General features: G+C 35.1%; 6 protein-coding genes and 5 long non-coding RNA genes across 16 annotated transcripts; 4 read left to right on the top strand and 7 right to left on the bottom strand.

Moving 5' to 3' along the window:
- The first annotated feature begins 4,371 nt into the window (after window positions 1-4,371).
- On the top strand, window positions 4,372-6,682 carry LOC109192568. 2 transcript variants are annotated; one of them, XR_002056127.1, is made up of 8 exons: window positions 4,372-4,591; window positions 4,771-4,955; window positions 5,141-5,227; window positions 5,321-5,452; window positions 5,849-5,983; window positions 6,079-6,152; window positions 6,267-6,388; window positions 6,479-6,682. It is a non-coding gene; the product is annotated as an uncharacterized LOC109192568 (long non-coding RNA). The 2 variants fall into 2 exon arrangements; XR_002056126.1 differs by having other exon boundaries at window positions 4,771-4,964.
- A 1,921-nt stretch (window positions 6,683-8,603) lies between these two features.
- Window positions 8,604-26,445, bottom strand: LOC109192570. The gene is made up of 3 exons (XR_002056129.1): window positions 26,368-26,445; window positions 22,274-22,279; window positions 8,604-8,613 (listed from the first exon to the last, which is right to left on the bottom strand). It is a non-coding gene; the product is annotated as an uncharacterized LOC109192570 (long non-coding RNA).
- On the top strand, window positions 14,942-15,722 carry LOC109192569. Its single transcript, XR_002056128.1, has 3 exons — window positions 14,942-15,083; window positions 15,428-15,571; window positions 15,676-15,722. It is a non-coding gene; the product is annotated as an uncharacterized LOC109192569 (long non-coding RNA).
- On the bottom strand, window positions 18,459-21,399 carry LOC109192571. Of its 2 annotated transcripts, none has more exons than XR_002056130.1 (3): window positions 21,235-21,399; window positions 19,730-19,805; window positions 18,459-18,872 (listed from the first exon to the last, which is right to left on the bottom strand). It is a non-coding gene; the product is annotated as an uncharacterized LOC109192571 (long non-coding RNA). The 2 variants fall into 2 exon arrangements; XR_002056131.1 differs by having other exon boundaries at window positions 18,459-18,857.
- LOC109192566 lies at window positions 23,648-27,122 on the top strand. 3 transcript variants are annotated; one of them, XR_002056124.1, is made up of 9 exons: window positions 23,648-23,732; window positions 24,275-24,413; window positions 24,582-24,666; window positions 24,802-24,893; window positions 25,443-25,695; window positions 25,781-25,867; window positions 26,016-26,203; window positions 26,302-26,371; window positions 26,917-27,122. It is a non-coding gene; the product is annotated as an uncharacterized LOC109192566 (long non-coding RNA). The 3 variants fall into 3 exon arrangements; XR_002056123.1 differs by having other exon boundaries at window positions 26,886-26,922; XR_002056125.1 differs by lacking the exon at window positions 24,802-24,893 and having other exon boundaries at window positions 26,886-26,922.
- A 696-nt stretch (window positions 27,123-27,818) lies between these two features.
- On the bottom strand, window positions 27,819-28,772 carry LOC109192283 (mitogen-activated protein kinase kinase 5-like). Its single transcript, XM_019342856.1, has one exon. It carries the CDS (start codon window positions 28,770-28,772, stop codon window positions 27,819-27,821), a length of 954 nt encoding a protein of 317 aa, XP_019198401.1.
- A 2,492-nt stretch (window positions 28,773-31,264) lies between these two features.
- Window positions 31,265-31,978, bottom strand: LOC109192282 (mitogen-activated protein kinase kinase 4-like). Its single transcript, XM_019342855.1, has one exon. The coding sequence runs from the start codon at window positions 31,976-31,978 to the stop codon at window positions 31,265-31,267; it is 714 nt and encodes a 237-aa protein (XP_019198400.1).
- Window positions 31,979-32,321: 343 nt separating this feature from the next.
- On the bottom strand, window positions 32,322-32,810 carry LOC109192280 (auxin-responsive protein SAUR50-like). The gene has a single exon (XM_019342854.1). The coding sequence runs from the start codon at window positions 32,808-32,810 to the stop codon at window positions 32,322-32,324; it is 489 nt and encodes a 162-aa protein (XP_019198399.1).
- Window positions 32,811-36,432: 3,622 nt separating this feature from the next.
- LOC109192279 (mitogen-activated protein kinase kinase 4-like) lies at window positions 36,433-37,386 on the bottom strand. Its single transcript, XM_019342853.1, has one exon. It carries the CDS (start codon window positions 37,384-37,386, stop codon window positions 36,433-36,435), a length of 954 nt encoding a protein of 317 aa, XP_019198398.1.
- Window positions 37,387-49,134: 11,748 nt separating this feature from the next.
- On the top strand, window positions 49,135-53,548 carry LOC109192565 (U-box domain-containing protein 52-like). Its single transcript, XM_019343261.1, has 8 exons — window positions 49,135-49,409; window positions 49,482-49,579; window positions 49,655-49,773; window positions 50,033-50,337; window positions 50,685-50,760; window positions 50,909-51,161; window positions 51,238-51,684; window positions 52,623-53,548. The coding sequence occupies exons 1-8, from the start codon at window positions 49,223-49,225 to the stop codon at window positions 53,349-53,351; spliced, it is 2,214 nt and encodes a 737-aa protein (XP_019198806.1). The 5' UTR covers window positions 49,135-49,222; the 3' UTR covers window positions 53,352-53,548.
- Window positions 53,549-53,897: 349 nt separating this feature from the next.
- LOC109192564 (aquaporin PIP2-1-like) lies at window positions 53,898-56,135 on the bottom strand. Of its 2 annotated transcripts, XM_019343260.1 has the most exons (5): window positions 55,774-56,135; window positions 55,385-55,680; window positions 54,447-54,587; window positions 54,224-54,349; window positions 53,898-54,174 (listed from the first exon to the last, which is right to left on the bottom strand). In XM_019343260.1, the coding sequence occupies exons 1-4, from the start codon at window positions 56,060-56,062 to the stop codon at window positions 54,230-54,232; spliced, it is 846 nt and encodes a 281-aa protein (XP_019198805.1). In that variant the 5' UTR covers window positions 56,063-56,135; the 3' UTR covers window positions 53,898-54,174; window positions 54,224-54,229. The 2 variants fall into 2 exon arrangements, with proteins under 2 accessions (XP_019198805.1, XP_019198804.1); XM_019343259.1 differs by having other exon boundaries at window positions 53,898-54,349.
- Between the last annotated feature and the right edge of the window lie 6,783 nt (window positions 56,136-62,918).

Raw genomic sequence — 62,918 nt, 5'->3', positions numbered from 1 at the left:
ATATATATATATATATATATATATATATATATATATATATTCTTAGTAATTTGCAAATTAAAGTATTAGGTGAAGAATTGAAGCTAGGTGATTGTTAAAATATTGTAATTGCAATAATATCATTCTCTCAGTAGAGTAATATAATACATAGCTAATACCTTGTATATGTTCCTGAGGAAATATTATTGTGACTGACAATGGGCTCGAAGGGTGCCATTAATGGAGGCGACAAGCCGTTGATTCCAACTATATTTGCAGGTGTTTATCTCTCTTTCTCTCTCTCTTCCTGCCTCCATGTTTCTTCAATTCATTCCATCTTATTTTTACACTTCATTTCTATTTGTGGGTGCAGGAAAGAGTAAATTTAGGTTTCTGATGATGATAAGTAGTAGGATAAAAGGGCTTCTGTGGGTAATAGTTAATAGGAGGAGGAGGAAGAAGATGATGCCTTGGATAGGGTGTTCTATCCAAATGTTGAAACCCATCTAAGCCTATATCCACAAGCTTCTGCTTTGGGTAGGCGGCTGCCATTTCAGAAAGCTGCTGGATGGGTTTTAGAGTCTAGTGTGTAGTATGAACTAGAAGAAGAAGAAGAACACCCTAAACATTAACAACATAGAAGGAAAGGTATATGATCATGTGGAATAACTTGAGAAAACAAAATATACTGGAGTATTTTTTTAAAAATATTTCTACTAAAGTTATTATTGTTTGAAAATGATAAGTGTATTCATGAGAAATAAGTGTATTAAAGGGGAGACACGCGTTTTTAATAAAACGACGTCGTTTTTGCATCCGTATGCACCATGTATGGTGCATACGGATGCACAACATAATTTGCCGAGTTTATGTATATTATGTTAAGAGTTTATGTGTATTACATTAAGAGTTTATGTATATTATGTATTATGTTAAAATTATGTGTATTATGTTAGGAGTTTATATACTTTCTACTATATAATTATGTACATGCGAAACAGGAGATTTTTAGGATGCACAATATAACAATTGCTAAACAAACCCTGGTTGTCATACTACGGACTTTCGTCTTCTTCCGACTGCGCTGCGAGCGTCCTTTTCTCTAAACTCACCCGATATCAATGAAAACCAACAAATGTTTTCGGTGATATGGCATTTCAATCAAATCGCCAGGAGACATCCACTTCGGATTTTAAGTTACATAGTTCATTTGTCCGTCGCTTTTCCTTTGTGTGGAATATTTTTCTTTAATTTCAAGATACCAAAGTGGAAATTTTTTGCTACCAACAGCAAATATGTTATTTCTTTTAACAGATTGTGTACATCAGTGCTCTCCAACAAAGATAAGTACTTCTTTAATTTACCAGCTTAACCTATTTTGTGATGTTTATACTTTTTTTTTTTTTTGTCGATTTAGGATTTATTATTAAAGATATTTCAATCAGTAGTATAACTTGAGTTCATATTGAAAAATAGGCAAAATTATACTGGGCTAGGATTTTCATATAAACTGTATACTTTAATTATATATATATATATATATATATATATATATATTCACTAGGGTGTTGCTATTTGCACCACTCTTTGGTCAAAAGTAGGTATAAAGTATCTTGAAATTGTAAAAAGGTACAAATTTTCAATAATTACATAGGTGGTGTAAATAGCCACATGGGGGGTTCATTTTGCTATTTGCACCACCTTAGTTAAACCTCATTTATGAGGTGTAATTAATAATTTTTTAATTCATAATTTAATTAAGAGAAAATTGTACTTTTCCCCCTAAGTTATATAGACGCATCTACCAACTAAATTTGTTCGATTGACTTTTTTTGCAGGTTGCTAACAGGTTGCCTATAAGATGATGGTTTTTAGAATGTGTTGTTTAGAGGCAATTCAACGCCCTTGCAATTAGGAGGCTGAAGGAGATTCGGTACTACAGGGGCATAAGGCACTTTCAAGGATTGCCATGCAGAGGACAGCGGACTAAGAACAATTGCCGTACTCTAAAGGGCAAGAAGGTGGCCATTGCAGGGAAGAAGAAAGCACACTACAAGAAAAATGCACATAGACAACACTAGAAAGACAACAGTTTTTAAGAAAAATGTTGTCTTTTGTATAAAAGACAGCAGTTTGGTCCAAAACCGTTGTCTTTGATGCAACACTTTTGTCAAAGACAACGGTTTTTACTTAACCGTTGTTATAAGTGTGTTGTCTTTGTGCATTTTGTGAAAAGACAACACCACAACGACAACGGTTTTTTAAAATCGTTGTCTGTGTTTTTTTTTTTTTAAAGACAACAGTTTTTTTAACCGTTGTCGTTGGTGTGTTGTCTTTAAGCGCACTAGAATACACAACACTAGAAAGACAACGGTTGTTTAAAATCGTTGTCTTTGTGCGCTTTTTTTTTTTTTTTAAAGACAACGGTTTTATTTAACTGTTGTCGTTGGTGTGTTGTCTTTAAGCGCACTAGAATACACAACACTACAAAGACAACGGTTTTTTAAAACCGTTGTCTTTGCGCATTATTATTTTATAAAAGACAACGGTTTTATTTAACCATTGTCATTTATGTGTTGTCTTTAATAGCACTTGAATATACAACACTACAACAACAACGGTTTTATATAACCGTTGTCATTGCGCGTTCTTTATTTGTTTAAAACAACAGTTTTATTTAACCGTTGTCTTTGGTATGTTGTCTTTAAGCGTATTTGAATACACAACACTACAAAGACAACGGTTATAAAATATAAAAAAATCGTTGTCTTTGCGCATCATTATTTTATAAAAGACAACCGTTGTATAAAATATAAACAAAAATGTTAACAACAACAAGAGTCAAACCTATGACCTCAAATATAGCAATTAAGGTTTAACCAACTAAGCAACACAAACTCTTATGTACCAAAGTGCAACATCTCGTATATAATTGGGTTACTTTTGTGTTGTCTGTGAAAACCAAGACAACGATTTTATAAAATAGGTTAAGGATGCCTCTAGGAAGAATAGAACTTGAGACTTCTAACATAATCTAACATTTAACATAACAAACTAAGCTAAACCCACTAAGCCACACCAACACTTATATACTTAAGTGCAATATCTAAGATATAACGAGTTTGATTTTGTGTTGTCTCTGAGAACCAATACAATGATTGTATAAAATACAAGTTAAGGATGCCACCAAGAAAGATAGAACCCATGACCTCTAACATAACAAACAAAGCTAAACCCACCAAACCATAACAACTCTTGTGTAATAAAGTGTTACACCTTATCTTTTACCTATAATTTGGACCTTCATTATTTTTGTTACGAGATAAAAATAGATGTTTAGAAGATCTAGAACAAAAATAAAAATGTAATTAAATTTTTTTGTCTAAATATAATGCATAAAAATTTAACAAAGAAATAATACAATTCAAAAGTTAATTTAAAATTGTTCACCAAAATTTCAATGTCAATTCATTAAAGTTTTATTTTCAATTCATTAAATTACATGCCATATAATGGCCCTGTGCGGTGCGGTGTGGTGTTCAGAATGGTGTGAAGGGGTTAAGGGCGATATGTTTGAACTCTATATTCACAATTACAGAACTCTATGTTCAATTTACTGTATTTAAATTATGAATCTACGACTTAGAAATTATGAATCTAGAGTAAAGATTTTATAAATCTACAGTATAGAATTTATGAATCTACAATATAAAAATCTATGAATCTCGCGTTCTATGAATCTACTGTTGCCTAGCGTCCCAGATAATAAAGTTACTATTTTCCAATCCCCGTTCTGTACCTATATACCCGTTACTATTTTGGGCCTAGTGCCCCAAGTAATAAAGCTATTATTTTCTTACCCCAGTTTTGTATCTATATACCCGGATTATGATAGACCCGCTCCCAATATAGGTGACAGTTCACTTTTAATTTTTTTTTTTTTAACATTCATTTTTAGTCCTATATATTATTCTGACATGACCAATTTTGGTTCTATAGACTGTTACCTATAAATCTAAGATAAAAAATGAAATTCACTCTTCTTTAAAATTTGACTTTCAAGGGTCAATAGTGTATGTTCTTTTTTACATTTATTCTAATTCTCACATATTAGTATATATGACTGTGATTTGGTTTTTATTTTGAATTGTTGGTTCACGGTTCCGGATCCAATTTGAACTGTAGGTTCAAATTTTATTTTAAAATTTTATTTTTTATTTTTAAAGTAGTCTAAATGCAACAATAAATATTAGTAGATAAGTTTGATGGTTCATATTTTAATTCAAGATCTTAAATGAACAATCGATAAAGTAACATAAATCTATTTGACCGTTCAATACAAATTAAGTTTTTCTTCTCATACACTTCACAAAAAATCTCTTCCCTCTCAAACAAAAATTTTCCCTCTCAACTTTCCGCCTTTACGCCTTTCTCAACCCACCTCAACCTCCATCTCCTCTACCGTTCCTCCATCTCCAAAACCTAAATCCGTCGCCTACCGCTTACTACAAGAAAAATGCCCAAGACTCCAACGTCGCGACAATCATTCCCAACGCCTGGGTGTTTGCCGTCAAAATCGCTCGTCGACATCGCCGTCTCTGCTGCGCTACAGGTTCTATTACTCAAATCTTAAACCCTAATCCCTAAAATCTTAATTCTATTTATCCCTAAATCATAATTTCATTAATCCCTAAATTCTTTATGTGATAGTTATTTTTACGCACCTGTGTGGATGTATAGGTTCGTAAGTGTTAGTGTGGAGTTCTTGACTTTTTTCTGTGTTGATTTCAGATGAGCAATCAGTGGAGTAATTCTAAAAAGGCACCGGTTGGGAAAAGCCGATACATATGGTGGTAGTAGATCGGAGTTATCCAGTGAAGTGTTATTTGATGATTATGGACGACCTATTAATATTCCAGGTGGGAAGGAATAGAAGGGTTCTGAGAGTTTTCCATGGCCAGACTGACATGGATGTGGTATGTCAGGTTCGTGAATGTTATCGTAATGCATTATTGATATTTGCATTTGCTTGAATTGCTAGAATTTTGAATGTCAAATCTGCTGCTCTGTGATGAATTATAAATGTTCTCTATGCTTGTCTGATAATCTTGAAATTCACTATTCACAAGCACTTAGTGATGGGTTTGTGATCTTGTTTCAGATTGGACTTGATGGGATTAGAATACTTGAGCCTGCTACAAGCAGAACTCTAAAGATATATCAACTTGATAATGTGGCAAGATGGGAGGTAAATTAATGTGTAGGTTCTATATATGAAATTATGATTTTATTTCCCTTCATGTTACCCAGAAGATAAAATTTGCTTTTATATTTTTAATAGGTATTGGATTCATATATATTTGCATTTTGGACCAAAAGCTCTGTTGACACTGAACCTAAATAGACCGGGCTTAAATCAAACAGCTATACCACAAACAATATCCTGGATGTCGTGACAATAGCAATTATTCAGGTTAAATGATCTCCTCTTTATTTATTTTGGGATAATTAAAAGTTAAACTGCCCAATATTTAGTCTCCATTCCTTCTTTTTCTCCCCTATTACTGTGCTTGTGTATGTGCCTTCCTAAATTAGTTATAGTCTAAATCTATTTTATTAGTGAATGCTGATATGTTGATGTTATGGTCCAGTTTTTTCTCCATTTATATGCCTCTGTCTATCATCAATTTGCCTTTCTACTTAGTCATGTGTGTTCTGTTTTGTTTACTTTGGAGTTTAACCTGTTACCAACTAATTACAGGTTCCTTGGTTTGGCTAAATGTCCATCCTGTTTACTTCTTTACATGAGTGATTGATCTATTTCTTATTTTTCTGATACATAACTTGAAGGCTGTGTATGATATAACAGGTCAATGAAATGGGTGAAACTAATAGACCTTCAAATCTTACCAGAGGTGGATCTGAGCAACTTGCATACATGAAGAAATGTTTTACTGATTGGATGAAAATAATGAGGCCACAAAATGAAGAGAAACATCACTGGGTAGAATTTTGAACATTATATTGATTTCAATGATTGTTCTTTTCTTTTAAACTACTAATATTAATATTAATTAGTACAAGATTTTTGTGTTTTAGTTTATGTTGGGCAAACTATTGAAAGCTTTTCCTTTAATAGCTTCTTGATGAAGCAGTCACCAAGTTCAGTAATTGTAAGTATTCTTTATCTATTTTACTTATATTCATGTAAGATGAGTCAAAATAAAACTACAAATCATCATTACTTTGCTCTATTTTGGTTGTGGTTCCACATGTACATGCTACAGATTGAAGTGTTGGCACCATCTTCCTAATGAGGCTATTCAATCTGGGTGTATGAGTCATTTCATATACTTCAAATGGGAGCTTGGCCAAAGACATCTCTTACAAAGGACGCTAATTAGACTACGTATGTCAAATAGTGAATTTTTCTTCTTTGACAGTTCTCTTGCCACATTTTTATATACTTCCTATCCAATATGTTCTTCTACATTGACAGGAAAAATGCTTGTGTCTATGTAATGAGAACCATGAAGCGCATAAGGTCTTTCTTGAAAATGTATCTTTGGTCACTACAATATTTAGATTTAGTGATTGGAATTGTTCATTGTATTTTAAAGTAGATGATGAATTTTTGTGTATTTTGAAATACTTTACATACTTGTAAAAGATGATTGTACTAATGAATTGATGCTTTGATATTTATGGCGTTTGAATAAATTATTTTTATTATATTATGCTTAAAATCAAAATAGGTTAAAAACAACGGTTTAAAACCGTTGTCTATGAATGTGCGAACAATGGTTTTTAACCGTTGTCTTTGATATATAAGACAACGGTTAAAAACCGTTGTCTATGCCAATGACTTTCAACAACACCGGTTTCAACAACCTTCAATAGACAACAGTTTTTAACCGTTGTCTTTACTAGAAAAGACAACGGTTAAAAACCGTTGTCTATGTGCGTGACTTTTAACAACACCGGTTTCAGCAACACTCAATAGACAACGGTTCAAAAACTGTTGTCGTTTCTAGAAAAGACAACGGTTAAAAACTGTTGTCTATGTGCGTGACTTTTAACAACATCGGTTTCAACAACACTTAATAGACAACGGTTAAAAAACCGTTGTCGTTTCTAGAAAAGACAACGGTTATTAACCGTTGTCTATGTGCGTGACTTTTAACAACACTGGTTTCAACAACGCTTAATAGACAATAGTTAAAAAACCGTTGTCGTTTCTAGAAAAGACAACGGTTATTAACCGTTGTCTATGTGCGTGACTTACAACAACACCAGCTTCAACAACACTTAATAGACAACGGTTAAAAAACCGTTGTTGTTTCTAGAAAAGACAACGGTTAAAAAACCGTTGTCTATGCGCGGGACTTACAACAACACCGACTTCAACAACAGAAATTATACCCGTACGACAACGGTTATTGACCGTTGTCTATGTGCATTTTTCTTGTAGTGGCACCTCGTTAATCCGAACTAGATTCTGTAACTGACTTGTATCTATGCCTGATGCAAAAATGTTCATTGATAATGTATGACCACCTTTATTTCATTGAATCCAAATTTGGATATTTTCTTGGCCCTTTCTTTTTGTTTGAATGATGTAAAAACTCAATTTTATACATTATATTTGGGTGCACCACTATCGGCAAGAAGGCCTCAAACAGGAATTTCAGCAAATAAAAAAATAAATAAAAATAAAAATAAAAAAGAATTTCAGCTACGGTTGTCTGTGAAATACGTTGCCATCGGCTGTACCGGTGACTGAAATTATCTTTTATTTTATTTTATTTTATTTTTAAAAATGGAATAGGTAACCTGTTAGCAACCTGTAAAAAAAGTCAATCGAACAAATTTAATTGGTAGATAGGCCTATTTGACACTTAATTTAGTTCGTGGTGGAAATTGAGCATTTCGCAGTAGTAGATGGGCCTATTCGACACTTCTGCCTTTATTTTTCTTCTCTAACAAATTATTGTGTATACGTAGGAATGACCACGGTTCGGTTCTAACTGAACCGGACACTATAGCAATCGAATTAAAAATTTCCGGTTAAGGAAAAATTGTACACTTTTTCCCTCTGAATTATATGATTATAGCACTTTTTTTCCTCTCAGTTATTTGTTTATCCACATTTGCTCCCTCAATTATATTAATCACTTTAATCATGTATTGATGTTGTGTACTTGAAAGGTTGTATATGACCACTATATAAAGTGAGTGAAGATGAATAAAAGGGACACACTTACATGATTGTTATGCTATAGCTTGGTGTTCTTCTTCTCCTTCCTTTCCCCCCTCTATGCACCTACAAACACACATACATATACATACGCAATTCCGGGTGTATAACCGTGCAAGCATCACACGAGAACCAACGAGCGAATAGGCCAAAACTTAACAATAAAAACCAATTGCTGTTAAATCAAAGTAATTGTAGATTACTAGTATATATGTCCTCTAATGAAGGTGTGCATTCCTCAAAAAGAGAGAAATCAAACATAATCTTAGATATAAAATTACACTCCAAAATGCCATTGGAACGTAATGGATTGTCAACTTCAATATGATTGCGAAAGCCTAAGAAATCAATATTCCCCCCCCCCCCCTCCCTTTTAACTGGAATGAAGTTCGGAAGAGTAATATATAACATGTGTGATTGCAAATTAGAACAACTCCATTTGACTTTGCTTACGATTCAAAACCGAAAAAATAAAATACAATAAAATAATTATTAAATTTATTTTTTTAAAAAATAAGAAATAAAATTTATAATAAATAAATAAATTTTGAACTGGCAATAAAAAAAAATTGTTTGAACTGAACCGTGACCATCCATACATATAAACAATAATTTGTTGGAGAAGAAAAAATAAATGAAATATTAAGTTTTAAGGGTAAAAATGTCTATCAAACATAAAAGGAAGAAAACATGCCACTTTTAATATAACTAGGAGGCAAATGTGGATACATGAATAACTAAGAGAGAAAAAGTGTTAAAAGTATATACCTAAAGAGAAAAAGTGTCATTTATAATAAATATTTGTTAAAAATATAATGTTGGACTAAAATTAATGAAGGTGGTGCAAATAGCAATTTTTTATTTACACCACCTAAAAGTTATCACACCTATTAAATAAGTGGTGTAAATAGCAATTAGGGTGGTGCAAATAGAATCTCCCTTTCACTATTATAATGTATAGATGTACCTTATTTGAAACCCTAAAAGGCTAAAAGTGTTCTAGTATTTACCCGTGCAAATATTTCCAGCAAATGTTATAGTATTTACATGCAAATATTTACGCACATGTGTCATGTATATATATTCGTATATTTCTATACATATGAAAATAAAATAATTTTTGACATGTTTACCTATGGTTTAAATAAGAGGTATGAAGTTTTATTACAACCTCAAATTGTTCTTTATACCATCACAAGCTGCCATAAGTGTTCACTTCCTAAATCCACTATAAGAACAAAGTTTGCACTCATGATACAGTTAACTTTAGCACAAGTGTTTTCAAAAAAAAAAAAAAAAAAAAAAAAAAAAAAAAAAAAAAAAAAAACTTTAGCATAAGTGTTTATTCTGCCCTTATAAACATTGACATAAGTGCTTATTTAAGTTCAAAACTGATGAACTTAAATATACAATTGACAGACTTAACATGTTAATTATGCCCTTATAAGCATATATAAGTTTTCATTTCCCAAACTGTTCTTCCCATTCTCGTTTGGTAGAAAAGATATTTTAATACTGCAGTGTAGAAAAATATTACACCGAAAAAAACATTCAAATTAAAGTAGACATATAAAATTTTACAAAAAACAAAAAATAATATTTATTGGTGTCTACATACTTTCATACAATAAAATCCGACTTTATAATTCCAGAGGCTTGAAGGTCTGAGGGCTTCAATAATCTCTCATATCCAAGTGTATGTCTGGAACATGAAGTGTTGCACTTTAAAGGTTTGAAAGGACTGAAATTATGATAAAAGTAATAGGCAATAGAAATATAACAGTTATGGTAAACAAATAAAACAAATACCCAAACTTTTTTTTTTTTTTTGTCCAGAACCAAGTAAACCAAATAATATAAAACATATAATGTTTTCCCTTTCCAGAATCATCAGTCTCTCTATGCAAGTTTCTCATTCTTGACAGTCCCAACCATAGCCTTTCCAATCAAGCTTTCCCGTTCAGAAGGAACATAAACATATTCCCAAGGAACATCATCACTCGAAATAGTTGCATGTATGTATGTACCCTATATATTAGAAAATAACATTGATTTATTAATAAACAATTCATATGATCAGAATAGATATAATTGTATTATATGTATTAACCTTACCTCTTCGTATTGCTCTCCTCGTATGTTCTGACCAACCGGACTCGTATTACTCTCCTCATATGTAGACAAGGCTAACTTGAGAAGCAAGGATGTATTGGGAGGGCATTTTCTAACAGAAATCGCATAGTTTATGTTTGAAGAAGAGTTAATTCCAGCAATATAATAGTCCTCCGACTATATTGATTTTCCAAAATTAGTCCCTGACTTTTAATTTGGACACTTTACATCCCTTGACTTTCAATTTCTTTCCAATTGAGGTCCTTTCGTCAGATTACGGTAAAATGGACTTTAAATGAAAGGGTAATGTAGCCATTTCGTCTGTCTAATGTATAATTCTTCGTATTTCTCCCTTGTATGCGCGACTTCGGACATCATATTCACTTAATTGCTTAATCACTAAATCCACTCGAAGAACAAAATTCCGTTAGGGATTAAGCAATTAAGTGAATCTGATGCTCGAAGTTGCGTATACAAGGAAGAAATACGAAGAATTATACATTAGGCAGATGAAATAACTACATTACTCTTTCATTTAAAGTTCAATTTACCGTAATCTAACGAAAGGACCTCAATTGGAAAGAAATTGAAAGTCAAGGGACGTAAAGTGTCTAAATTTAAAGTCGAGGACTAATTTTGAAAAATCAATATAGTTGGAGGACCATTACTGGAATTAACTCTTTGAAGAAGCTTTCGTATGTGCAGTAGACTATATGAACTTTGTACTATTTATAGGAGTGTTTTGATTCTGCAAATACATGCACCATTATTTATTAGTTATTTACTCCATCTGTCTCATTTTATCTGTCTTACTTTCCTTTTTAGTTTATCCCAAAATGTTATTTTCTTTCAAAAATTGAACATCACCATCATTCTACTTTTTTCGAATTACCCTCTATGACTTTTACTTTATTTATTGTTTTTATTTCCAAAAGTGAGGGACATAATTAGAAAACACATAACATTTACTTTAATTACTTAAAAATCATATAAAAAATAAATAAACCGTCTATGAGGTGTAATTTAATGCCTCCAAGACTCTAGGTATTAGGGTATTATTATAATTTGAAATTTGATATAATATAGTGTACCAACATGTCGTTTTAATGATTTATAATTGCGAGTTTTATTTTGAAAATGAACAGACACAGTATTCAAGGTTGTGTCATCAATAACCATGAGGGATTAAATATTTTGCAATGAAAATCTCAATAGTTTTAATAAAGGGAAAATGACACTTGTTCCCTTAAATTATATATTTATAGTATTTTTTTCTGAATTATTTATGTAAGCATATTAATCTCCTCAATTATTTTAAAAGTGACTATTTTTTCTTTTGATATATTAAATTAACATTTCTATCTTAAAATAAATATTTTATTTATTTTTCTTCTCCAACAAATTATTGCGTATACGTAGGGATGACCACGGTTTGATTCGAATTGAATCCGACACTATAGCAATCGAATTAAAAATTTCCGGTTATGATTCAAATTTAGAACCCAATATTTGAATTTCAATTTATTAAAATTATGAATCGAAAAAACTACATCCTGAACCGTGAACCGGTGGTTCCGGATCCGGTTCGCGATATTAAAATATGGCAATGATTTAAAGTCGTGGGACCAAATATGAAAATTTTAATAGTCGAAGACAAAATGTGGCAATGATTTGAAAGTCGTAGGACCAAATCTGAAAATTTAAATAGTTGGGGATCAAATGTGGCAAGAATTTAAAAGTCATATGACTAAATCTGAAAATTTTAATAGTCGAAAACGAAATGTAAAAATAATTCCGTACTCGTGGGATTTTTTTTTTATTATTTTTTTTTTTGTGTCAAGAGTTTATTTTCCTTTTCTTTTTTCTCACATTTCTTCTTCTTCTTCTCTATCCCTTCTATCTCTCATACTTAGCCCCTCAAAAGTCATTTCAAAAACCCTACTATTGAGGTTTCTCTTACAAGTTACAACAGATGCTATAAAACTGTCATTTTTCAAAAATTGTATCGTTTGATTACATTCTAGAAAATTGTCTTGATGTGTTTAATTCATTTTCCTTCGTCGATGTAGCCTTGGTTCGGAAAATATAAAGATTTTTCCCAGTCAATGAAAAATATTTTCCGTTGACTAATTACTTAGTGCATCCAAACATTTGAAATTATTTTCTGGATTTTCAAACACACACTCAATTACTTTAAAATTACAAATATAGTCTAATAGTTTTTTTTTTTTTTTTTGTCAAGTCTGGACTAGTGTCCTTTCACTCACTAGTACAAAATGGAGCAAAGAAATATGAGTTTATGCTACCCTTCTTTAAATAAGGGTAGTGTATTATTTTAAAAAAATGAGACGGTGGCATAATTGTAAATAAATCAATAAGAAACCGCTACCCTTTTTAAAATAAGGTAGCGGATTTCCCAAAAAAAAAAAAGACGAAAAGAGTTTCCGTTGCCCTTTCGCGTAGCAAGGGCAGCGGATACTTATATTAATTTTTAATTAATATAAATATCCATAACGATATCTAAAAAAAATAATATAAAAAAAAATCAAATTTCAGATCGATCGAAAACCCTCACAACCCTCGTTCAATACAGTCGTTCTCCGTCCTCACCTCACCGCACCTCACGACAGTCTCCGTCCTCACATCCCTCCCGGCGAGGACACGCCTCACCTCACCTCACCAGCGACTCCTGATGAGGACATTTTTCACACATCCATCAAGTATCAAATCACAGTATAGAGTTTAGATATCGTTCCACTGGAGATGGCTCTTGTAATGTTAGGAATTGATGTAAAGTGGAGTTAAGCACAAGCTAAAACTACCCTTTTAGAAGCTAGACCTATCGATAAAGAGTTGGTTTGATATGATTAAGCTAATAACAAATAAGACAAGTAAAACAAAGGACCGTGACTTGGTTGATTCAAGCTAAGATGTCAAATATTGTTCTAAAGATTAGGGAATTAAACAAGGCACAGGGTAAGTGAGATGCACAAAAGTGTCCAAATACCACTCTCGTAGCTATTTGGACTTGCAACCTCACATTGAACTCCACTCTCGTGGCAATTCAACCCAAGGTTGCCCAAGCAAGAACACAAGGCATAAATTCTCCTTAATACCCGAAATACTCTCGTATTGGGCATTAAGTGTGTGAATGTGTGGCTAGTGTACAAGCTCTACTCTCATAGCAACAAACACACTCCAAATCAAGCATATAATTGGGATCCAACAATCATACACAAATTTCTCAACAAACCCATTTCACCCAACAACCCTAGATCACCCAAATAAACCCCTTTATGCAATACAACTCAAATAGGCATCAATAGCAAGAAATCAAACCAAATCCTAGTCACAAAACACTTAGCTACTCATAATATAACAATAGATACACAATATTAAAAGAGAAATTGAAAGCATAGATGAAAAGTAAAGAGAAGAGATGAATAAGAAAACTTCTCTATTGAAGTCTTGAAATCCAAGATTTGCAATGTTCTTGAGCTTGGAAATGGAAAGGAAACACAAATCTAAGCTATTCTAAACTAACCCTAACTAGAGAAATGAAAGGGAAATGAAAGATGTAATGAAAAGTATGTTTTGGGGTGGAAAAATCCTCTTAAAAGGGTAAAAAACGGGCTGCAAAAAGTTGCAGAGGGCTGGCCACGGGTGTGGCCACGGGCGTGGCTTCACCCGTGGCCAGAAATGCAGGGCACACTGCCCAGTGGCCAGACCCGTGGCCACAGGCAGTGTGCACTGCCTGTGCACTGAGGTCGTCTTCTAGGCCAGTTTTCACCTTCCAAACCTTTGAATTAGCCTTTGATGCTTGAATCAAAGTTGTAGCCCTTCAAGTTAGCTTTCCAATGATATAAAATTCACTTGGTTTGGACATTCCTACGCAGAGATATGATCAAAAAACTGAGCAGTGGACGATTTGTGCGGAAATTTCAACTTCTTGCTCTTTTGCTCCACTTTTGCCTTTGTTTGTCCAAATGATCAAGACCAATAAACACACCATAATTTGGCTCTCTAAAAGGTGTTTCTCCATCTTCATAGCTTCTCATTGACTCCCATTGACTCTACATGCATCCGAAATGCCCCAAAAATCACTCAATTCATCTAAATCATCAAGAATTACTCATAAGCACACAAATGAATCAAATGAAGATACTTCGGACAAAATTATAACAAATAACAAGAAAAATAAGCTTAAATGCAATGTGAAATTATAAACTTTTAGACTCTTATCAACTCCCTCAGCCGACGCTTGTCTCATCGATTCACCGCCGCCACGCCCTCATCCGCCGCAGCCGACACCTGTCTCATCGATTCACCGCCGCCACGCCCTCATCCGCCGTCTCCACAGTATGGTTTCTGCTTTTGTTTTCCCCTTATCTGTAGTTAATGACTTTTACATAACTTGTTCTCCAAGTGGTCGAAGATGCATATCTCTTATACGGAGGATTAATTTCTCTGATATTAAGTGGCTAAGCCATTATCTTTACTGAGGATTCAACAGAATTCCTTCAAAGCTTTTGAATCGGGGGATTTGAGGGGGGCACTCTTTTTCCCACGTAACTTACATAGGTTGCCAAGACTATTGCTGAGGTGGTGCGTATGTGCCACGCGAATGGAGTAATGCATAGAGACTTGAAGCCAGAGAATTTCTTGTTCGCGAATAAGAAGGAGAATTCTGCACTTAAAATTATTGATTTTGGATTGTCTATGTTTTTCAAGCCTGGTATGTTCAATTTTCTTTACTTTCCTATAATTTCTTGCATAAGGGTTCTATGAAGAAATTGATTTTAAATTTCGTGAATTTTCCACCTTTTTGTTTCAAACTTGGTTTGATTTCAATTTTGCTCTGTTATTTACTTGAGAGTTTTTACAATATCCAAATTTTTACATTTGTTTGTGACTTTAATAATGTCTAGGTAGCCTGTCGAAAGTTTCTACTTTCTCCTCAAATGGTTTAATCTGAGGTGGTTAATGTGTTTCTTTTTACCATTTGAACTTATTAGTAACAATTCTAATCCACAGCAGTTGAGGAAACATAGAAAGCTTGAATCTTTGGTTATCTTTCAGGGGAGAGATTTAGTGAGATTGTTGGAAGTTCATACTATATGGCACCCTTGGTGTTGAAGAGGAATTATGGACCAGAGGTTGATATTTGGAGCGCCGGTGTGATCCTTTAAATTTTGTTGTGTGGGGTGCCTCCATTTTGGGCTGGTATGGTTATCGACTTATCGTCAATAGTATGCAAGTCTTTTCGGGTTTGGCTGTATGTCGGGTTCAAGTCTCATCGTTGTTGCTATTGAATATGTGTGCTGCAGAAACCGAACAGGGGCCGGGGTAGCTCTTGCAATTCTACGGGGAGTGCCAAAAGCCTCATGAAACAGATGCTGGACCCTGACCCTAAGAAGCGGTTAACAGCCCAACAGGTGCTTGCCTGCTTGGTAAGTATAGTACGGTACTATTTATTTTAAAGTAAGAGTTGGTGGCATTCCATTAAAGTAAATGAAACTTCTCCTTATGTGTTGAACAAGGAAATTATTATGTACCAGGCTGGGAATTGAAATAATTGTTTGATGTTAGAAGTTGCAACCGTAGCGCTATAATTGCTTGGGCAAGGGTTTTACAGCACTTGAAAGCTCTAATCTTAATTATCCTATTAATGGTGATGTTGCTGTTTATCGAATTCTTTCCGTGGAATGAGAACATTTCTTGATGCCCATGTGGGGGTATTCTATTAGCAATGTGCATTGGATATTTAATTGGAAATAGTTCCTTGATTATATTTTGCAACACGTAGCAAATAAATTTATAAAACTTGAATTACTTTGAGTAATGCAGGTTTTGTGTCTACTAAGGCATTGTTTTTACTTAAGAGATGAAAAACTTTCCTTTGTACAACGAACATTTTTTAAAAACTTTTTTAAGTATAAGATTTTGGTTTTATTTATCAAATTGTTGAAACAGTGATTTCTTCTTATCTTAGCTTGTTGGTAGTATTTCTCTGAACTTTTATAAGAATTGACTGTTGGCAGGTATACACTAAATATATGGGATGTTGGGGGCCAAAAAACCATAAGGTCCTACTGGAGGAACTACTTCGAACAAACTGACGGTTTGGTGTGGGTTGTGGATAGTTCTGATCTTAGAAGGCTAGATGACTGCAGATATGAATTGCATATATAATCTTTTGAAAGAAGAGGTATACATATTCTTGGAGCTATCAATTTCTGCCTTGTGTAGTTGTGCATGCATACACACACACACACACTAATAGTTGCAACCTATAACAATATATATATGGTGTGCTTTTTGTTTTACTCTCCTCTCTTCTTCATTTTTCCTTTGGAATGTCTGGTTTCACCCTAAATTTGAGCTGTGTTTGTTTTTATAGATATAATGGACTCCTTTCAGTGTGAGGGTTTCATGCTATATTGTTTTAGGGAAAAATTTACATGCCAAGGTTGTTATAAATTGGTTTCAGAGCTAGCATAGATCAGGCAGTGCTAGAATATATGAACTGTGCACAACGCTTGCTTGAATATTATATAGAGGTCTGTGTATCAGTCTGAACAACCTATTCTCAAATATTCTATAGTATCATTCCAGCCTCATAAATGCACTTGAATGCTAGTAAGAGGTATATATATATATAGGCTTTGGATCCCATGAGGTCCTCTTGATAGATGAGATCATGAGATCTCATCTTATCCATTAATAAATTTTCAATGGATGGATAGGATTGAAAGTCAAATATCAATTAATTAAGGATAAATTTAAAAGGGAAGGGTGAAAGAGTAATTCTATTATGGTGTTTAATTTTGGTTATAATTAAAATAGAATTTTTACCATAATATAAGGGATTGTAATAATTAAGTCTATTGAAGCAGTAACGTGCCAACACAGGAATGTAAATCTATAATTTTTTTTTGAAATGATAAATCTGTAATTTTAATTTAGGTTAATGTTACGATGGTTTTTATTTGTCGGTGTATGCGTTACTTTATTCGGTCGTGTGCATAACATTGTGTTTTTGATAACTACTATAACATTGAGTGTGCATTTTTATGTTTTTTTTTTTTTTGGTCTTGTGCAAGTTTATTGAAATTACGTAACCAATAAAAAAAAAATTGTTTGTACTGGCGTTTGCATTTTGAATAGATAGTAAGTGCATAGTAGCTCTAGTATTGTGCTTGTCAATTATTTTTTTTCTTTCAAATTCCTACGTAGGTGTGTGAACGTTTTAGAGATGCGTGTGCGTTTGTGTGGTATGACGTGTGCAAAATTCCGAGATTTTTTTTTTTTTGTTTTTTGACGGTGGTGTGTGCTTTTATGTGGAAAGACGTTTGCAAATTTTTTTATAATGGTACTTTGTAACATGTAGGCCACGATTTTTTTTTACAAGTGGGTTGTTCATTTATGGGAATGACCTGTCCTTTTTTTTTTCAATGGAACATTGTAACATATCGACTAGCAAGAATATAAAATGGTGGTGTGAGCATGTATGGTATATTGCGTGTGCATTTTTACGTGTATGCAGTTATGTGGTATGGTGTGTTCATTTATTTTAGGCGTGTGCGTTAGAATAATATTAGGCGTGTGCGTTAGAACAGTTGGACTTGTGCATTACACTATAGCGTCATTTTTAAACAGAAAACGAAAGGAAAAATATTACATTTACTATCAACATTTTTGAGTTTACATTTACACAAATTGGCATGTGCATAACACGATAGGGATGGCAAGTGTAGAATGAATTATGTGTAACAATTAGGAACTCCGAGCACACACCCAACCACTATAGCGCACAAATCATTTTGAGTTTTTGGCGTGTGCGCTATTGCAGTTGGGCCTGTGCTAGTTCTCCACCTAGCACAACAAGTATGCCACTCTGTTAATAGTAGATAAGAGTAAGCAGGAGTATCCTCTAGATTACATTTACGTTCTTAGCAATAAAAAAAAAGTAATTACAAAAATAGAACTAAAACTGCTAAGTACTGTACGAATTATAATTATAACAAAATCATATGCATCTTGGTATAAAAGGTAATCCTTATCTACTAAAAACGAAAATAAACAAGAATGCAAAATGAGAACCCAAAAACAAAAAAAAAAAAAAACCTAACCATGACATTGCCAGCCAGAATCCAAAATGTGTTCCCAAATCCAAAAATAAGAAAACCCCATTACAGTGCTTATGATACCCATCTTATTTCTTTTTGAGTTTTTGGCGTGTGCAGTAGTACAGTTGGGCATGTGCGCGAGGCTGTAACATCATTTTTTACCAGGAAAAAAAAAGGAACAATACACAACCGTCCAAGGGAAATCCCAGGAAACGTGAAGCCGGGAAGAGTTTTACGCCATCCACAGCAAGCCCATCATCTGAAGCGTCCGAAGCGCGGGTCTACTTGGGTAGGATTGGACACGACAACAGGGGGAGAAACAAAGTCATCGGTCGATGAGATAGCTACCACAACATCTGGATTCTCTTCAACATTGTTCCCTACTAATACCCAAGCTTAATGCACAAACACACAAAAAAGGGTCTAAACACAAACACATCAAGAAAACAAATAATAATAATAATAATAATAATAATAATAATAATAATAATAATAATAATAATAAAAATGATAACGTAGTGTGCAACATATTCCATTGCGCACACACACCATAACTACCATGCACACAGCAAAACGCGATCATGTAAACGACATGCACATAGCAAAATGTGATAATATACACCTAAAAAAATAAAGGGTAGTCCCCACAAAACATAAAAACAAAAAACTACCTACGTTAGTGCACATACGACATGCTAGCACATCAAAAAGAAAAAAAACACAATTATAAATTATTTTACACTGTACTGTCATCTTTAAACAGTAAACGAAAAGAAAAATATTACATTTACTATCAACATTTTTTAGTTTACATTTAAGCAAATTGGCATGTGCATAACACGGTAGGGATGTCAAGTGTAGACGGTAGAGTGAATGATGTGTAACAATTAGGAACTCCGAGCACACACCCAACCAGTACAGCGCACACGGATCATTTTTGAGTTTTTGGCGTGTGCGTTATTGCAGTTGGGCTTGTGCTAGTTCTCCACCTAGCACAACTACAAGTATGCCATGTACTATCAACATCAGAATATGTTAATAGTGGATAAGATGAAACAACTTTAAGGTTATTGTAAATTGATCAACAGGAAATGATTGTATAGGGAAACCCAAATATAAATAAAAATATGGTGATATGCAGGCATTGGTTTTAACAGACGATGCATGCTAAGTTGTTTGTAGTGATCCTGACATTTCTACTAGTTTGATTCATGTAACAATTATACAGAGACTACTGCACCAAACTTCTTACCAAAGGTTTTCATGCTCAGCATATATTTTCTTGCATAAGGTTGCTGTATCATTAAATCCATCTTCCCAATCCTGCACTGTAGGATAATTCTAGATTCAAATGGCTGGTAATATCATAAAAGCATATATACAGCTGTGTATTGTCATAAAGATCCATATAGCTAGACTGAGTTATTTAAAAATTAAATAAATAAAGAATGTTTCCAGATAATAGCTAGACTAAGGAACAGTGAATTTCAGTCTAGAAGGGTATTTGCAACTAAAATGCATACAACCAGTAATTATTATACCACATCACACGACCATTTAAGAACTTCCATTAGTTACTTTTAACTCCAATCCAATTAAACCGGTATTTTCATTAGAGATAAAAAAATTTTATTGTAAGTCAACACACCCATTTTTCTCCAAATCCTCAAATTTATGTGAAAAATAACAAAATGTTGAAAGAAATAACAACTGACAACGAAGAATGACTACTCGTAAATAATTGACAGAATATAGTAAAAATATTTATTTTTCTCAATCAAGTTTAACAGACTCAAATCATACCAAAATAATAATGAAGTTAATATCTGATTACAGAAAACAATTTAATTAATATGATGGAATGAATATACTTAAAATTAATGTTACTGTGTATCCTCAGATGCATGTATGAATACAAACTACAGTTGGGGGAGGGGGACACATGTTCTGTTTGGAAGTCCATATAATATGAATACTTAAAATTATTTTGTTTTGGTGGTTTGTGTATAGTATCATCAACCTTTAACAATTGGCTCTAATTGGAAGTCCATATAATATCATTTTGATATACAGACCATCATTCAGGCCAAAGTTCAGATTATTTTTCCTGTTTCTCTTATGTTGTTTACACCGGATTCATATTTGACATTCAGAGATTCATTGACTTTGCTGCACATTATTACTTGAATTGTCCTTTTGAAGATACACAACACTAATATTTGCAGCTAATTGGTTTTCAGGTTATGTAGCATTGATATTCAACCCATCTTAAGAATATATGAATATATCTCACACAAACCAAAATCAAATGACATCTATTCATAGGCACACACCTAATTCACCAAAGCACAGACCACAAAACACACATGCACCCACCTAAAAAATACAGACTCTAAAGAAAACCAGATTATTAAACAGGAACATAAATTAAAAAAAAAAAAAAAAAAAAAAAAAACCTATGAACCCTGGAGATAAAACCCTACAGTGGTTCACAATCACCGGAGCACTACCGAGGCGCCGACAACTGCCGTCGCTAGAGAACGACATTCACCAGCGGCAGAGTCAGACACTGTCGGACTCCATAAAACTCCGGCGAGTGTCGACTACTGTCGGCGACATCGCCCACAAACGACCGGTGTCGACTCCTGCTGGCGAGCGGTGAGTGCCTACCGGAAACCAACCCTACCCACAACCCCAAACCCATCATGCGATCAAGCGAACACCAAAAACGATGAACAACAATAAGCAGGAAAATACCTTGAACAACAATTGAAGAAGTACTCATTCGACGCTTAGATTGCCTGGTGGTTGAGCCAGCCATGGAGATTGAAGGGCTATGGACACCGGCAGGAAGAATTTCAGAATCCTGGGCCACGACTCGTGTACTGCATATTCACCGAGAAAAACGCAAAAAGGTGCGACTTTTGAAAAGAACAGAAAATGTAACGCATAAGGAAAGGAGAATCACGAGTGATCTACACACGGTAATACAATTAATGACATTATAAAATTACCCATCTACCCCTAAGTATATGGGATACCAGCCATTTACCAATAAAATAAACTATCAATCTAAACCCTTCAAATATAGAAATGGATGCTCATGATCGAATCTCACGATCTTACCTGAATATAGTGACCTCACTGGATTCAAAATCTATATATATATATATATATATATATATATATATATAAAAGCTAGAATATGATGTTATCTTTAATTGCTTAAGCACTTTCTTGGAATTAGCATCACCTAACTGGTAGGATCTTCAATAATTCTCCAGATTCAAACAATATTCAAGAAAGCAAAATGCTTGGAGATCTAGAAGAGGTGAATTGAAGCTCCTTTGGCAGTCATCATATTTTATAATTATTTTTACCTTTCTTTTCACTTTTGGTTAAAATTGTTTAGGTAATGTGTTAACTTATATATTTGGATGGATTGTGAGAGTATTGTATGTGTTGAAAGTATTTGGATGGATTATGAGAATGTTGAAAGTGTATTATTGATAATATTGTGTTTATCAATGGTTAGTATTGTGTTTATAATATTTTATTGATGGTTAGCATTGTGATGATATGTAATTTGTGAATATAATTTTGTACGTACAGGATTTTAAAATTTTTTTGGGGATTTTATAAATAAAAATTAATTTTAAAATAAAAAAGTAATCCGCTACTCTTTTTAAGAAGAAAGGGTAGCGGATGAATTAGAAGAAAAAATATAAAAAAAAATTATATAATAGCATCCGCTACCCTTCTGTCTGAAGAAGGGCAGCGGATAGTCTACTAATACGCTACCCTTTTACAAGGGACGCGGAAACCTTAAGGGTTTCTGCGTCCCTCACATCCGCTACCCTTGTACAAAGGTAGCGGAAAGCCCTTTACAAGGGTAGCGGATGTGCAAATCTGTACTAGTGACTACAAAAAAACGTGAAAATACTGACGAATTTAACGACGGATACATTCCATTGTTAAAGTAGCGACGGAATGTTAGGTATGCACATATGCTAATGATTTTTTTGATCGCTTGAGACTCATGACATGAGGTATGGGAATCCAATTCTATTATTGAGAGTTTTTTGACATTTCTCTTACATTGTCATGTTTGGCCAATCTAATATAATTTTCAGTCATCAATAATAACCAAAATTTAGACAAGTGTTTTATCTTAAAAAGTAAAATTTTTATTTTTTGTTCTCTTTCCGAGAAGTTTAAGAAAAAATAATAAAGATGACAATTTTACCCTTTAAGATGAATTAGATCAAATGGACTGTGACAACAATTTAAAAGTCAAGAGACTATAAAAAAAAATTAATAATCAAAGACCAAATTAATAGAGAACGAACTTCGATCTAAATTTATTTTCAAACATTTGCATAGACAAATTTATTTTCAAACATTTGCATAGACATAGATATAAATTAAATATTAACAGTATACTTGTATTGTAATAACAGCTCGATTTGGCATGTGCAAATAATTTTCAAAACCTAATGAACAAAAAATCCAAACCTCTAACTCACATTCCTCACTCAAATTCAGACCAGATGCAATCCCCATTCCCCACTACTAACTGTCTGCTGTAGGGAGGATATTTGACGCAGCAGTCCAAATTAAACCAACCTTCACTGCTGAAAATTATCATTTTTCTGACCACTTTTCCGACCACTCATAAAAATGGTCGCAAAAAGTGAAATTATTTTAATTTTCCGTCAAAAGATTGGGTTGGACAGAAAAATGTTGGATTTTCCGACCACCTTCTATTTGGTGGTCGAAAATGGTCTTTAAAAAAAATAGAAATTATTTATTGTATATAATGCTAAGATTAGACGTTAAGACTTGAGACTTGAGACTTAACCCTCATTTCATTTCATTTCCGCCGCTCATCTATTCTCACTTCTCACCTAAAAAAGCTCTCGCATCTCTGTCTCTCACCATCGCCGCTCAGTTCCGTTCATCGCTCAGTCTTCTCCGTCTGCGCCTCTCCACCCGTGGCTTGTCATCGACATAATATACGGAAGATATTTCCTCTCTTTCTCTCCCTCTTAGTAAGTGTTCTATGTTCATATTCGTTCTCTCCCTCAAATCAATCTTATTTGCGAATTTAGTGCTTCTGTGAATCTTTTCCTATCTATTCCTATTTGAATCTTTGCTTGTGACTTTTGCAGGATCAGAAGCCAAATGCTTCGTTTACTCGCAAAGCGTCAGTGAACTACACAAAGACACCTTCTCGTGAATCTTTGTAAAACAAGGTTTGTTTCTAGTTTAAAGCCTGAATGCTGTAATTCATGTTTAATTTTGTCCAAAATCTTCACTGAGTTTACAGTTCTTCTGCTTCTTCCTGCTTTAGTTCTGCTTGGTCAGTGGTTTAGGGTTGGTTGGTTGTAGGGTTCGGTGGTATGTTACTTGTATGTTAATTTTACATAGTAGTTGCTTCCACAGCTTTGAAATTAGTTATTTAGCTATCTTATTTGTGTTTTGTTTAATCAAATTTCTGGTTTGTGAGGTCTGAAGCAGCATTTCTTGGCTAGAATACTGGTATCTCCTTTAGGTCACCTAATTTTTAAAAGCTTTTGAGAGGAAAGTCGAAGTATAAATGTGCAAACAGAGGCTTATTGTCATTATTGATTTATTTGTTAACCAGTACTATGAGGAGACATAGGAGATAGATAACCCTTGTATTCTGATTTTGATTTCGACTCAATTTGAACTGAATTGTGGTTATCTATGATCTAGTAATTTTTTTTCCTTTTCTTGCAATTCAGGAAATTTACTGAATTATTTGGTTTTACAGAGGTAAAATAGCTCACTTCTTGACTTCCGCGGATCAAATTTCTGTTGTCCAGCAACACAAACAGAAGACAGAAGACAGGGAAAGATGAAGAACAAAAGCAGCTAATTAAAGAATGTTGTACACAGCCAGAAGAAACTGAGTAACACCAAGTTATTTTTTTGAGATGAATCTGTTATTTTTTTGAGATGAACAAGTTAGCAGATTTTTATGATGTGCTTTAGTTTTAGCAGCATTTACGAGTCTTAATGATGTGCTTTAGTTTTGTTTCTTTGACATGACTCTTATGGTAATTCTTATTGCATTCTAGGTGAATCCCCCTCTTCTACCTCAGTGCCTCTGATGTTGATAATTTAAACAATCCATTGGCTGTAGACAACAATCCTTAGCTAAAGGTGAGTGTTCAGTCTTTCTGAGATCGTCTGCTTCACATTTTGATATTATTTTACAGCAAGTAGCTTACAAAGAGAATCTGAGATTGCTTGCTTCACATTTTGGAAAGATTCAGTAAGTAATTGAAAACCTTGCAGCCTTGTAACCCAGCTGTTGGTGGGCTTGCAAAGTCCCAGCTCGTACCTGAAGTGGACGCATTAGGTGGTGAAATTGGAAAGGTAGCTGACAGGTAAATCCCAACTAAGAAATTATGTTATAATGCTTAAGGGAGCAAAGACTGAAGTATATTAGCCTTCCTGCTAAAACAGAGGCCAAGATGTACTCCCATGAACTTAATGGGGGTTTTTTTGAATGCGGACTTTCATTTGTGTTAGGGAAATATGTTAGCTCATTATACAAACAAGATGAGTTTTACGAGGCAAAAAAAAACCATCTAAATTATGATTGTGTACTCATCCCGGTGGTAAAATTTTATCCAGCTATTTCATAAAGATTTGAGCCTTTTTCTTTTCTTTTTTTTCTTAATAATTCATTCTTGCTTAAAGAAAATGCTGCATAATTTTCTTGCTCTTCCACAGCTTTGGATTTCTTTTTCTTGCTCCTTTGTGGAAGCTTGGCTAGGTGCTGTATCAACATCCATAGACTCATCTACATCTCCAGTAGAGGTAAGAACAGTGATACAGTACTCATATTATTAACACAATTTGAGAATATAGAATTATTCAGATTTTAAAATATTATTAAATTAATGTTTATTATTTTCTATCTATTGTTTCAGTTTGATACCAAACTGAAATAGTTGTTTTATATGGCTAATATATCGGAACATCGCAAATGGATGTACAACTAATTGATGCCAAGAAAGAGGGGGGTACACTGATGAGTTCATAGCAGGTATTTTTAAAGATATTTTCTTAATCAGACTAAAGAGCAAGATCAAGGATCTGGAGTCAGAAAATGAGCTTCTCCACACTCAAAGAGTAGTTGTAGAGCATGTAGCAAACTCAAACCAAGCAGATTCAGCATTAAAGGTAACAACATGCCAATATTTATTTCTTTCTGAGTAGTGTTGGATGTAAAACTTCTATACAACTCACACTGTCCCTCAATGACTAGCAAATTGAAAACCGATACCAAGTTCATGAAGATGTGAAGACAGAGGAAGTGCAACAAGTGACAAAAGTGGAGCAACAAATAATAAAGGTACATTAAACTTCCAAGTGATAGTTTCCATGGAAGGAGAGCAACTGCTATCGGATTTTACTGTTTACTTATAATAATGAGGAAATCTGTGACTGCCTGTAGGATTCCTATCCTCCCATCTCTTTAACAAAACAAAGATCACTGACAGATAGGCAGCATGCAAGTAGTAGAAACATATGAGAAGAAGAAAGAAGAAAGTAGCACAAAAGATATCTAAGGTAAGCTGAATAGGAGGAAGGGAAGCAAGAAAGAAAATGAGGGATCAAGATTCGGTCACTTCTCACTTCCATGGAGAACTGTTGTTACTCTACAACTTGAGAGTGCGAGGCCTCCCTCGTAAGGATTATATAAATTCCAACTTCTCATAATGGAATCTTGTGTATTGCTTTTATTGTTAATTCTCTTGCATAACCAGTGTTTATAATCTTTGACAGCTTTGTATATAATGTCTTGAAGAGGTTCTTATCTGAAGAGACAGCTGAATCAATCAAAGGCTTGACTAAGGTAACCTACTACTCCATGGTACATGAGTTTTGAATAAATCTCATTAGTAATAGGAGAGTATTTAGCTTACCATATCCAAGGTTTGAGCTACAATTGCCTTTTGTTTATACTTGAGAAATTGCTTTCATTTGACCTTAATAATAGTCCCTTTATTTGGAGCTTTTGTTGTCCAAGACTTTAATAGTTATTATCCATTTATGGTTTAGAACTTTATATAGATGCTTATAACTCATTTGTAGTAACACTTAAGAATAGACCAATAGTTAACAATTTATTAATTTATTCTCCTCAAATTAGTATTTTTAAATTTGGGTAAAAGCTAAAGCTTTGTTATGTCTGAATGAGTTGGTTGATTCCATGTGTTTAACAAATGAGGCAATGATGTTGAACTGCATTACTCCATTTAAGAGAGCTCTAACCATCCCTTGTTAGATATTTAAAAATAGAGTGCAATTCAAAATCTGAGATGAAACATGATAAAGCTAGCTTGTTAATATATTTCTGCTTCTTTCAGCTGCCTAATAGTGAAAATGCCTAATCTGCAGAAGGACACTAGAAACACTGATGATTGAACAGGCTGCTTCCATACTTCAAATATGTCCTGGGAACTTGTGTCTTTTCTGTTTATACATTTAGAATTAAGAGACTAATAGAAATGCCATATTTTGACTTGTTTTAAATTTTCAACTGTATATCGATGAATGAATTCTCTTCAAGCATATGAAATGTGTATTTTATGTTTTTCAGCAAATATTTTACCAGCTTGGAACAATATATATATATATATATATATATATATATATATATATATATATTGATTTCATTACAGAGGATTCCTCTGTAGTGAAATGAATTTTTTTTATTGACTGCGTCCAGTTTTCCGACCACCAAAGTGGTCGAAATTTTCGACCACCGGTGGTCGGAAAATTTGGACCCGCCTAACTATTCTCTTGGCCATTTTTTCCGACGGTTTTAGAAAAGTGGTTACTCTTTCCGACCACTCTCTCTGGTGGTTGGAAATAGCTAGGGGGATTTTTCCGGATACCCAAATTGGTCGGAAAAGAGGTCGGAATAGGCGTTTCCGACCTAATTAAGGCTATTTCCGACCACTTTTCGGTGGTCGGAAAATAGCAAATTTTCAGCAGTGTTTGGCCCCCTTTAACTGCCAATTATTAGATCATTCACATACAATATGTTGGTTCTATTAAGGATCTTTAACTGTCAATTTAATGCTTCGAGACAGTGGAAAGTGGAAATTGCATTAAAAGAAAAGAAAATAAAGAGGAGTTGCAGATATAGAGAAGAAATTGAGGGAGAATAATGATATTAATTAAAATCCTATTAATCCATATTTATACAAAAAGATAAGATGGATGTCCAATGAGTAATAACAAAATTATTATTCTCTAGCTATATAATATAAGGAGCTCAGGTCAGGGGTGGGGTGTTATAGATTTGAGATGAGAGGCTGGCGCAAAATGAAGGGGTGACCCAACAGATCCTCCGCGGTGGGCCGATTCTGAGGATGTATCTCCAAGCAACATGCAATGAAATTTCTTAACTCTGGCGAAATCCCGGCCGGCATCAGCCTCACTGGCTGAGATGCTGAAATGGCAGTCTCGATGGCGGTCCTATATGAAGTTGGTTCTGATAAGGAGTCATCTAATAATGGATAGTTTCCCACATATAACTCCCAGATGCTCATCCCAAAGCTCCATATATCCACCGCATATGCATAGGCTTTGGGTAGTCCGTGTTGCTGGGTGAAGTAGTCGTGAATCCTCTCAGGGCTCATGTATCCCAGCGTTCCGGGCAAGAGTTTGCATGTTTCCTCCTCGTTGAGGATTTTCGAAATCCCAAAATCAGCAATCTTTACCACGCCTTGAGAGTTGAGGAGGAGATTCTCAGGCTTGATATCATTATGAACAATGTTGCGGGTGTGGAGGTAGTTGAGAGCTGAAAGAATCTGTTTGGCCACGAAAGAGAGATAGGCTTCATCTGGAAAGTATTTCCCTGAGAGGGAGAGGAGGTCCATATACTCGAGGAGCAGTTGGAGACCTTCATACTGATAGGTAGCTTCGCCATCAATCCTGTAGCCAAAGAATTTGATGATGTTGGGGTGGTCGAGATTTGAGAGTAGCTGGATCTCGGTGCTGAATATTTGACGGCTAAATTTTCCAAGTCCAAGGCGCTGCCTCTTCAAAGCATAGTCCTTGCCAGTAGGCGGGTGGGAGGCCTTGTGCACGTAGGAATCTTCTCCCCAGCCAAGAAGGTTGTCCTCGTCGATCACCACTTCCGAGATGTTGATAGGATGATTAGGAGGAGGAGTGGGGAGAGTAAACGGAGGAGCGACGGAGGAGTAAAGTGGAAGGCTTTGGTTAGCTGAATTGGGAGCCGCCATGGAGGTGGAAGCTAGCGGGAAGAGATCGAGATCCGATATCAGAGAGCGAGCTAGGGCTTTTAATTTTGAAAGAGGGATCGGAACTCGGAAGAGACTAGATCAGAGAGGCCGTATTGTATATATAATAAATATATGCATGCACGCACCAACAAATCCATATATATTGGGATTAGGAAAATAATTCTGTTTTGAAAATTTATGTCCAATTTGATACGGAGTATTATTATTATTATTTTTTTTAATAGAGTTAATACCCAAAATCGTCCTCGACTATAGTGATTTTTCTCAATTTCGTCCTAAACGACTTTGGTGACCTAATATCGTCTCAGACTTTTGTGTTTCGCTCAATTTATTCCTCCATTTGTTATTTCGTCAAATTGGTGTTAAATAAAGGAACAATTCAGTAAAGTCAATATTGATATCTCTTTACTTTCAACTTGTGAAGTGCGAAATTCATCTTTCTTGTACGAATTACACCCAGAATTACTCCCGGACCTACAATTCAAATTTTATATTCGCAGTTTTAGGAGTAATTCTGGGAGTAATTCGTAAAAAAAAAAAAAAGGATTTCGCAGTTCACATGTTTATAAGTAAAGAGATGGCAATATTAAAATTACTGAATTGTCTATTTATTTAACACCAAATGGACAGAATAACAAATGAAGGACTAAATTGAGCAAAACCACAAAAGTCTGGGACTAAATTGAGCGAAACACAAAAGTCTTGGACGATATTAGGTCACCAAAGTCGTTTAGGACGAAATTGAGAAAAACCACTATAGTCGAGGACGATTTTGGGTATTAACTCATTTTTAATATTATTTTTAGTCTTTTGACTATATTAATATGTCTCAGCTGCCTTATTAGGAATAAGGGTCAAATAGGTCATTCAAACACACACAATAATGCAATTAGCTCATTGAATTTTAAAAAACAACAATTAAGTCTCTAAACTAACTAATTTCATTTAATTAATTCAATTTACAGATTTTTTCAGGTTACTAATAGGTCATTCCATTTTTTTTAAATTGTTATTTAAAAAAATTATTTAAACTTAAAAAGAAAAAACGAATAAAGTCTCCACCGGCATCAACATTCTCATATTATTGCTTCTATTAGCATTTTCTATTCTCTCTTTAGTACCTTCTCACAGATTGTTTAGATGAGGATGAGAATATTGTTTCTTCTATTTTTTTTTCTTCCCTTTTGTATCTAAGCTGGGCATGTAGGATCTACACGCTCCAGCTTACGGGGGGGTGTTGGAGGATGAAAATAGCATAGGGCTATTTTTGTCAATCCTCCTAATCCTCTTCTATTTTAACCACTTCATATATATCTTGTCTTCTCTGTAATACACACTTGATCAATAATATCATCTTCTTCTCTCGGCTTCTTCTCTCTGCTTCATCATGTAGTCCATATTCCGACAATGACTTTACCTCTCTGGGTGAGTGCATTGTTTCCTTTGCTTCATGGACCATGATGCCCTTTCATCTGCCATGTTCAATAATTTATGTAGTTAGTTCTTTATTACCCACATAAATTTATTTTTCTCTGTTATTTTGTTTAAGCTCTAACAATGTCATTCTAACTACTTTCATTGGCCTTATTTTATCCTTTTACTTTTTGAGCTATGTTTCCTATATCTGAATTCCTTGCAGTTCGAGAGCTGGTGAAATACATGATAGGTAAACATACCCGTTTGAGTTTTCAACTGTTGAAATGCCTTATGAGACGTACAATGGGGTTAATGTCCGTCTTAGGTAGGTTTGTCACATGGGACTTTTACTTTTGCAAAATGCATGGCTTTGATTTGTCTCTCCTTTCATTAACCTAGAATTCAAATTTAACAAGTTCAAGCACTTTCTAAGGAGCTGCCAAGATGTTGACTGCTAGATGCTTCATTTGATCAGAACGATTTGCCAAATCCATGCATATATTTAACTATGTTGAGCAAAAATAGTTTATGGACATGGTCTGAAAAGAATAATGCATTATCAATGTTTGCAAGGAGTAACGTTTGCTTGGTTCTACTTTAACTGGAAGGACCATCATTTATGCAACAAAAGAAATTGAATCGGCAGGCACAGAGTATAGAGATGTGTATAAAGTGGCCCGAAATCAACCGTGCCATTGGCAAATTATGATAAGAGAATCTTCAGTGTTTCACTGATTTGCAAAGGAAATTGAACGTATACAACTATACTCACTAAACACAACATCAACATTAATAGAATATTCACAGTGTATACAACTATACTCACTAAACACAACTATACTGGCCGAGTAACAAAATTGAATGTATACAACTATACTCACTAAACACAACATCAACATTAATAGAACATTCACAATGTATACAACTATACTCACTAAACACAACTATACTGGCCGAGTAACAAAATTGTGCTCGGTGAGTGTAGCTACGGTGCTTCTTTGCTGTGCATTTACATTTAGGCAAGAATTGAGGAAGTCGATTAACTCATCCGTAGCTCAGGGCACCTCCTGCAGCGGGAGGGAATCAGTAATAGCCCTCCGAATAGTGTCTAGATTAGCACTAAAATCAACACCGACGAATGGGTAGTGGCCTACAAACAACTCCCAGATGATCATTCCCATACCCCAAACATCTTGCTGAAAAAGAGTTAGGGCATTCAATCCCCTTCTGGAGCTGGCAGCTTGTATTGCCTCGGGGCTCAAATATTGAGCCCCGTGATTCGGAAGAGCGGGCCTGACTGCCACCCGCTCCAAGGAGGGGATAACACGACTCATTGCAGCCTCTATTATCTTCGAGTGCCCAAAGCTGCAAAGCTTCACAGTCATGTTCTGGTTCACCAACACATGATCAGGTTGAATAGCCAGATGTGCTATTGATTTCTTGTGGATATGAGTTAGAGCCTCCAAAATCTTATTTGCCACCTTTGACAATTGGACCTCGTCCTGAATATGTAGTCCTCTGAGGGACTGGCCATTGATGTACTCCAGGAGAATCTCAGTATTACCATCGAACCAATTTTTCTCAAAATGATACATTCTAATTAGGTTTTGGTGTCGTCCAACCAGCTGAAGAATTAGTAGCTCGTCATTGTTTGTTGGCTCTTTCGGACAGTTTGTATGTGTTGTCTTCAAAATGTACTGCATATCAGCACCGGCCCTCCTTTTGCGAACTATAGTAACCTTCCCGGTCAGCCGTTCCCCAGGTTCCATTTCATGCAACCTGGGTTGGTGTTCGGGTCGGGGTCGGAGTGGACCGAATACTTCCATGGCTCACTGTCACAAGAAAAAAAAAGAAAAAGAAAAAGGGAATTAGTCTGTGACCAATATGCATCGATAGTAAACAATATTCACTCCTTTTTTTTTTGTTTGTTTGTTTTTTTTTTTGTTTTTTTTGTTTTTTGTTAATTTTTGGCAGCAATGATTTTTATTGAATATATGAAGGCAAAACATGCAGCAGTATAATAGATTTTATCTCTACTTCTCATCAATCAATATAATCTACGCAAATATTCAAAAAATAAAAATAAAAATCTACGCAACAATTATGCGCTATCTACGCGGCATTGGCCGCCGTAGACACCGAAAGTTTAGCAGCAGCAGCGCCGGCGCGGCCACCGCGGCGTTGATCTCTCTCATGAATCTCCATGCATTTCAGCAAATATTTAAAGGTCTCGATTTCGCACGGGATTATGAGCCCGCCACGGTGCTCAAACCCGAACTCCTCTTCCACTTTTTCCAGCAACACCTTGAACAGCGGATCGCTTAGATAGGTGGTCGGAATTATGAACCGCCGCAGCAGCTCCCCCCGCCCCACGTATACCCCCATGTACCCCTTCGGCACGTCCGCCGGCGCCTGCCTCTCGCAATCGGCGCTCTTTGCCGCCGGCGAAACGCTAGCCGTCGTCTCCACCGTTGTCGTCGTCGTCCTCCTTCCGGAATTGTTACGCGCGATGCGTTTCCACTTTCGCACGAATCCCATCAGCCTCACGATGCGGCGGATCCCGCACACCTTTCTCTTTTCCCCGACTAATAATTCTGCCATTCTGCTAACGGGGCGGCGGATAGACAGCGGCGAAGGAGAAATCTGGCGGCGACGGCAGCGGATAGACGGCGGCGAGGACTAGATCAGGCGGCGGCGGATAGATATATAGACGGCTGAAATTAAGAATAGAAATGCTACGATAGCTGCATGGCGCTTCTTTATGAATGTAGATTGATATGATGATGTTCAGAAATAATGAGGATAAAAATACTGCCAACACGTACTGCATTTACAAATTAAGATCAGATACATACACCAAGTTTACAAGAAATAAATTAGATGTACATACCGGAGCTTGTGGTTGAAGTCGGGCGGTTAGGAGAGGAAGGACAGCGTCGGTGAGTAGTGGCCGGCGGTGGACAACCAAGATTCTGAGAAGACTACAGGCATGCAAGAAATAAAATCAAGATACATACACCAAGTTTACAAGAAATAAATTAGATGTACATACCGGAGCTTGTGGTTGAAGTCGGACGGTTAGGAGAGGAAGGACAGCGTCGGTGAGTAGTGGCCGGCGGTGGACAACCAAGATTAGCTTTGTGTATGTATATATGTTGCAGTGTTTAGCTAGCTTGGAGGACTGGATCCTTTTTATAGAGGGTACAGTACATGTTAAGGTGGAAAGACTAATTTTATTTGTGGTTTTCCTTTAATTTTAATTTTTCAACTTGTGGTTATTCCCAGTGGGGGATTTTTTTTTTTAAAAAAAAAATTGGATTCTTTAGTTGCGAAACTACATAGAAGGAAAGGTATATGATCATGTGGAATTACTTGAGAATACAAAATATACTGGAGTATTTTTAAAAAAATATTTCTACTAAATTAAAGTTATTATTGTTTGAAAATGATAAGCGTAGTCACGAGAAATAAAAATCTAGCCCGCACAAGATTAGTTTAATTGTTTAATAGGGGTAGTATTTGAGAGAAGAAAATTTAAAATTTCATCCTCATAGTAAGACTTACTAGTATTTGCTCCGTGTGATGCGCGTGATGAAATTTATGTAATTTTATTATTAATAATATTTTAAAAAATTATAAAATCAAACATTAATCATCAAAATTCATTTTGAAATGTTTTTTTTTTTTGCAACACTAAATTCGTTGTTATATTGAATATCACAACATAGTATTAGAATATATTATAAAGTATTGTGTTATTAGATACTACATGAGATTTGAAGATTTTACATTTAAGTAATTCTATATATAAAAATATAAAAATATAAAAATATAAATATATAAATTAAATAAATAAATATACTACTTATATAAATTTAATAAGATTGGGCCGAAATGCCAAAAATTGGATATTGGGTAGCAAATTATTATGTTAAGAGTTTATGTATATTACGTTAAGAGTTTATGTGTGTTACGTTAAGAGTTTATGTATATTATGTTAAAATTATATGTATTATGTCAGGAGTTTATGTAAATTCTACTATATAATTATGTACATGTGAAACAGGAGATTTTTAGGATGCACAATATAACAATTGCTAAACAAACCCTGGTTGTCATACTGCGGACTTTCGTCTTCTTCCGACTGCGCTGCGAGCGTCCTTTTCTCTAAACTCACCCGATATCAATGAAAACCAACAAATGTTTTCGGTGATATGGCATTTCAATCAAATCGCCAGGAGACATCCACTTCGGGTTTTAAGTTACATATTTCATCTATTATAATGTATAGATGTACCTTATTTGAAACCCTAAAAGGCTAAAAGTGTTCTAGTATTTACCCGTGCAAATATTTCCAGCAAATGTTATAGTATTTACATGCAAATATTTACGCACATGTGTCATGTATATATTCGTATATTTCTATACACATGAAAATAAAATAATTTTTGACATGTTTACCTATGGTTTAAATAAGAGGTATGAATTTTTATTATTACAACCTCAAATTGTTCTTTATACCATCACAAGCTGCCATAAGTGTTCACTTCCTAAATCCACTATAAGAACAATGTTTGCACTCATGATGATAGCTTTTAATGTACAGTTAACTTTAGCATAAGTGTTTTCAAAAAAAAAAAAAAAAACTTTAGCATAAGTGTTTATTCTGCCCTTATAAACATTGACATAAGTGCTTATTTAAGTTCAAAATTGATGAACTTAAATATACAATTGACTAACATGTTAATTATGCCATTATAAGCATAAATATACAATTGACTAACATGTTAATTATGCCATTATAAGCATATATAAGTTCTCATTTCCCAAATTGTTTTTCCCATTCTCGTTTGGTAGAAAAGGTATTTTAATACTGCAATGTAGAAAAATATTACACTGAAAAAAACATACAAATTAAAGTAGACATATACAATTTTACAAAAAAACAAAACAAAACAAAAAACTAATATTTATTGGTGTCTACATACTTTCATACAACAAAATCTGACTTTATAATTCCAGAGGCTTGAAGGTCTGAGGGCTTCAATAATCTCTCAGATCCAATTGTATGTCTGAAACATGAAGTGTTGCACTTTAAAGGTTTCGAAGGACCTGAAATTATGACAAAAGTCATAGGCAATAGAAATATAACAGTTATGGTAAACAAATACCCAAACTTTTTTTTTTTTTTTTTTTTTTTTTTTGTGTCCAGAACCAAGTCAACCAAATAATATAAAACATAGAATGTTTTTCCTTTCCAGAACCATCAGTCTCTCTATATATGCAAGTTTCTCATTCTTGACAGTCCCAACCATAGCCTTTCCAATCAAGCTTTCCCGTTCAGAAGGAACATAAACATATTCCCAAAGGAACATCACCACTCGAAATAGTTGGCATGTATGTATGTACCCTATATATTAGAAAATAACATTGATTTATTAATAAACAATTCATATGATCAGAATAGATATTATTGTATTATATGTATTAACCTTACCTCTCCGTATTGCTCTCCTCGTATGGACTAAATGTGACAACAATTTAAAAGTCAAGAGATTAAATATAAAAAAAAAAAAAAAATTAATAATCAGAGACCAAATTTATAGAGAACGAACTTCAATCTAAATTTATTTTCAAACATTTGCATAGACATAGATATAAATTAAAGATTAACAGTGTATACTTGTAGTGTAATAACAGGTCGATTTGGCATGTGCAAATAATTTTCAAAACCTGATCTCAGAACTGCAAAATGAACAAAAAATCCAAACCTCTAACTCACATTTCTCACTCAAATTCAGACCAGATGCTATCCCATTCCCCACTACTAACTGTCTGCTGTAGGAAGGATATTTGACACAGCAACCTTAACTGTCAATTATATTAGATCATTCACAATGTTGGTTCTATTAAGGATGCTTAATGCCCCCTTTAACTGTCATTTTAATGCTTAATTGGAGACAGTGGAAAATGGAAATTACAGTAAAAGAAAAGAAAATAAAGAGGAGTTGCAGATATATATAGAGAAGAAATTGAGGGAGAATAATGATATTAATTAAAATCCTAATAAACCAAGATTATACAAAAAGATAAGATAGATGGATGTCCAATGAGTAATAACAAAATTATTATTCTCTAGCTAGCTAGCTAATATATATATATATATATATATATATATATAATATAAGGAGATGAGAGTTTGCAGGGGTGGGGTGTTAATGTGTTATAGATTTGAGATGAGAGGCTGGCGCAAAATGAAGGGGTGGCCCAACAGATCCTCGGCGGTGGCCCGATTCTGAGGATGTATCTCCAAGCAACATGCAATGAAATTTCTTAACTCTGGCGAAGTACCGGCCGGCATTAGCCTCAGTGGCTGAGAGGCTGAAATGGCGGTCTTGATGGCGGTCAAATATGAAGTTGGTTGTAATAAGGAGTCATCAAGTAATGGATAGTCTCCCACATATAACTCCCAGATGCTCATCCCAAAGCTCCATATATCCCCAGCATATGCATGGGCTTTGGGTAGTCCGTGTTGCTGGGTGAAGTAGTCGTGAATCCTCTCAGGGCTCATGTATCCCAGCGTTCCGGGCAAGAGTTCGCCGCATGTTTCCTCGTTGAGTATTTTCGAAATCCCAAAATCAGCTATCTTTAGCACGCCTTGAGAGTTGAAGAGGAGATTCTCAGGCTTGATATCATTATGAACAATGTTGCGAGTGTGGAGGTAGTTGAGAGCTGAAAGAATCTGTTTGGCCACGAAAGAGAGATAGGCTTCATCTGGAAAGTATTTGCTTTCGAGGGAGAGGAGGTCCATATACTCGAGGAGCAGTTGGGGACCTCCATACTGATAGGTAGCTTCGCCATCAGTCTTGTAGCCAAAGAATTTGATGATGTTGGGGTGGTCGAGATTTGAGAGTAGCTGGATCTCGGTGCTGAATATTTGGCGGCTAAATTTTCCAAGTCCAAGGCGCTGCCTCTTCAAAGCATAGTCCTTGCCAGTAGGCGGGTGGGAGGCCTTGTGCACGTAGGAATCTTCTCCCCAGCCAAGAAGGTTGTCCTCGTCGATCACCACTTCCGAGATGTTGATAGGATGATTAGGAGGAGGAGTGGGGAGAGTAAACGGAGGATCGACGGAGGAGTAAAGAGGAAGGCTTTGGTTAGCTGAATTGGGAGCCGCCATGGAGGTTACCGGGGGTGGTGGAAGCGGCAAGAGATCGAGATCAGATATCCTAGAGCTATCTAGGGCTTTTTGAAAGAGGGATCGGAAGAGATCGAGATCAGAGAGGCCGTATATATAATAAATATATGCATGCACCAACAAATCCATATATATTAGGATTAGGAAAATAATTCTGTTTTCAAAATTTATGTCCAATTTGATACGGAGTATTAATTTTTTTTTTTCTTTAAATATTATTTTTAGTCCTTTCACTATATTAATATGTCTCCGGTGCCTTATTATGAATAAGGGTCAAATAGGTCAATTCAACTGCACACAATAATACAATTAGATAACTAAACTTTAAAAAACAACAATTAACTCCCTAAATTAATTAATTTCATTTAATTAGTCCAATTTACAGGTTTTTTCAGGTTACTAACAGGTCATTCCATTTTTTCTTTAAAATTGTTATTTAAAAAAATTATTTAAACTTTAAAAAAAAAAACGAATAAAGTCTCCACCCGAGACGAAAAAAGTCTCCGGCCATGGAGGCGGTTTTAATCAAAAGGAAGGGAATGAGGATCGGAAAGCCGACGACTTGTACAAGCGTGCCCATCCATTTGCTATTGCCGCCTCTTTCGAAGTAGACGTTGTCAAGGTTGGTGGTGACTGTTTGTCCGGCGATAACGAACACGGAGTAGGCCGATATTTCCAGCTGCCTGCCGTATAATAGTTTGAGTAAAGAACCTGTTAATTAACATTATTGCTAATTAGAATTCTTTTACAGGTTAATTAACATTAATGGATTAATCCTCACAACTTGTGTGAACCATGGTCCACACAATAATGATTGAGCTTTGGTCTCTAGAATGATCTAAACTCAAGTTTTCCCTTAGAAGCTCTCTTTCCCTTTCAACGATGAATTTTTTATGCAAACCGAAACGAAATCCTGATCAGGAAAGTCCAGTTAACTTTACGAAGATGTTGTTTCTCAAAAGTTGGCTTTCGCATTTTAGCCTACTAATTCTTGGTAATATTGTGATAAATTATTAGCTCTTTTTTTTTTTTTTTGAATTATTTTCTTTATTATTTCTGCATAAAGGTGTTCATTACTTATAAATCTACTTGTGTTTCTATGTTTGAATAATACTACATGCTATGAAATCTTTAGCTCTAGTGAAGAACTAATTAGATCTAAGAACTAATTGATGGTAGTACTTTGCTCTGAAATCATTAGCAATAATGCTAAATTTCTTATATCACAATTCAATGTAGGGTTCTTTAGGTTTTTTATAGTTAGACTCTTATTTTTTTTATTTCTAAATCATCATCTGTATATATTATATCCTCTGCCTCTGTATATATTAGATAATCTGATTTAAAAAAAAAAAAATTGCATGTGTATTTCTGTAAAAGAATAATAAATAGACAGAATAACTATGATAGAAAAACAGTTAATGAGAACTAAATAGGAAAGCAGTTGAAGAAAAATAGCAAGAAGAATAAGACAGCAGTAAGCAATACTACTTAATTAATGTCATAAGATATCTAAAGTAGGTATGTTTTCTTTTAAGTGTATAAATTAATCTTATTTTATGTAATTGTGGGCATGTTTTACTTGCGGGTATTTGTGCCTAACAATTGTCTAACTTTGTACCTGTCAAACTTTGCCTTTATACTTTAGGTTATCATGTGTTTATCCTTGGTATCTAGCTGTGATATTTACTTGTTTACTTTTTTTTTAATGTTATGTTTAGAGTTCTTGGAGTAAGTTAATGATGTCCACAAATAAAATGGTAAAAGGATGAAAAGTGTATCGCTTAGCATAATTGGATTAGCAAATTTATTTATAAACATCTTTCAAAAAATAAAAATACATTTAATCCATGTATAGAAAATGTACATAAAACATAAATAAATAAATAAATAAATAAATAAATAAATAAAAAAAACTAGCTACTAACTTCCTTCCTAAAATTCAACAGTCCATTAAGACTTTCAACCTTATCATCAGATACAAATCACTAAAATGTTATGAAAAAACTATTAAGTTGATAATTCATAAAAAACATATGAAACTATTTAGGCTCCAACTTTAGGATTGTCAAGCAATCCAGGACAATGAGCAGCTACTAAGGCACTGTCATCCCTACTTTCAAGACCGCAAATGCATAAGTTTTCAAACTGTTCTTTCTTGATAGCAATCCTATAAAATCAATGATTGATCCACCAAGGACTCTATCTTCTCGTTAGGAACTAACCCATTGTCCTACAAAACAAAAAACAACTTCAATGGAAAACAATATATTTTGGTAATACCCAAAATATTAGAGCTGATACCTTTAGTTGTGGTGCTGTTAAACCAAACAATACGATGCATTCACTTCCCAAAAATAGGAATAGTGCATTACCAATCACATAAAAATCTTACTTTGAACCTATACCTCCGAATACCATCTTGCCAACTCCTATTACATGTATTACATCTATTCAAACCATCTGTCAGTATAAGTTTTTTTGTTACAGAGCTTGTAGACCTGCAAGAAAGATAACACCTATTCTGATCATTCTCTATTCCAACAACTATTGTAGGACCCCAATAATCACCATACTGCACAAAAATAGTGTATGAACAATGTTATAAAATAAAAAAAAATTGCACAGTGTTTAACTGGATGTCATATTTTAGAATTGTTTTTTACTTACTATATTGGTGGTTCACTGGAACAATCAAAAAACACAATTAGCCAAATTGATAGCAGTGGAACAGTGCTACCAATTTAATGGGTCCAAAAGGCCTGCAAAAACAACATTACATTCCTGACCTTGTCCATCCCACACTGTCGAATTCAAATTTGTTCTTCATGAAATCAATAAAAAAAAAATTATTCTTCATGAAATCAATAAAAAAAAATTAAAATAAGTAGAAGAAACTGTTAGGAAACTGTAAAAATATACTCACTTTGACTTGAACTCAACAAACTCAAAAGAACAGTGATTAATCCACAGTTTTGTAGCATCATAAGAGCTGATTAATCCATACCTAAAACAATAATTGTGGCCACTTTCATGACTTTATTCTTCAACCAAGCCTTGACTTTACTTAAATCACCTCAACATTCTAGAATGTTGATCCTCTTACATTGTTTTACCTACGTATAAAACAATGTATTCATAAGTTATTTATATTAGAATTGGTAATAAGAAATAAACCTCTATAACTATTTTAATATTTCAGAATGGCTTGTTCATCTTAGTCCTGCCGAGTTGAATAGCAACCATTCATATCCACAACCCTAATTTTCAGCCTATACATTAGAATACCATCAGACTAACTCCTCAGACATTTTAAACATTTATTCATTCCTTCACTGACAGTAAGCTTCTTGTTGCAACCCCTAGTTTTGCAAGAGCTATAATACCAATAATTAGAGCTCTTGATTCTAGATATTCTTGCAGCAACCCAAAAAACCCCAAACTGTGAGTAGAAGTATAAAATTTTTTAGTTATAACAACTCAGTTATTAAATAATACATTCTGAGTTGCAATTCAATCAGCTCAACAAACTAAAAAAAAAACCTCTTCTTTCTCATAGATATCATTTGGTAACCACTTCCATTGTACCTTGTGGACTCATCAACCTGAAAAATCTCAACTTCTTCCTTTGAGATATTGGCATGGATATAGGTTCCCTAAAAATTTGTAACTAAGATTAAGACAAGAAAACACTTTATATCATAAAACAGAGAGTAAAAAAATGGAAAACTGAGGAAAATTTACTATCATAGGAAAAAAACAAAACAAAACTGGAAAACTGATTTTACCTCCTCATTGTAAATTAAACATTCTTCAATTTTCATGATTTCGGCTCCTAACTTCTGGTACTTCATATGTTATTGCTCTTGGTGTGCAGTGGACTATTATCCTAATAAATATTGAGAAGGCTTTTTTTTTTTGTAGAGTATTCAAAACTGTTTCATATACTTTCTCAACGTACTGAAGCACAAAGAACCAATAACAGAGGCTCGAACTCATAATCTTCCAAATGAAAGTCCAACCCGGGTACCATTAGACCACATAGTCCTGATTAATTCAGCCAACTTTGACATCTTTAATATAGGCTAAACCTAATGAGTGGCTGTAAACCAATGTGAACATCATTAATAATCGGAACAAAAAACAATCTACCTAAAACGACATAGTTTTTATTGGGCGGGAAAATGCAAATCAGAAAGTTATTGCTTTAGATTAGATTAATTAGATTAGATTAGATTAGATTACACAATAGTATTTTAGTCTTTATACCACTCATTTCTTTCTCAACTCCAAAATCCTATTTCTTTATACCACCAAACAACTAATTTGAATTCATACTTTATTCCTGCCTTATTCTTTTCCCATCAAATTACAATTCATTTCCCTGGGCAATTCACATCCATAGTCCTCTTCTTTAGATCATCCCATTCTTGAATGGGCAATTTACAGTCACAGTCACATTCCTCTTCTCTTTGTATATTCCAGCACCACTCCCCCTCCTCCCTGACTCTTTTTTACTCCCCCTCCTCCCTGACTCTTTTTTACTCAAAGTCACAAGGAAATTTTCAACCTGATTTGACTAATAACTATAATTAATAATAGTTATTATTAAAAGTTAATAATAAATTAGTACTTAGTTGAATTATTAGTGAATTAATGAAGTGATTGGATTTCTTTTAAATATTAATTGTTAACAATTAAATTGTTGATGATGAAGTGACAAAAGATAGTGGAAAATGTGTCTTCTTCAAGCTAAAAGATCCAAATTTAAAGTTAGAGGATGCAACATTAAGACTAAGAGAAGTTTGCTCTAGGTGAAGATAATTGAAGAGAAGGTTTGGGGAAATGTTGAGTTCTTCTTTTTCTATAGCCAGTAAGCTTTAGACGAAATTGTGTTTTTTTTTTAGACCTAAATAATTGATCATTGGTCTAAGGCAATGTATACCACATTTATGTTTGAAGAAGCTTTGTAGACTGTATGAACTTTGTACTATTTATACTAGTGTTTTGATTCTGTAAATACATACACCATTATTTATTAGTTATTTACTCCATCTGTCCCATTTTATCTGTCTTACTTTTCCTTTTTAGTTTATCCCAAAATGTTATCTTCTTTCAAAAATTGAACATCACCATCATTCTACTTTTTTCTAATTACCCTCTATGACTTTTACTTTCTTTATTGCTTTTATTTCCAAAGGTGAGAAAAGTGAGGGACATAATTAGAAAACACATAACATTTACTTTAATTTCTTAAAAATCGTACAAAAAGTAAATGAGATAACTAATTCGGGACGGAGAGAGTAGTTATTAATATGCATGTACTAGATATTGAACCGTCTATGAGGTGTAATTTAATGCCTCCTAGACTCTAGGTATTAGGGTATTATTATAATTTGAAATTTGATATAATATAGTGTACCAAAATGTCGTTTTAATGATTTATAATTGCGAGTTTTATTTTGAAAATGAACAGACACAGTATTCAAGGTTGTGTCATCAATAACCATGAGGGATTAAATATTTTGCAATGAAAATCTCAATAGTTTTACTAAAGGAAAAATAACACTTGTTCCCTGAAATTATATATTTATAGTACTTTTAATTTTCTCCTGAATTATTTATGTAAGCACATTAGTTCCCTTAATTATTTTAAAAGTGATGGTTTTTCCTCCTGATATATTAAATTGACATTTATACCTTAAAATAAATATTTTATTTATTTTCCTTCTCAAACAAATTATTGCGTATACGTAGAGATGGTCACGGTTCGATTCGAATTGAATTCGACACTATAGCAATCGAATTAAAGGTTTCCGGTTATGATTCAAATCCAGAACCCAATATTTGGATTTCAGTTTATTAAAACTATGAATCGAAAAAACTGCATCCTGAACCGTGAACCGGCGGTTCCGGATCCGGTTCGCAATATTAAAATATGGCAATGATTTAAAAGTCGTGGGACCAAATATGAAAATTTTAATAGTCGAAGACAAAATGTGGCAATGATTTGAAAATCGTGGGACTAAATCTGAAAATTTAAATAATTAGGGACCAAATGTGGCAAGAATTTAAAAGTCATAGGACTAAATCTGAAAATTTTAATAGTCGAAAACCAAATGTAAAAATAATTCCGTACTCGTGGGACTTTTTTTTTTTGTGTCAAGAGTTTATTTTCCGTTGACTAATTACTTAGTGCATCCAAACATTGGAAATCATTTTCTGGATTTCCAAACACACACTCAATTACTTTAAAATTACAAATATAGTCTAATAGTTTATTTTTTTTGTCAAGTCTGGACTAGTGTCCTTTCACTACAAAAAAAATGTGAAAATACTGACGGATTTAACGACGGATTCATTCCATTGTTAAAGTAGCGACAGAATGTTAGGTATGCACATATGCTAATGATTTTTTTGGTCGCTTGAGACTCATGACATGAGGTATGGGAATCCAATTCTATTATTGAGAGTTTTTTTTTGACATTTAGTCTTACATTGTCATATTTGGCCAATCTAATATAATTTTCACTTTTTCAGTCATTAATAACCAAAATAAAGAGGAGTTGCAGATATATATAGAGAAGAAATTGAGGGAGAATAATGATATTAATTAAAATCCTACTAAACCATATTTATACAAAAAGATAAGATGGATGTCCAATGAGTAATAACAAAATTATTATTCTCTAGCTATATAATATAAGGATTAATCCATTAATGTTAATTAACCTGTAAAAGAATTCTAATTAGCAATAATGTTAATTAACAGGTTCTTTACTCAAACTATTATACGGCAGGCAGCTGGAAATATCGGCCTACTCCGTGTTCGTTATCGCCGGACAAACAGTCACCACCAACCTTGACAACGTCTACTTCGAAAGAGGCGGCAATAGCAAATGGATGGGCACGCTTGTACAAGTCGTCGGCTTTCCGATCCTCATTCCCTTCCTTTTGATTAAAACCGCCTCCATGGCCGGAGACTTTTTTCGTCTCGGGTGGAGACTTTATTCGTTTTTTTTTTTAAAGTTTAAATAATTTTTTTAAATAACAATTTTAAAGAAAAAATGGAATGACCTGTTAGTAACCTGAAAAAACCTGTAAATTGGACTAATTAAATGAAATTAATTAATTTAGGGAGTTAATTGTTGTTTTTTAAAGTTTAGTTATCTAATTGTATTATTGTGTGCAGTTGAATTGACCTATTTGACCCTTATTCATAATAAGGCACCGGAGACATATTAATATAGTGAAAGGACTAAAAATAATATTTAAAGAAAAAAAAAAATTAATACTCCGTATCAAATTGGACATAAATTTTGAAAACAGAATTATTTTCCTAATCCTAATATATATGGATTTGTTGGTGCATGCATATATTTATTATATATACGGCCTCTCTGATCTCGATCTCTTCCGATCCCTCTTTCAAAAAGCCCTAGATAGCTCTAGGATATCTGATCTCGATCTCTTGCCGCTTCCACCACCCCCGGTAACCTCCATGGCGGCTCCCAATTCAGCTAACCAAAGCCTTCCTCTTTACTCCTCCGTCGATCCTCCGTTTACTCTCCCCACTCCTCCTCCTAATCATCCTATCAACATCTCGGAAGTGGTGATCGACGAGGACAACCTTCTTGGCTGGGGAGAAGATTCCTACGTGCACAAGGCCTCCCACCCGCCTACTGGCAAGGACTATGCTTTGAAGAGGCAGCGCCTTGGACTTGGAAAATTTAGCCGCCAAATATTCAGCACCGAGATCCAGCTACTCTCAAATCTCGACCACCCCAACATCATCAAATTCTTTGGCTACAAGACTGATGGCGAAGCTACCTATCAGTATGGAGGTCCCCAACTGCTCCTCGAGTATATGGACCTCCTCTCCCTCGAAAGCAAATACTTTCCAGATGAAGCCTATCTCTCTTTCGTGGCCAAACAGATTCTTTCAGCTCTCAACTACCTCCACACTCGCAACATTGTTCATAATGATATCAAGCCTGAGAATCTCCTCTTCAACTCTCAAGGCGTGCTAAAGATAGCTGATTTTGGGATTTCGAAAATACTCAACGAGGAAACATGCGGCGAACTCTTGCCCGGAACGCTGGGATACATGAGCCCTGAGAGGATTCACGACTACTTCACCCAGCAACACGGACTACCCAAAGCCCATGCATATGCTGGGGATATATGGAGCTTTGGGATGAGCATCTGGGAGTTATATGTGGGAGACTATCCATTACTTGATGACTCCTTATTACAACCAACTTCATATTTGACCGCCATCAAGACCGCCATTTCAGCCTCTCAGCCACTGAGGCTAATGCCGGCCGGTACTTCGCCAGAGTTAAGAAATTTCATTGCATGTTGCTTGGAGATACATCCTCAGAATCGGGCCACCGCCGAGGATCTGTTGGGCCACCCCTTCATTTTGCGCCAGCCTCTCATCTCAAATCTATAACACATTAACACCCCACCCCTGCAAACTCTCATCTCCTTATATTATATATATATATATATATATATATATATTAGCTAGCTAGCTAGAGAATAATAATTTTGTTATTACTCATTGGACATCCATCTATCTTATCTTTTTGTATAATCTTGGTTTATTAGGATTTTAATTAATATCATTATTCTCCCTCAATTTCTTCTCTATATATATCTGCAACTCCTCTTTATTTTCTTTTCTTTTACTGTAATTTCCATTTTCCACTGTCTCCAATTAAGCATTAAAATGACAGTTAAAGGGGGCATTAAGCATCCTTAATAGAACCAACATTGTGAATGATCTAATATAATTGACAGTTAAGGTTGCTGTGTCAAATATCCTTCCTACAGCAGACAGTTAGTAGTGGGGAATGGGATAGCATCTGGTCTGAATTTGAGTGAGAAATGTGAGTTAGAGGTTTGGATTTTTTGTTCATTTTGCAGTTCTGAGATCAGGTTTTGAAAATTATTTGCACATGCCAAATCGACCTGTTATTACACTACAAGTATACACTGTTAATCTTTAATTTATATCTATGTCTATGCAAATGTTTGAAAATAAATTTAGATTGAAGTTCGTTCTCTATAAATTTGGTCTCTGATTATTAATTTTTTTTTTTTTTTTATATTTAATCTCTTGACTTTTAAATTGTTGTCACATTTAGTCCATACGAGGAGAGCAATACGGAGAGGTAAGGTTAATACATATAATACAATAATATCTATTCTGATCATATGAATTGTTTATTAATAAATCAATGTTATTTTCTAACAATCTGTGAGAAGGTACTAAAGAGAGAATAGAAAATGCTAATAGAAGCAATAATATGAGAATGATGATGCTGGTAAATTCTTCACTTGCTAATGATGCCAATTTTGCTTCCAGATTAGGCCTCAACTCAGGAGACTCAGCAGCCTGAGCCAGCTTCCTTTTAGAACTACTTACAACATATATTTATGCTTCACAAGGGTCAGTTTGCTTCAAGCTAGTTTGACAATTTCTGTGACAAGACCCCTCTGATTAGGGCTCTTCATCTCATTGTCCTTAAAGCTTATATCAGCTTCTACTTTTTCTGTACCTTGGCCTGAATCATCCACATTAGGTGTTTGGCCATCTTCCTTTCTTATAACTCCAGGAGTCATTGGGACATTTTTACAAGTAAGTGATGTGCCCCTTTCTTCTCTTCTTCTTAACCTCACCTCAGTTTGCTTGCAATTCCCCACCAGGTGACCAAACCGGCTACATGCAACACAAAAATTCGGTAGTCTTTCCACCTCTACTTTCTGCCAAAACCCATCCAAACCTCCTCCTTCACCAAATTCAATCCAAATGCGATCAAAAACAGATTTATACACATCGATTTCAATCCTCACCTTTGCCACATTTGGCCTAGTTCGTCTGATTGTGGCCGAACCAAACTCTACCAATCTTCCAATTGGTTCACATATGCGAGATAACACATCAAAATCGAACAAATGAATGGGTAGCAGAGGCAATTGAAGCCATACCAGAGTCAGGGGAGAATCACGATTGGGGTAGACGATCTGCTCCGGCATCCATCGCGACATCCACATCCGGTTATCCGCAATTAGCATCTGATTTCGCAACCAAGCCCTTCTGCAATCGTTCTCAGATGAGAATCGTAGCAAGACAGTTCTCCGATTCAGATTCGCGCCTGGCAGAGAATTTGTTTGATCCAGAAACTCTCGCTCAATTGAGTCCACGCACTTCAAAGCTATGGCTCTCTGAGCGTATTTCAGATGGAGATATACAACCGCTGCGGCTGATTGCTCCAAACTCGGAATCCTCTGCGGATTGACCGGAATCGACGAAGCTCCTCCCTTCCACTGCGGAACGGCTACGGCTATGGCTCCCTGAACGTATTAGAGATGGAAATATACAACCGCTGCGGCTGTTTGCTCCAAATTCGGAGATTGAACGATCGGATGAGCTCCTTCCTTCCCCTTCGGAACGGTTGTGGAGTTCGCCTGAGATCGACTTGGAATCCACGGATCTCCTTCCTTCCGCTGCGGAAGAGCTATGGAGATCGACGATGGACAGACTCGGATCGCCTTAGCATAGGCTTTGTTGCTACGCATCCTCTGCGGATGGACTAGGATTGCACGGCGTCGCTTCACTTCATCGACTTCTCCGGCACCGGAAAAAGTAACAGCGTGGATGAGCCCCCGCCGCTCTGATACCATGTCGGAATATGGACTACATGATGAAGCAGAGAGAAGAAGCCGAGAGAAGAAGATGATATTATTGATCAAGTGTGTATTATAGAGAAGACAAGATATATATGAAGTGGTTAAAATAGAAGAGGATTAGGAGGATTGACAAAAATAGCCCTATGCTATTTTCATCCTCCAACAGTCATAGAAGTTCCCTCTATCAAAGTACATTTCTGACAAGGAAAAACACTAAACGTACAATGAAAACAATGAAATAACTATTTTATATTATATAGTTTACGTGAAGAGTATTTATAAGGTTTATGATCATTCAATTAATAGTAGCTCCCAAAGCTCTCACTCTTCTCAACAAATTCCAGACTTACATCTATCCAACTTGTTAGTCCAAACATGTTGATCAATTTTGTTGTTATACGTACGAGATTGAAATTTATTTAAATACTGATTTTGTATTTTTAAAACATGATGTCGGAGTGAAGTTTTGCAGTGGTGACAAATTCATAATTTTTTTTTTTCATTTTTTATATATTATTTTGAACAAGTTTTTGGCACACTCACTTCTATCATAGCGGCAAAACAATAATGGAGTACAAGTAAAAATTATTATTATTATTATTATTATTATTATTATTATTATTATTATTATTATTATTATGTGAGGAATTTTATAATTAGGGGATTCAACTATACTATTTGTTCTATACAAAAAAAAAAAAATAAATAAAAATATTGGGGTCGTAATTAAATAGTGAGGAGAAAAGAAGAAATAAAGAGTGAGGACAAAAAAAGAGTTTGCAAGAGTGAGAGATGGAGAAAACAAACATTGTAAAAGAGGATGCATACATGATACATCCGATCCTCTGATCTAATTATAAGCGAGCGATTCACATTGACTCGTAGGAGTAAATTTCGATTCTTCTCACGTTTGACCACACCACAAATTGTGGAACCGTATTTCATCATCATCATCATCATCATCATCCAACAAAACAAAATTAAATCCCCAGTGAATTGAATAAATTAATTAAAGAAGCTAGCTAGCTAGCCATATATCCCAGGCCAAGATCAGAAACCACATGCATGCATGTATGCATGCATAATAATTAAAATGAAGTGATCTGAAGTGACAAATATAATGTGGCTTCAGAGTTCGAAACCGGCAGGGGCAGGACAAAAGACGCCTGCCCCCGCCACCCGTGGCCTGGTCGCCCTCGCCGTTGACAAAGACAAAGGGAGCCAATCTGCCCTCAAATGGACTACTGAAAACCTCGTCTCCAGGGGTCAAACCCTCGTCCTCATCCACGTTCTCCACAAATCTTTCCGTACGTTACTTTAATTTCTCTCATCTTTCATTTCCATAATCACATATCTGTAATCATATATATTGTTTACAGATGGTTCTGCCAATGCGCCTCCGGATCGCAAGCAACAAATTGAAAAACACACCAAAGAATTGTTCGGTGTTTTTCATGTCTTCTGCACCCGTAAAGATGTAAGCTAAGTTACGTTTTACAAATTTTTCATTAAGGCCAGATTTGATATATATATATTTGTGGGTACCCTGCAGATACACCCCATGGATGTGATTCTGGAAGACACAGATGTATCAAAAGCGCTAATGCAATACGTGTCTGGTTCTGGAATCGAAAACCTGGTTCTTGGTGCATCAAAGCATGGATTTCTCAAGTTAAGTCGTCCCAGCCGCTGAGGTTTCTCATCGCTAGAAATTATAGAATTTCCCACCACCGTCGAAAGTCTTACGACCACTTTTGATATCTCGAAAAAACTTTGTCGCTATTTCCGACCACTTTTTTGCTTTCAACTTAAAAATCACTTTGAGGTGGTCGGAAATTCTATAATTTCTAGCAGTGGATCTGGTCCGTCCTACTTTTGATTACAACCTCGATCCATCTCATGATTATTCATATAATGTTGTGGTTTACAGGAGGTTGAAGGTTATGGACATCCCAACCTGCGTTTCAAAAGGAGCCCCAGATTTCTGCACCGTTTATGTCATTTCCAAAGCCAAAATCTCCTCCGTTCGAAACGCTTCTCGTCCCGCGCCGTTTATGTCCCCACTCTACAACCAGATCAACAAGAAGAACGATGAACAACAGCCCGACAACAACAACAACACCAACACCAATAACAACGCCAACAACGGTCCCCCGACCGCCGCGGTCGTCCCCAAAGCTGTAAACTCTACTTCTCCGGCACCCACACGCCACAAACACACTCCCACTTTAAAAGGTTAACCACTATCATAATTAATGTTCTTCTTCTTACAATAATACACTGCTGGAAATTATAGAATTTCCCACATCTTAAATCAAGTTCTAAGTAAAAAGTGGTCGAAAATAGTAATAAAGGTTTGTCCGGATACCAAAAGTGGTCGGAACAAGACTTTCGACTTGATTTGAGGTGATCGGAAATTGCATAATTTCCCGCAGTGCAATATTATATTTTCTAGAGGCCCGCCTAGACTTAGTAACTGGTGTCAGTGGACTTGACATTTCACCGGCCTCGATCTGTCCAACAACAACCTACATTATTGTTGGATAGCTAGCTAGCTTAGTTGGTTTTGTTGAAGAATGCAGATAAACTTCCAACGTTTGGAGAAAGGAACAATCGCCCATCTTTCATGTGTAACAACGACATGGAAATACCAATGAGGTAACGAAAAATGATCACAATTCAACCTAACAGTATATATATATATATATATATATATATATATATATATATATATATATATATATATATATATATAATAAGCTAAGATTCCACGTGAATGCATGCATGCATGCATATATATATACAGGTCACCGTTTGATAAAGCGGCAGGAAGAGGGATCCAAGGGAAGCCATTTTCGGACATTTCGGACTCCGACATGGATATATCATTCGTGAGCTCCGGCCGGCCAAGCACCGATGCATCGTCTATGTTCAATGAGGGAATGGATACGGGGCGAACATCTCGGGTATCCACCTGCAGCTCCGAAAGCAACGGGTTTGGATCAAAGGCCAACGATTCCAACTCCGTCACTGATTTCTCAACCGCCTCCCTCGAAAGCGTAAGCCAATTCAAGAAACAAACAATCATTATCTTCTTTAATTCTGTGTTTTCTGAAGAATGAATAAATAATACAGGAAGAAGGCGATGCTGAAATGAAGAGGCTAAAGCAAGATTTGCAGAAGATGATGGACTTGTATAGCACCGCATGCAAAGAGGCGTTAACTGCAAAGCAGAAGGCGACTGAGCTCCAGCTATGGCGGATTGAGGAAGAGAAGCGATTGGAGGAGACATCAGATCAAGAGGACGTGTCGAAAGTGAGTTCAGAGGGTGGGATGAGAAGTGGGTGCAGTGAACCCAACGCGTCGTCCACGGAGGAGCAAGACAATGGGAGATGTGACTTTAGATATAGAAAGTACACCATTGAAGAAATCGAAGAAGCTACAGAACGCTTCGCCGTATCAAGAAAGATTGGAGAAGGAGGGTATGGGCCTGTGTTTAAATGTATTCTTGATCACACCAACGTGGCCGTCAAGGTGCTACGCCCTGACGCTACCCAGGGCATGTCCCAATTTCATAAAGAGGTAAATATATATGTCTTTACTAAAAATTTATACAATAATTTTGATCTCATGAGTATTAACAAAATGACAATTTTGATTCACATATTCAATTCTTACCCATTCTCATTCATAACTATTGTTTTAGTACTAATTTTTATCCATAATTATTGTTCTAATCACCCCTTCATTTGTGAAATCAAAAAGTTGCATCTTCGAGACCCTTTTTGCTTCCCAAGATGATAACATGTGCATGTCTTGTGAATAACATTCGATATGGTGGCTTTCTTACCTTATTGGAATCAAGTTCACTATAAATCGGGAATGAAAGTAAGGTAAGAAAATAGTAGTATTATTAGCTCATGGCGTTATGTCCAAAAGAGTACATACAAAGAATGAGATACTGACACAAAACGGCGGCTCAAAGAATATATAAATACGGAGTAATAAATAAAAAAAAATATATAAATAATAAATACTATAGCCCCTTTCAAAAAAATAAAAAATGTTATAGCCTAAGTAATGGATTAGAATAATATCTAGGTGTATGTGTTAAAAGTTAAGAACCCTTACTATTTGGGGAGAGGTTGTGATCCAAGGGATGGTTTTAAAGGGTAAGAAAGCCACCATAATGATTTGAGTGTGAATAAAGAGATTTAAGATCCTAATTTAAGGTAGGATGAGAATACAAATTGCGAATTGAGAATCAGGATCAATCTTAGAGCTTAAATCATTTTATTTATACTCAAATTAAAATCTTATGTTGAAAATGAGGAAAATACCTTTAAAATTTTTAGATGTCGGCATGTCTTAAACGGAGGGGTAATTGATGAATTTTGGTACTAAAATAATAATCGTGCATAAAAATTGGTAAGAATTAAAGACCAAAACGTATTGTCATTTTGGTAATACTCGTGGCACCAGAATTGGTATTTGCAATACATAATTAAAGCGATACACAGGTTCAAGTGCTGAGTTGCCTTCGCCATCCCAACATGGTGCTGCTGCTGGGAGCTTGTCCGGAGTATGGGTGTCTGGTGTACGATTACATGGGGAACGGGAGCTTAGAGGAACGAATCTTGAAACCGGGAGACAAACCGGCGCTTTCCTGGCAAGTCAGGTTCCGGATCGCGGCGGAGGTGGGGACGGGACTGTTGTTTCTGCACCAGACGAAGCCGGAGCCGGTGGTGCACCGGGATCTGAAGCCGGGGAACATCCTGCTCGACGATTGCTTCGCGGCCAAGATCAGCGACGTAGGGCTGGCGCGGCTGGTGCCGCCGACGATGGCGGACGACGTCACGCAACTGCGGATGACGTCAGCGGCCGGAACTTTCTGTTACATCGATCCGGAGTATCAGCAGACGGGGATGCTGGGGGTGAAGTCCGACGTGTACTCGTTCGGGATCGTGCTCCTGCAGCTGATCACGGCGAAGCCGGCGATGGGGATCGCTCATCACGCCGCCGACGCCTTCGACAAGGGCACGTTCCTGGATATGCTGGACCCCGTGGTCACAAATTGGCCGGTTGAGGAGGTTTTAGCCATGGGAAAGCTTGCCCTGCGATGTGCACAGCTCCGGCGAAAGGACCGGCCGGATTTGGGGAAGGAAGTCATGCCGGAGCTCCTCCGGTTCAAAGAATTAGCTGATCAGAGTATTAATAAACACATGATGGTTATCGCCCAGGCTAGTTGAAAATTTAAATTCATCCATCTCCGATCCTCCCCGACCACCACCACCAAAATACGTATTCTGTCTTAACTAAAAAAAAAGTTATGGACTTTAGTTATGTATATAGAATAGAAGAAAGCTCAGGAGGGTACAATTAATGCCATTGGAGCTTATCTTTGTATCATATATATTATCACAAATTAAATTATGTCTAAGTTAATGGCTGACTGTTTCATCAATCAATTAACAACCTAGTTTCTCCTAGAATCATTTTGTAAATTGTATTCATTCTTGACACTATTTGCAGATACTCAATTCTCTCAATATGTAAATCCCTATATATTACATAGCCATGATGGTACCTAGTATAGGCGGTTTGTCCTAGAATGGTTGGTCGGACAATCTCGAAGAGAGTACTTTGTGTCGGACCCTCGGACTAATTAAGTGAAGAGGTAGCGTTGAAAGAGACATTCCACATGTATTAAAAGGGACGGGTTGGCAGATTCAGGGACACTAATGGCCAAGATTTAAGGAGATTTATTGTCTTAATTTAGAGATCAAAATACTAAATTCGCAAATGACTGATTTTGTACTAGTACGAGGAAAGGATACATAATGAATAATGTGAAGTAGTGTAGATACAAAAAATCAAGTAATACATGATGACAACAAATAAAATTAAAAATAACGACTCCCAAACACTCTCCTGTGGTGCATGATCAACAAAGAATTGCTGTGACAATGAGTACAATAAATGACCTAGGACAACAACAACTCACTATCCTAGTAAAACATCATCATTCAACATTATTGATCCCAGAAAACATCATCTTTTTCCCCAAACTCACTCATCATTCTGCCAAGAATGCGGAAGTGGAAGAGAAACATGCAATCACTTCAATTCAAACTTGAGAGCTGCTCATGAATGAACCAAAAGCCTTCACTGCTCCTGCCCTCAAGATGAACTGGTGGTAGAAGGCTGCAATGGCTGCACCAGTAAAGGGTCCTACCCAAAAGATCCACTGCACAACAATATGAAACACAAAATCTTCAAAAATCATTGAAGAGGAAATTAAACCATTCTGCAAAAGAAGAACTTAATTAGATTAGTAGCCTCACATGGTCATTCCAAGCTTTGTCCTTGTTATACATAACAGCAGCTCCAAGACTCCTTGCAGGGTTGATGCCTGTGCCGGTGATCGGTATGGTGGCCAAGTGAACCATGAACACTGCAAATCCTATTGGGAGAGGTGCCAAAACCTATATATATATATATATATGATTCAAAAACAATATTTGACATTGTTAGTCTTGATGAGGTTTTTTTGAACTTCCCAATCAGCACCAGTGCCTTTTACATTAGATACAACTAAACATAATACGTCTCTACTACTCGAAAATGTGCATGGGGTAAACTTGCCTTGTAATCCTAGCCGGCAAAGGATTACAAGGACGTAAATTTAATCAGGTTGCTCATAGCTGATAGGTTCAATTTACAAAGACTAATAGGCGCCTCCCACTTATTATGATTATTAAACCAATTCAATAATCACTACTGAAAATTATGGAATTTCTGACCACCTAAAAGTGATCTTAAATCAAGTTTGATACCAAAAAGTGGTCGGAAATAGCAACAAAGGTTTTTCCGAATACCAAAAGTGGTCGGAACAAGGCTTTTAACTTGATTTAAGATCACTTTCAGGTGATCAAAATTTCATAATTTCCAGTAGTGAATCCAATCAACTGGGATTACCCACGCCTGATTATACTTAATACTATGAAGATAAGAGTTCACAAACAACAGTTTAGAAATTTCTTATATAGTCAAGTTGATAGTATACTATATTGTGACAACAAACATATTATATTGTCAAATATAATGTTGATTCCTGTTTGCATAGTCCTCACATGCCCACTTTTCTATTCAATTATCCAGTTGAGAATTAAATAATTAAGCAACCGTTCTTAGATTCTTGAGCATCCAACTTCCAAACAAAAGACAAAGCTAGAAATATAGTATATATATATAGTATATCTAGGAGTGTGTGAATGCTTACAGGGACATGTGAATCTCTGGCATTCCTCTTGGGATCAGTGGCTGAGAAAACAGTGTACACAAGAACAAAAGTTCCGATGATTTCAGCGCCCAAACCCACGCCGTCGCTGTAGCCCTCGGCCATCTTGTTGGCGCCGCCGCCGTACCTGGTGTAGTACGACGACTGGAAAGCTTTCACCAGCCCGACGCCACATATGGCCCCCAAACACTGCGCCGCCATGTACATCACCGCTCGGACCAGCGAAACTTTCCGAGCTAGGAATAGCCCGAAGGTCACCGCCGGATTAATATGACCACCTGCATTTAAAACACCATTTTGGGGTGATGAAAATGGAAAATCTATCTGAGAATACATAATTAGGAAGAGAATGAATATAATATAATGCGGACCTGAAATGCCGGCGGTGCAGTAAACAAGAATGAAGATCATGCCACCAAAGGCCCAGGCGATTCCAAGAACGCCGACTCCATTGCAGGCGTCGGCTTCCTTGCTGTGCCCAATCACAGTCAAGACTGTGACGTAGAGGAACAGAAGCGTGGCTATAAACTCTGCTATCAGAGCTCTGTAAAACGACCACTGCGTCAGCTCCTCCGGGTCGATCAGCGGCGCCGGCGGAGGATCTTGGTAGTCCTTCGCCGTGAACGACCCTGCAGGCTCCGCCGCCGTCCCCTTAGCCATGGAAACAAAGTTACTGATCAAAGCAATAACAGTAGTGATATGATGGCAAATGAGCTTCTGTGTTGAGATTTGAGTGGAGATGGAGAGGTATATATACTGAGGCGCTGTTGCGTAAGATTAGGTGTATGTCAATAGTGTATGAAGACTCCTTAAATTTTTTTAATACTATAATTATAATAGCTTAACCATAATAGATGCAACTAGATATTTACTTGATTGTACCAGATACCATTCATGGATTAATTATATTTGATATTCAACAATATATAACTATAGTAATTCTCAAATAGTACAGATTTATCTCAATGATTTAATAGATAATATTTGGGAGAATAGACATTATGTCAGATGGCATGTAGTTACCTCTTCCATGTGAGTGGTCATGAGATTGAGAAAGTATGTTTGCACAGGTATTAGATTCATAAGCTTCTAGTACGAGAATGTTTCATCCTGTTGGTTACTCTTTTTAGGGCCATAACCATTTTCGAATCATGCTTAGCTTGTTTTTTATTTTGGTGACAAGGAAAATCCAAAACTACTACTTGGGAGTGTACACAAGATAAACATCATCTTGTGATCCTAGCCACTAAAATACCAAATAAATCAATTTAAATTGTTCATAGCTAATCGGCTAAAACTAATAATGATAATAGGTTGTTATTGAAGTCAAATTTAAAACTTTGTAATTATTAATTAAGCAAATTTCTGGATCAACTTGACTGGGGTTACTCCATCCAAATATTGGTGTTTTTTTTAAGAGCATTGTATGTTGTCGTGGATCATATTTATCAAGTAATTAAGGTATTAATTGTTTTGCATAGTCTAATTTAAAAAAAAAAGGAAATTAAAATAAAAGGTGGAACACGGTTTTTAATGTTGTCATATATGTTGACGATAAAATATTAGGTTGTGGTTGGAAATGAAGGAATGGAGTCCTGTTTTATGCCCGTTGAGGGCGGCAACTGTCCCAAATCAAAATGCCGTTTAATAATCAATCTCAGGCCAGTAATAGTTTGGCAACAATTAGGTTTGAAAAACAAAACCCTCAATCATTTAATTTACAGCTATCATTTCAGCATCATCCAAATGCTAGTGTGGCAATTAAGTATGTCAAATAATCAAATTTTCGCCCCAGCCTGCACGGCACAGTCGTCATAAGGTGCACTGTTAGTTCGAGATATGGATTTAACCTTATTGTATGCATTAATGTACAAGTACTATATGGGGTATGAGCGTGAGAACTCCTTAATGAAATGTATATGAAAAGGTTTTGGTTGCAAGTGGGAGTTATAAATTGGGATGACCACTAGAATTTGTTTTTGGGAATATGGTTTTGGAGTTATGCTTCACGGATATGGAATACATATATATAGCAGCTGCATGTGTATATCGAAAGTTGTTTGAATGAATTGATTTGGCTAACCACTACCCATACAAGAACTTAAATCCAAAGATATTTGATTCTCTCTTCAAATCATATTTTTATGTTTAATTTCTAAACTATTCAATTTGGGACTAATTTAATTGTTAATATAACAATACACACACACTTTTGGGATTATGAATGTGATAGTGCGGGTTTCTTTCAACTTAATTAGAAGTCTAGATTTTAATTGAGTCACGTTTGAAATCATATTCAATACGAACATTATTATAGCAACTATTAAATACCACGATATTTATGTATTAAAATAAAAAAAATAAAAAAAAAGGAAAGCATATTTTTGAATTTGTCTCATAAGTAGTTATCTTGGTCTCTCATCACTATTAAAAGTTGTAAAAATATACCATCAATGTTACAATATTGTCTTAGTTTTGTTCCACAAATGAATGAAAATTTAAGATAGCGTTGATGTTCAAATATCTTTATAGACATTTTAACACTGTATCCTTTAAGCTCATTCTTAAAAGTTGTAAAATATATCATCAACGTTACAAGATTGACACAACTCTACTCCACACATGAATGAAAATGAAAATATAAAATGACGTTATTCTTCAAATATTTTTATAGATATTTTAACACCTTGAATGTTAACCAGTTTGGTTGGTGCGAATGGCCACGTACTCTCGTTGTGGCCTGAAAAATAAAAAATACCCTGAATGTTCGACTTTTGAGTAAGATAATTAAGTATAAAGGAAATAACTCTTTACATTATCGTGAGGACAAAACTACCAATCGTTATACCGTGCACCACGGCGCACATAGCACTGTGCATCCTGCGCCTCTCAGAACGACGTCGTTTTGTTAAGTTGTTAAAAAAAAAAATCTCTGTTTCGAATGCACATAAATTCATAACAGAATACACATAAACTCATAACAGAATACACATAATCTAACACAATACATAATACACATAAGCTTTTAACTGAATACACATAATGGGGTTTGGTTAACATAATACACATAAACTCTTAACTGAATACACATAAACTCATAACACAATACACATAAACTTTTAATTGAATACACATAATGAGTTTGGTTAACATAATACACATAAACTCTTAATTGAATACACATAAACTCATAACACAATACACATAAACTTTTAATTGAATACACATAATGAGTTTGGTTAACATAATACACATAAACTCTTAAGTCTTAACTGAATACACATAAACTCATAATACAATACACATAAATTTTAACGGAATACACATAATGGGGCTTGGTCTGTTCGGACGAACGGAGTGACGTCAACACGAAACGCGCGCGTTTTGTGCCTGGACGCACATTGCTATGTGCGCCGTGGTGCACGATATAAATTGCCCAAAACTACCCCAACTTTATAAAATTAAATGTATATTATATACTTAATTTTTTTACTTTTAAATTAAGATTAAAATATAAAAAGTAACTTTTCTTGATGGGCTTATTATTGTATACGGAGTAGTGCGTTTTACAGTCGTCGTCGGTGCAATTTAAGCACCACCAGGCCACCTGCAAATAAAAATTCCGTCTGCATGCACAATCAGTCAGTCACATGAACCGCAACTAACAACAAAGTCACCAACCGCACTACAACATCGTATGTCCACCTTGCTCTTTGTTCCTGCTGATGTTCATTATAATTATGGTCAAATGTTTCACACGTTTTAATTGAATGTTCACTACCGTCACACAGATTATTCATCACCTGCCCCAACCAAGGAACAAGCTAGCAAATTAAACCCCCAGTACATTGCTAACCTACAATATAACCAATCTCAGAAATTAATCAATTGATCAATTAATTAAAGTACTGTTTCGTTAGTAATCACATGGTTCAGTTTATATCTAGAAAAATATATAGAATTGGTCATGTTGTAAATATCAGTGTATACACACTTTAACAAACGTAATATCCCATAATTTATTTTACAATTTTAAGATAAAAGTTATTACCGAGATTGAGATCCTTAGAATTTAAGTAAAGTCGTTTTCGACACTAGACCGAGTCATGGGTGGATAACGGGCAAGGGCGATATATGACAGCACGCACCGCCCACGCAAATGAGTAGTTGGAGTTGGCTTACTATATTGGTTAAGTACGGTTGGCCTTCCTTCCAATGATCTCATGCCACGTATGCTGCCATCCCCTCTAGGCATGTCACGACTTAATTGTGGTTGGCAAGACAAACACAAGCCACGTCACAATTTTTTCCAACGTATAACACAATCTTCAACTCTGAATATATATGCCACCACCGTCAATTATCCCAAAAAGGTAATCAGTAGAACATAATTCTCGTACTAAAATTTCAAATTCGATTCTTGTCCACATTCTCTATATCAAATTCGTCGCATAAAGGTAGGGTTTATTCCGTGCACATCTCTTAATTTTCTGTATATATCTTAATGTATTCATTTTCTACTAAAGTGCTGGCAAATGAATGATAGTCATTTTAGGGCTTAAGATTAATTAGTCTAGCCTAAGTTAGGAAATCTAATGTATCAAAATAATAATAGTTGGTTTAAATTCCTTTTCACCTTTAGTTTCTAAAATTTTCTTATTTTTCTTATTTTCCTTCCCTTCACATTGTCATGCATATTAATTTGATTGTCAATTAAGACGTTGATCAGAAAAGTTGAATTGTAGGAGAATCACGTGGGAGCTGAGGGAAAAACAACTACTAGTGAAAGTCATGGGTATATGGATTTAGTCCACAAACCACTGATTTGGTTCTGATGCAGGCAAGCATGCTTGGTAAGTGATTATCAACCATCATTATTGCGTGGACTAGCTCTGTGAACCACGGTCCAAAAACACATAAAATACTTTATTCTCACTCATAAAATACATTATTTTAACACATAAAGTACATTATCTTACTAAAAAAATATTCATTCTAACACTATATTATTCTAATTCATAAAATACATTATATTACTTAAAAGATTCATTATTCAAAACGACATCGTTTTAAACTCTGATTCACACAACACAATAATTTGTCGATTATCAATGGCCCTTGTAAATGTATGGGCTAACTTTATTTAGCCCCCTCATACTTACATCATTTTAATTTATAGGAATGAAATTAAAGATCTGTCCACTTTCTCAACATATTGAAACATAAAGAGTCAATGCCTTACGATAGTTTAAACCTGTGACCTCTCATTTGAGAGAGTCACAAAAATATTATTGAGCTACAAGCTATTTGGCGACCTCTCATATATATGTTACATGCAAGAACCAAATTCCCACTCCATAATTATTAATGTTGTTGAGACTTATCTCATCCTAACTTTTGTACTACTGAATTATAGCACGAGAGGCTGAAATTTTAATATAAATGATTAGTAATGACTATATATGTACATCAGTACATGTGGGGATTATCACACTATATGTGTGGATTGTGTGCTAATATTAAAAGATCTAAAGGAAAAAAAAAAAATATGTTTATAATGTTATGGGTTTAACGAACTTAATCTACCCTGCGGTCCACTCTAACTTTTTTTTGGAAGAATGAACTTATATTCAACATAAGTTCGAAAACAATACATTACAAATGATAGAAGGAAGGTTAAAAAACCACTCCGAATAATCCGTCTTAGAAATGGACTGCCTACCGATCGTATGAGCAGCCCAATTCATTGATTATTCAGGAAAAAAAAAAAATTAACACTTGAAAATTTTACTCAATATATGTTTAATGTCTTGATGGATTAAATGAAAAGAGAAGACTCCATTTAATTGATTGAGAGCTTGCACCCACTCTAACTTAATTGTTTGAATTGCAATTTCCACACATGAAGGGTGCATACGAAGACCAAGATCATTAGGCCCATGCAAATCTTGACGGCCCAAACTCCAAATATTGGGTTTATGAATGATGCGAGATTTCCCATAATTGGGCTCACAAATTAAGTTCATTAACTAAATGAATAATAATAATAACAATATTATTATTATTATTATTATTATTATTATTATTATTATTATTATTATTATTATTATTATTATTATTATTATTATTACTATTATTATTATTATTACTATTATTATTATTAAAAGTAAAATTCAGCAGAGTTTAATGTTATAGTGAGTTTACCTCAGCTAGATTTTGCTCTAACTTTGTATGGAATCATGTGTTATTTGCTAATCTAACTATACATACATTCAATAGATAATATCATAATATAACATTTGCGTGGGAGCTGCATGCTAGGCTAGGCAATATAGACTGATTTATCTTCTTGTAATCGTTTATCGGTTAAGACAATTGAGCGGATTTCATTTAAAGCGCACCTTAAGATAGTGGCTACGAATTTTTATTTTTTTTTAGTGGAGTTGTAAAAGTAAGTTATAAATGGGAAATTAAGCCCATAATCAATCTTGTTATCCTAACTTGCAAGAAACTCAAGTAAACCAAGAAGACTAATAAACAGCTTGCACAAGAAATCGAACTTAGAACCTTGTCGTTACCGAACTAAATGTTTGATCAATTTTTTCTCTTAAATTCATCTTTTTTTAAGACTATTACATTGTAGTATCTGTTCATTTATATTTTCTCAACATGTTGAAGCACAAAGGGTCAACACCGCCTCCCCTGAAGCTCGATCCCATAACCTCCCATATGGAGAGTCACTACATATCATTTGAGCACTACATGTCATCTAAATATGCAAATAAATATATTCTTTAGTTTCTTTTCTATAAATGATAATCACGCAGATTGAGAAGCTTAATTGATGGAGGTGCTATGTTAGGTATAGTACGCTGTGAACATTAGCTATGAATGCCGCCATACCTTATCACATGCAGCATTATATTCAACAATGAATTGAAGTCTAAGCTACAATTCAAATTTGATCAGCAAAAGAGTGAATGGCAGCGGGACGACATTCTAGATGTCTTAACATTCCGCGGTCCAAACAAATGGAAGAAATATGTCAATTTAGGCTATTCAATTCACACTCTTTTTCAATGGTAATTTCTTATGTCTAAGACTCTATATATATACCATGAAAGATTTATATATAATAATTGCAACCTATTGTAATGATTGTCAAATTTATAATCCATGTAAACCGACATATTTTCGAGCCTTAGATTGTCTATGGACTTTGAAGAATAAAGTTAAATGTGGAGTACGTTTGTATTTAATAAATTGTCTTTGTGAAGAATAAAGTCAAATGTAGAGTATTTTCAAAAAAAAAAAAGTCAAATGTAGAGTAAGTTTGCATTAAATATTTGCAACAAGAATTATAAATCTCAAGGCACACAATTTTACGGTTAATATTTACTTGGCCATCCTTCTTCATTGTAAGATATCACATCCCATTAGATAGCAAAACTTAGCATAACAAACTAAACAAAGTATCCCTAGAGAGAGATAGGGAGTTATATTTAATTTGTAACAC

Source organism: Ipomoea nil, unplaced genomic scaffold (genome assembly GCF_001879475.1).
Source record: "Ipomoea nil cultivar Tokyo-kokei standard unplaced genomic scaffold, Asagao_1.1 scaffold1770, whole genome shotgun sequence".
In the NCBI taxonomy this organism is placed as follows: Eukaryota; Viridiplantae; Streptophyta; class Magnoliopsida; order Solanales; family Convolvulaceae; genus Ipomoea; species Ipomoea nil.
This window is presented reverse-complemented; position numbering and strand designations above follow the sequence as displayed.

What these genes read in the sequence shown, in the direction of transcription:
- LOC109192280 (XM_019342854.1), bottom strand. Translation starts at nt 32,810, where the DNA reads ATGGCAGAATTATTAGTCGGGGAAAAGAGAAAGGTGTGCGGGATCCGC.
- LOC109192564 (XM_019343259.1), bottom strand. Translation starts at nt 56,062, where the DNA reads ATGGCTAAGGGGACGGCGGCGGAGCCTGCAGGGTCGTTCACGGCGAAG. An exon ending in CCAGAGATTCACATGTCCCT is followed by an intron (nt 54,588 to 55,384) that starts GTAAGCATTCAC and finishes ATATATATATAG; the next exon opens with GTTTTGGCACCTCTCCCAAT. An exon ending in ACAAAGCTTGGAATGACCAT is followed by an intron (nt 54,350 to 54,446) that starts GTGAGGCTACTA and finishes ATTGTTGTGCAG; the next exon opens with TGGATCTTTTGGGTAGGACC.
- LOC109192279 (XM_019342853.1), bottom strand. Translation starts at nt 37,386, where the DNA reads ATGGCGGCTCCCAATTCAGCTAACCAAAGCCTTCCTCTTTACTCCTCC.
- LOC109192565 (XM_019343261.1), top strand. Translation starts at nt 49,223, where the DNA reads ATGTGGCTTCAGAGTTCGAAACCGGCAGGGGCAGGACAAAAGACGCCT. An exon ending in ACACACTCCCACTTTAAAAG is followed by an intron (nt 50,338 to 50,684) that starts GTTAACCACTAT and finishes TGAAGAATGCAG; the next exon opens with ATAAACTTCCAACGTTTGGA. An exon ending in TGTCCCAATTTCATAAAGAG is followed by an intron (nt 51,685 to 52,622) that starts GTAAATATATAT and finishes AGCGATACACAG; the next exon opens with GTTCAAGTGCTGAGTTGCCT.
- LOC109192282 (XM_019342855.1), bottom strand. Translation starts at nt 31,978, where the DNA reads ATGGAACCTGGGGAACGGCTGACCGGGAAGGTTACTATAGTTCGCAAA.
- LOC109192283 (XM_019342856.1), bottom strand. Translation starts at nt 28,772, where the DNA reads ATGGCGGCTCCCAATTCAGCTAACCAAAGCCTTCCACTTTACTCCTCC.